The 72,089-nt window shown below is 38.3% G+C and overlaps 3 protein-coding genes across 3 annotated transcripts; 2 read left to right on the forward strand and 1 right to left on the reverse strand.

Moving 5' to 3' along the window:
- Positions 1-16,486: 16,486 nt before the first annotated feature.
- On the forward strand, positions 16,487-19,265 carry LOC145128664 (pentatricopeptide repeat-containing protein At4g22760-like). Its single transcript, XM_079063484.1, has 2 exons — positions 16,487-16,655; positions 17,104-19,265. The coding sequence occupies exon 2, from the start codon at positions 17,171-17,173 to the stop codon at positions 18,917-18,919; it is 1,749 nt and encodes a 582-aa protein (XP_078919610.1). The 5' UTR covers positions 16,487-16,655; positions 17,104-17,170; the 3' UTR covers positions 18,920-19,265.
- A 22,987-nt stretch (positions 19,266-42,252) lies between these two features.
- On the forward strand, positions 42,253-43,590 carry LOC145128790 (26S proteasome regulatory subunit). The gene is made up of 4 exons (XM_079063595.1): positions 42,253-42,482; positions 42,648-42,708; positions 42,780-43,200; positions 43,356-43,590. Exons 1-4 carry the CDS (start codon positions 42,342-42,344, stop codon positions 43,375-43,377), a joined length of 645 nt encoding a protein of 214 aa, XP_078919721.1. The 5' UTR covers positions 42,253-42,341; the 3' UTR covers positions 43,378-43,590.
- Positions 43,591-46,040: 2,450 nt separating this feature from the next.
- Positions 46,041-47,875, reverse strand: LOC145134785 (putative WRKY transcription factor 32). The gene is made up of 5 exons (XM_079069616.1): positions 47,567-47,875; positions 47,428-47,486; positions 46,800-47,272; positions 46,557-46,721; positions 46,041-46,466 (listed from the first exon to the last, which is right to left on the reverse strand). Exons 1-5 carry the CDS (start codon positions 47,751-47,753, stop codon positions 46,187-46,189), a joined length of 1,164 nt encoding a protein of 387 aa, XP_078925742.1. The 5' UTR covers positions 47,754-47,875; the 3' UTR covers positions 46,041-46,186.
- Between the last annotated feature and the right edge of the window lie 24,214 nt (positions 47,876-72,089).

Below are 72,089 nucleotides of genomic sequence, written 5' to 3' on the forward strand. Positions count from 1 at the left end.
TCATCACTAACACCACTGCTCTCAGGTGTGTGGCGTGTCCCAACCATGATGTCTCTCTGAAATACAACACAAAATATCAGAGACTCACTCGAGTGTGCACACACTCGATATCCCATTCCTACTCGATCCCTGGTACCCTAAGGATTCTTACTTGGGCTGCGCACTGATCCGGTGTCTTCGGTAGTACGGGCCCAATACTACCGTCCACACCGCATCAGTATTCACCCCAAGTCCTCCTCCTAGGATCCCAAATCCTAAGTACTCTACTCTCACTATGCATAGTCTACTCTCTAGCAGATCTCTCATAAGCTCCTCGCTGCTATCTATTCACTCTCAAGCATCTCCTAGCAGCAAAACCCCTAGGCTAAGGCATCACAAATCAGGCCACTCTAGTCCTAATAATAATACCTAACCTACTCTAGCATGCATAACATATTATCTCATATCTCATAACACATAATATAAGGGTATTTTGGGAAATCACCGTTCGGGCGCTAGCTGATCGTACACACTGCTCTGCTCTGCTCTTTTCAAAATCTTTTTACTCTTTTAGAAAAATTTTGTTTTATTTCGAAAAATTCCTCAAATCCTCAGTCTGAGTTCAAATGCGCTCGAAGGTGCATCCGAATCCCTCAAACCAAAGCTCTGATACCAACTTGTAACACCGAAATTTTAAACAATTTTTCACATTTTCAAAAACATACTTTCATTCATAAATATTATAAAAATGTCATTGTATCACATATCAATCCATAGAAACACAACCCCAAGATCATAATGTATAAAACTCCTCATGTGTGTACTGATCATGTCGGCGCCTTCCCGCGATCCTCACTGGTACCTGAAACACATAACACAACACTGTAAGCATAAATGCTTAGTGAGTTCCCCAAAATACCACATATAACACATATTAGCCACTCGAGGCTATAACTCTGTGGGCCCACTGGCCCTAACTCTGTGGACCCTCTGGTCCTAACTCTGTGGACCTTCCGGTCCTAACTCTGTAAACTCTGGAATACACACAGCATAAATCACGTCGAAATAATGCAGTGCAACACATCACATACATAGCATACAAGATACTCTGTCACATAACTCTAATTACCACTGTGACAACCGTCAAATTTCGGTCAAGTCAAAGTCAAACAAAGTCAACAAGTCAAACCGGTCAACTCCAATAACCCTTGTATGTTAGGGTTTACGTTATGTAATCACTATACAATTCGCTATTTTAATGAGAAATCATCATTTGGAAAGTTCATGTGTTTGATTTTCCTTAGCCTTAACAGTGCTAAACAACGAACCAAAGCGATAAAACACTATTGCACAATCATCGGGATTGTGTACGACACTAAAACACGGTTTAACGGGGTTTACGAACCTTGCGTTGTGAAGCCGGACACTCAAATTAATCACAAACGAAACCTCTCTAAATCGTTTTCACTCTATCTCTTTCTATTTGAAATCTCTCCCAAATCTCTCTCAAAAGTTACTTTAACTTTTTGTAATCATTTGGGTCATATCGACCCTTAACCCGGTCAAAAATCGCTTGAAACGGGGTAAAAACGGGTAAAATAGCCTTAAGGACCTGAAACTGAAGCTTCAGGACCGAAGCCTCTCATCCGAGGCCTCGGATCCGAAGCCTCTCATCAGGACCGAAGCTGAAGCCTCTCAGGAGACCGAATCCGAAGCCATCAGACAGCAGCCTCGCATGCGAGGGTCCGAATCCGGCCTCCATGCGAGAGGTCTCGCAGACGGCCCCTTTTTACCGGTTTTTCGACTACGACTTCGTTTTAACTCCGTTTTTCATTATTTTAACGTGAGATTTTCACCCAAAACTTTATTTTATAAACTAAGGCCCCAAAATATATAAATCTCCAGGGTTTTTATAAAAATATATTAAAAGAATTAGTGGTTGAACTAATTATTGAGGGAATATTTGCTTTTCCTTAATTTATGGCAAAAGCAAACCACCACCACCTCACTCTATGATCAGCCACTCTTTCCCACTATCCCTTGTCTCCTTAGTGGACCTTTACACCTAATCTCCAGCTCTTCCCATGTTCTAAGAGCTGGAGGATTGATCCTCTCTCCTCATTCTCCATAAAGTTCTTTCATTCTACACTTAGCAACCAAAGGACACTCTCCAAAATTCTCTCATCTTTTCTCTCAACTTCAAGAACTTCAAGGCTTTCTTCAGGGGTTTCTTTCTTCAATTAGTAAGTATCTTCATCATTCATATAATTATTACACTCCATTCTACTCAAATCATTGATATCTTACACAAATTCCATCTTATTCGATGTTAGATTCTCGAATCATCAAGACATCTTCTTAGTGTCCTTGGGTTGAACACTTCCTCTCTCTCACTTTCATCTACTGAAACCACATAGGGTGAGTTCATACCCCTACATTTACATGTTTTTCTTAAGTTTTAAGGGGGGAATACAAGTAAAATCATCAAGAACACAATTAAACTTTTTCTATCAGATTACATCAGAAAAGATGAACTTCGATCACAGACTGGTTTGGTCAACTTAAATATTTTAGTTTTCAAAACTGTTCCAGGTGCAAGTAGTTCAAACTCTTATCTTTAAAATGGCTACTTGCACATCTCCATATGATTTTTCTACAATTTATGGTGATTTTTACAAAACTGCCTATCATTTCAAAGGCAAACCCGGACCAGTCTGTGATTATGAACATTTTCACCTCTGTTAGAGATCACTAAAAATCATGATAAAATTTACGAACAAACTAGACTCATATTCCAAACTCTCAGAATTTGCGGATTTGGATTTAGAGTTTTGATGATTTTTCTATAAATTTTCTAAGAACAGTAACAGAAACTGTATACAACAAAAAGTTGCTGTCAATTTCATTTCACCTTGTAACATGTTGAGCAAGGTGTATATCTTTATGTGATTATATGTTATTGCAATATATGACATTTTATCTTAATATTTAGACACACATCAGTTTACAAATGGATTTGGACATATAAAATATAAAGAATAACAAGTGATTATAATCAAAGTACAACCGATACATTCAAACATTTAATAAACTATTTTGAATATAGTTTGCATACATTACTACGTACTACCCTTGGTTGATAAACTATAATAGGTATAGTTTATGATACATTACATAATACATACATTTAAAAAGGGTACATTTATACAAAGGATATTTTCATTAAGCAAGGTACGGCCATACGGTACCAAGTTTTCATAACACGTAATTCCGTTAATGACTTTATGAAACATTACATAACACATACATTTAAAAAGGGTACATTTATACAAAGGATATTTTCATTAAGCAAGGTACGGCCATACGGTACCAAGTTTTCATTACACTACACGTAAATTTGTTAATGACTTCTGTGAGACATTCGATTCAATTTACAAATAAGTCTTGTATTATAACCAGAGTCTCCTTGAGGGAGAGCGTGATAGTTGTGTATAGATCTATATTGGGTTTGACAAACCCACACCTAAACTGCATGCAACAGTTAGACCGATAGGTCTGGGGTGACAAATGTCATAACATTTCCGACGCCCGAAGAACGTCGTTTTAGGCAACCTTGGTCATAGCATGGTTATAATAAACTCACACAAAGTATTAATAAATATTGGAATTTACGGGAACTTCATTAAAATTAAACGAGTTTATGTCGATTTAAACTTACATTATTTATTATAAGTAAGAAAAGTTACTTATACATTTCGGTCTTTGAATTTAAGACTACATATACATTTTAAGGAAAATATTGGATTTTCTAAAACAAATACTACTTTTACAAACGAAAGGCTTTTAATAATATCAAACAAAAGCTTATGAACTCACCAACCTTTGTGTTGACACTTTTCCAAACAACTTGTATTCTCAGGAAATCATTAAACAGGTAACCAAGTGCTTTTGAGGATGGGACGCTAAGGCGTCTACTATTTCATATTTTGTCAACATATTGTAATTGATTCGTAAACATGTAATTCATACAATGATGTAACTTTTTCAATTATATATATGTTGGTTGTGTTTGCTTGAATTACTATTACAATTGTTGTTATGATACTATACATGAAGTCCTCCACCCCCGGACGTTTCCGCCATCCTTGGTTTGGGGGTGTGACAGATTGGTATCAGAGCACAGTTTATAGTAAATTAAGTATATCAAACCACATAAGATATACAAACTATAAACACAATTGGGACTAATAGTCTCTGAATTGTGCATTTTTCAAATAAATATACTTTTAGAAAATAAATGATTTTCTTGATTAAAGTATACATACATACATTACATGCTCGCATGATATCATGACTAGAGAAAACATAAAGCAAAAGAAGAAGAGTTGAACATTTTGAGTATGCCTTAGTATATGTGGATTAATTCTGGGAAGGATATAGCCTAATCAACTATATCAGTCCGAGAATTGACTTGCATATACCGGGGGATGGTCAGGATGGGCAACAAATCTAACAACCTAATATCACACTACAAAGGATACTTTAAGAACTCAAAAATAAATATTTACAAATACTATAGGAGTATTTTGTGTTGCTATAATAAATATATTAATTATGTCCCGACTAAATTAGCATATGGGAAACTCTTACAAATTGTCATATACTTGGAAACAAGGAAACTCAAATAAAATATTTTAGACTTTCATTTTACCTCATAGCCCAATGTATTGGGTCAATTAAAAGTATAAAATCGTATGTATCGTAAACATATCGGAAAACAACATAATAATATACTTTATGTATAAAAGATTTCTCTTCCTATAAATATACTTGTACTAAAAGTACATTGGTTTACAACTTATGACAGAACCATGCCGCCAAGGAAGGAGACTAGACCATCTAGCAGTGCAGCACCACCTCCACCACCACTACTAACACCTCCACCACCATCACCGACACTTCCACCACCACTACCAACACCTCCACCACCATCACCGACACTTCCACCACCACTATCAACACCTCCACCACCATCACCATCACCGACACCTCCACCACCATCACCATCACCGACACCTCCACCACCATCACCAACACCTCTGCCGCCACTTCCACAATTTGATCCAGCAATACTCCAAGCTGCAATAGCAGCAGCAGTAGCGGTAGCTGTGTCCCAAATTGTCTCTAATGGAAATGGTAGATCTGGACCAGGTGTTACACCCTCTAACCAGGGTGACAGATGGGTGCGCACAAGAGAGTGCACCTACAAAGACTTCACCAATGGCAAACCCGACAACTTCAATAGGGGCGGGGGAGTCATCACTTTAATGCAATGGTTTGAAAAGACCGAAGTAGTCTTTCAGGTGTGCTCTTGCCCCGAAGCGAGCAAAGTTAAGTTCGCAGCCTTCACTTTCACCGGCCGGGCCCTTACTTGGTGGAACTGCCGGATTAATTCACTTACTCTCGAAGTGGCTAGCTCCATAACCTGGGCAGAACTAAAAACGTTGATGATGAAGGAGTACTGCCCGAGAGGTGAGATTCAAAAGCTGGAACAAGAACTTTGGAACCTCAGGATGACGGGCTCCGACCTTGAAACCTACACCACCCGATTCAATGAATTGGCTCTCCTCTGCCCAACAATGGTTACTCCGGAGGAGAAAAAGGTGGAGCGATACCTTTGGGGACTGTCTCCCCAAGTGCAAAGTAGTGTCCTGGCTTCAAGGCCAACTACTTTTGACAGTGCCAGAGAGCTGGCACAACAACTTGTTGACCACCAAGCCGGTCATAATACTACAACCACCACCACTGATCAATCAAAAGGGGGAAACAACAAAAGGAAGTTCTGGAACCAAAAGAAGAGCCAACCAGCACAGGACCCCGCTAAGAAGCAACAAACTGTTGCTGTCCATGCTGCCACTACTGCACCACCGAAGCCATATGCTGGAACCCTACCCAAGTGCAACAAGTGCAACTTTCACCACAATGGTGCTTGTAGGGAGATGCACTGTATCAACTGCGACAGGAAGGGGCACACTGCTCGTTTCTGTAAAGCGCCGGCTCGACCAATCAACCAAGTCGCCAGTACGGGGGCAACCCGAACCTGCTACAACTGTGGAGACGCAGGTCACTTCAAAAGAAACTGCCCCAAAGCACAAGCCCCTAATGCTGGTGGAGTAGGAAGAATCCTGGCAATAGGACATGGGGAAGCAGTTGAGGATCCCGCGGTGGTTACCGGTACGTTTCTCCTCAATAACTCTTATGCATGCGTACTATTCGATAGTGGAGCGGAGAGGAGTTTCGTGAGCCACCAATATAAACAATTACTTGAACAAAATCCCCAATCACTAAAGGATACTTATGTAGTAGAAATGGCAAATGGGAAAGTAGAACGCACTAGCGATATATACTCAGAGTGTACTCTCACTCTAGACAACCATACATTTAAAATTGACCTGATGCCGGTCACCATAAAAAGCTTCGACGTAATCATCGGGATGGATTGGTTAGTTCCTCACCGTGCCGACATTCTATGTTACGAAATGGTCGTTCGCCTCAATCTACCAAATGACGAAACCCTTCTCATCTATGGTAACAAACCTAGTGCGGATTTACAAATCATCTCATGCATCAAAGCCCAAAAGTATCTCCGGAAGGAGTACCACACCTTCTTGGCCCACGTAGTAGACAAGAAACAAGACGTGAAAGACATCAAAGACATCCCCGAAGTGTGTAACTTCCCGGATGTGTTCCCAGAAGATCTTCCTGGTGTACCACTCGCACGACAAGTCGATTTCAGAATTGACTTAATACCCGGAGCTACCCCCGTAGCCAGAGCTCCATACCGCCTCGCACCAACAGAAATGCAAGAGTTGTCCAGTTAGTTGAACGAGCTTTTGAGCAAAGGGTTCATCAGACCAAGCTTCTCACCTTGGGGAGCACCAGTCCTTTTTGTAAAGAAGAAGGACGGATCCTTTCGCATGTGCATCGACTATCGGGAACTAAACAAACTCACCATCAAGAACCGATATCCTCTACCCCGAATCGACGACCTTTTCGACCAACTCCAAGGAGCAAATTTCTTCTCAAAGATCGACCTAAGGTCAGGTTACCATCAGCTACGAGTTCAAGAAGAAGATATTCCCAAAACTGCATTCAGAACTCGCTATGGGCACTACGAGTTTGTGGTGATGTCCTTCGGTTTAACAAACGCACCTGCGGTATTCATGGACCTAATGAATAGAGTGTGTCGACCCTACCTAGACAAGTTTGTAATCGTATTCATCGAAGATATCTTGATCTACTCGCGAAGCGAAGAAGAGCATCGCCTACATATACGCCAAGTGCTAGAGACACTAAGAGCGGAGAAGCTTTATGCTAAGTTCTCTAAGTGTGAATTCTGGATTAGAGAAGTGGATTTCCTTGGCCATGTGGTAAGTGAGAAAGGCATACATGTGGATCCCTCCAAGATCAAGGCAATCGAGAATTGGTCAGCACCCAAGACGCCAACCGAAATTCGACAATTCCTTGGGCTTGCTGGCTACTACCGAAGATTTATACAAAACTTCTCCAAGATTGCGAAACCACTCACCACCTTGACGCAGAAAGGTGTGATATTCAAGTGGGAAAATAAACAAGAAACTGCTTTCCAAACGTTAAAACAAGCCCTATGCATCGCACCGATCTTGTCTCTCCCAGAGGGAACCGAGGACTTCATAGTGTACTGTGATGCTTCGAATCAAGGCCTCGGATGTGTGCTCATGCAGAGAGGGAAGGTTATCGCGTATGCATCAAGACAGCTTAAGACGCACGAGGTTAATTATACTACGCACGACCTGGAATTAGGAGCAGTGGTATTCGCTTTGAAGATCTGGAGACACTACCTCTACGGCACGAAATGCACTATCTTCACTGATCACAAAAGTCTTCAGCATATCCTCAATCAGAAAGAGCTCAACATGCGACAGAGGAGATGGGTAGAGTTGCTGAATGACTACGAGTGCGAAATTCGTTATCATTCGGGCAAGGCCAATGTAGTGGCTGATGCTCTAAGCAGGAAGGAGTACTCGGGCCGCCGAGTAAAATCCTTAACAATGACGATCCATTCCCACACGACCATACAAATCAAGGAAGCTCAACTAGAAGCTTTGAAACCAGAAAAGGTGGCAGGAGAGACATTAAGGGGAATGGATAAAAACTTAGAAGTCAAGGATGATGGAGTACGTTATCTCATGAATCGAATCTGGACACCGAAGTTCGGTGGACTCCGAGACGTCATCATGAATGAAGCACACAAGACTCGATATTCCATCCATCCCGGGTCAGATAAGATGTATCTGGACCTCAAGAAATTATACTGGTGGCCGAACATGAAAGCTGAGATTGCTACCTATGTGAGCAAGTGTCTGACTTGCGCCAAGGTCAAAATCGAATACCAGAAACCATCCGGGCTATTGCAACAGCCGGATATACCTGAGTGGAAGTGGGAACGAATAACCATGGACTTCATAACCAAGCTGCCTAAGACATCGGGCGGGCTTGACACCATATGGGTAATCGTAGACAGATTGACCAAATCAGCACACTTCCTACCGATAAAAGAAACCGACAAGATGGAGAAGCTGACTAGAACGTACATCAGAGATATTGTACGACTCCATGGTGTGCCGATATCCATTATCTCCGATAGAGATGGTAGATTTACCTCACGGTTTTGGCAGTCTCTACAAAAATCATTGGGAACTAGGCTTGACATGAGTACGGCCTACCACCCACAAACCGACGGACAGAACGAACGAACCATTCAAACGTTGGAAGACATGTTAAGAGCTTGTGTGATAGACTTCGGTAAAGCATGGGATACCCATCTACCGCTTATCGAATTCTCCTACAATAACAGCTATCATACTAGCATCAAATTCGCTCCATTCGAAGCTCTTTACGGTCGCAAATGCAGATCACCCCTGTGTTGGGCTGAGGTGGGGGATACACAGCTAGCTAGAGGGCAAGTCTCTAATAGCACCCTCACTGGCCCTGAAATCATAAGGGAAACCACAGAAAAGATCGTTCAAATTCGAGAAAGACTGAAAGCGTCTCGCGATCGGCAAAAGAGTTACACAGATAAGCGACGCAAACCCTTGGAATTCCAGGTGGGTGATCGTGTACTACTAAAAGTTTCCCCTTGGAAAGGAATGATACGATTCGGCAAACGCGGGAAACTAAATCCAAGGTACATCGGGCCATTCGAAATCCTTGCTAGGATTGGGCCAGTAGCATACAAACTTCGATTACCTCAGGAACTCGACAAAGTACATCCCACATTTCACGTGTCGAACCTAAAGAAGTGTTTGTCTGATGAGACACTCGTAATACCACTCGACGAAATCGAAGTTAACGAAAATCTCCACTTCGTGGAGGAACCAGTCGAAATCATGGATCGGGAAATCAAACGAACGAAACAAAGTCGTATTCCCATCGTGAAGGTCCGTTGGAACGCTAAACGAGGACCCGAATTCACCTGGGAACGCGAGGATCAGATGAAACAAAAGTATCCACATCTCTTCCCAAACTCTTGAAATCCCAGTCAAAATGAAAATTTCGGGACGAAATTCCTTCTAACGGGGGGATGATGTGACAACCGTCAAATTTCGGTCAAGTCAAAGTCAAACAAAGTCAACAAGTCAAACCGGTCAACTCCAATAACCCTTGTATGTTAGGGTTTCCGTTATGTAATCACTATACAATTCGCTATTTTAATGAGAAATCATCATTTGGAAAGTTCATGTGTTTGATTTTCCTTAGCCTTAACAGTGCTAAACAACGAACCAAAGCGATAAAACACTATTGCACAATCATCGGGATTGTGTACGACACTAAAACACGGTTTAACGGGGTTTACGAACCTTGCGTTGTGAAGCCGGACACTCAAATTAATCACAAACGAAACCTCTCTAAATCGTTTTCACTCTATCTCTTTCTATTTTAAATCTCTCCCAAATCTCTCTCAAAAGTTACTTTAACTTTTTGTAATCATTTGGGTCATATCGACCCTTAACCGGGTCAAAAATCGCTTGAAACGGGGTAAAAACGGGTAAAATAGCCTTAAGGACCTGGAACTGAAGCTTCAGGACCGAAGCCTCTCATCCGAGGCCTCTCATCAGGACCGAAGCTGAAGCCTCTCAGGAGACCGAATCCGAAGCCATCAGACAGCAGCCTCGCATGCGAGGGTCCGAATCCGGCCTCCATGCGAGAGGTCTCGCAGACGGCCCCTTTTTACCGGTTTTTCGACTACGACTTCGTTTTAACTCCGTTTTTCATTATTTTAACGTGGGATTTGCACCCAAAACTTTATTTTATAAACTAAGGCCCCAAAATATATAAATCTCCAGGGTTTTTATAAAAATATATTAAAAGAATTAGTGGTTGAACTAATTATTGAGGGAATATTTGCTTTTCCTTAATTTATGGCAAAAGCAAACCACCACCACCTCACTCTATGATCAGCCAGTCTTTCCCACTACCCCTTGTCTCCTTAGTGGACCTTTACACCCAATATCCAGCTCTTCCCACGTTCTAAGAGCCGGAGGATTGATCCTCTCTCCTCATTCTCCATAAAGTTCTTTCATTCTACACTTAGCAACCAAAGGACACTCTCCAAAATTCTCTCATCTTTTCTCTCAACTTCAAGAACTTCAAGGCTTTCTTCAGGGATTTCGTTCTTCAATTATTAAGTATCTTCATCATTCATATAATTATTACACTCCATTCTACTCAAATCATTGATATCTTACACAAATTCCATCTTATTCGATGTTAGATTCTCGAATCATCAAGACATCTTCTTAGTGTCCTTGGGTTGAACACTTCCTCTCTCTCACTTTCATCTACTGAAACCACATAGGGTGAGTTCATACCCCTACATTTACATGTTTTTCTTAAGTTTTAAGGGGGGAATACAAGTAAAATCATCAAGAACACAATTAAACTTTTTCTATCAGATTACATCAGAAAAGATGAACTTCGATCACGGACTGGTTTGGTCAACTTAAATATTTTAGTTTTCAAAACTGTTCCAGGTGCAAGTAGTTCAAACTCTTATCTTTAAAATGGCTACTTGCACATCTCCATATGATTTTTCTACAATTTATGGTGATTTTTACAAAACTGCCTATCATTTCAAAGGCAAACCCGGACCAGTCTGTGATTATGAACATTTTCACCTCTGTTAGAGATCACTAAAAATCATGATAAAATTTACGAACAAACTAGACTCATATTCCAAACTCTCAGAATTTGCGGATTTGGATTTAGAGTTTTGATGATTTTTCTATAAATTTTCTAAGAACAGTAACAGAAACTGTATACAACAAAAAGTTGCTGTCAATTTCATTTCACCTTGTAACATGTTGAGCAAGGTGTATATCTTTATGTGATTATATGTTATTGCAATATATGACATTTTATCTTAATATTTAGACACACATCAGTTTACAAATGGATTTGGACATATAAAATATAAAGAATAACAAGTGATTATAATCAAAGTACAACCGATACATTCAAACATTTAATAAACTATTTTGAATATAGTTTGCATACATTACTACGTACTACCCTTGGTTGATAAACTATAATAGGTATAGTTTATGATACATTACATAATACATACATTTAAAAAGGGTACATTTATACAAAGGATATTTTCATTAAGCAAGGTACGGCCATACGGTACCAAGTTTTCATAACACGTAATTCCGTTAATGACTTTATGAAACATTACATAACACATACATTTAAAAAGGGTACATTTATACAAAGGATATTTTCATTAAGCAAGGTACGGCCATACGGTACCAAGTTTTCATTACACTACACGTAAATTTGTTAATGACTTCTGTGAGACATTCGATTCAATTTACAAATAAGTCTTGTATTATAACCAGAGTCTCCTTGAGGGAGAGCGTGATAGTTGTGTATAGATCTATATTGGGTTTGACAAACCCATACCTAAACTGCATGCAACAGTTAGACCGATAGGTTTGGGGTGACAAATGTCATAACATTTCCGACGCCCGAAGAACGTCGTTTTAGGCAACCTTGGTCATAGCATGGTTATAATAAACTCACACAAAGTATTAATAAATATTGGAATTTACGGGAACTTCATTAAAATTAAACGAGTTTATGTCGATTTAAACTTACATTATTTATTATAAGTAAGAAAAGTTATTTATACATTTCGGTCTTTGAATTTAAGACTACATATACATTTTAAGGAAAATATTGGATTTTCTAAAACAAATACTACTTTTACAAACGAAAGGCTTTTAATAATATCAAACAAAAGCTTATGAACTCACCAACCTTTGTGTTGACACTTTTCCAAACAACTTGTATTCTCAGGAAATCATTAAACAGGTAACCAAGTGCTTTTGAGGATGGGACGCTAAGGCGTCTACTATTTCATATTTTGTCAACATATTGTAATTGATTCGTAAACATGTAATTCATACAATGATGTAACTTTTTCAATTATATATATGTTGGTTGTGTTTGCTTGAATTACTATTACAATTGTTGTTATGATACTATACATGAAGTCCTCCACCCCCGGACGTTTCTGCTATCCTTGGTTTGGGGGTGTGAAGACTCACCTCGGGTAACTCGGTAAATCTCGAGCTCGGTAAAATCTGGTCTAGCCCCCGCCTAATCACATGGAATAAGCACTCTAATCAATACAACCCTCAAGGCTAGACTAATCCTTCTCTTAGTACTCTCAGAAGGGTAAAAGACCATTTTACCCCTCTCATGGCTCAAAGACCCTAACATTGACCAAACCCTAAAAGTCAACAAAAGTCAACGGTCAAACTTTGACCAGACTTGCCGAGTGCACTCGTGTGACTCGGCGAGTACATGCATGTCCTCTTCGCCCCTGGTCCTCACTCGACTCGCTGAGTCAACCCTACACTCAACGGGTTATCACAGGTCGCGAATCGCGGGGCAACCCGACTCGACTCGTCGAGTCCCTTATGGGCTCGGCGAGTTCCTCCCATGAAAACACTCAAACGATCTTTTGAGGTCAGATCTGCTTCACCAACTAGTAGATCCAACCTTCTAACACTCGAAAGTCACGTAAAGGTTCAAACTTTACGTTCATGCAATGCTTATAAGACCAAAAATGGAGAAATAACCTTTAAAATGGGGTTTTACTCTCAAGGCTCACATGAAACCTCATAAAGCTGGAAGCTTGGGACCTTTTGGACCTCTCATGGTCCAGATCTATCATCTATACCCAAAGGGACCTCATATGCTTCACAATCTAACTCAAAATTTTGCAAAGGAAACCCTAGATTCAAGGAATCTATCAAATACACGAAATGGGAAGGAACTTGTACCTCAAAACGTGAATCTCAGTGTGAACAACACAGATCCAAGCTCCACAACCGATCTAGCTTGGATTTTCTCACTCCTTCTTGCAAGATCACACCAAAGGATGAAGAATTAGCCTCCAAAATGCTCTCTAAGCTCTCTTTTCTCTCTAGGGTTTTCATAGGGGAGTAGTGGCCGCAAATGACGGCCATAAGGGCCTTTAAATAGGGCTCAGGCCCTGAGATTTAGGGTTTCACTTTACAGCGCAGACTCGTCGAGTCCACGCATCGACTCGTCGAGTCCGATCATTAATCCAGACAAGAATTCGCGATCCTACTCGGCGAGTCTGAGCGCCTACTCGCCGAGTCCCTCCCTAAAACTCAAGATAAATACTTAAAATAAGATACCTGGGAATCCGGATGTTACAGAGGTGGTGGTTGTGTTGATTGTGATGGTTGGGTGGTTGGTTGTTGCATCGAAGAGAAAGTCGGGAAAAGATTTTGTTGCAAATTTGGGTTTTGGCCAAAAGGATTTTGTTGAAGGTAAGGTGAGTTAGGAAATTGCAATGGTGGTGAAACGGGATTGAAAGAGGTTCCTTGTATGGGATTTGTGGTGATCCTTGAGACGATAAAATGTCGAAATGATTTTCGTAACCGGCAAATCCGAGAGGCGAGGTTGTGTTTGGTTGTGTGTTTGGCTTTGACTGAGGGGTGTTTGGGTTTTGATCCATTTTTTTGGTTGAGAAGAAAGTATAAATTTTATAAAATATAGAGAGAATGAGAGAAATGTGTAAAAAAATGGGTTAATATGTTGTATTTATATAAAAGTTAAAGGGTAAAAGTTTTTTTTTTTAATTTACATTTTGACAATTGGAAAACGGTCCATTGCACAACGGTTATTTTCTTCGCGTTTCAACTGGTCGTAAAGAAGACGAGATGCGCCATAACGAGAAGAAACGAGCAAGGGGGCGGTGTTGAGCTAGTTACGACGCCGTATGGCTTCGCCACGTCGGCCATAATGAGGACGAGATGTCCCATACCGCATCGTCTTATATTTATATTGAAAACTAGGTTATAACCACGGTTACCAAAATAATTAAATTTTTATAGTTAAAACTAATAATTATTAATCAATTATTTTAAATAAATTATTAATTAAGAGATTTATGTTTTTTATTTATGTAAAATTATAATCGTTGATTCAAATAAATATGTGAAATTATTTTTCAAGATATATGAGACAATTTTTATTTGATGTGTTAACCATAACTATACCATCGTTATTTTAATTTAATGTGATTCTCTTGTACAATGAAATAGATCATTATATAACCTAGAAAAAAATTTGGTTACAAACTCGTGTAAAACATGGTAGATAAATTGAATAGAAAAAAGTTAACATTTGAGAAATTAGCGATCAGAAAAGTTTAAATACTTTCTTATAAAGGTTAAATACATGTACATATATTCATTATTCCTTATGAATAAATACAATACATTGGCTGAATTGTTAAAAAGAGTAAAAGTAATATGAAGAAAAAAAGTAGGATGCTATAAGATACAAGTAATGGAAGTATGTTGTTATTTCTTGCATCTAATCCTAGAAGAAAATTGTAAAACGGATGAGAACCAAGTGATGTTTCCATTAAATGAGTAATTGAATTAAAAGTACAACAGAAAAAAAAAATTGAAAATAGAACATTGTAATAGAAAAAATAAACATCATATGCTATAATACACAAATTACATCACTCTTTAAAAAGAAATGCTAGAAAATACATTAATAAACATTTAAAATAAGGAAAAACATTACTTGATGATATATTGCTAAGACAACCTACGTCTCCATATGGGGTCAATTCCTTTTGGTATTTTGGGGATCTTATATTTGTTCAAAAAATGATCTTCCTAAAGTTTGAAGAAATTTCATTCAAATTCTATAAACAATCTCATAATTCGTGGCCAATTTTCACAATATATTACACGAAGATTATAAAAAAAAAATAGAAATACGTTATTGACTTAACAAATAGAAAGAAAATGAAAATAGACATGTTATTTAAATGCCAACCAAACAAAAGTTTGAGCTTGACTTGTCAATGATAAAGTTCAAAAGGTGGGAAATGCCTAATAAGTATATCATTAGTCTATGCCTATGATTATGCTTATGCATATGCCTATGCCAATGCTTATGCACGTGCCTATGAATATGCACGTGCCTATGAATATGCATATTTTTATGTCTATTCCTATGCCTATACAATATACTAAAGTACATACAACTTTTTGAGTTTGATCCGGCTGTTTGGGACGTGAAAAAATATACAAAATAATCATTCCGTCACTTTCATGGTTTCTAATATTGTATACCTTCACATGAAATTTGAAGTTTTTAGTGGATAATAAATAATTTACTTACAATGGTGATATTCTTCTCAGATGTAATTTTTAAATTGTTCACGGAGAAGAGCTTAGCATCAGACAAGGAATCAGTTCTGTTTTTTAATATTTTTGTTTAAGATTTAAAAATGATCATGTACATAATTTGGACAGTTTATTTAGTAAAAAACGTCTATATATACAATATAGTCTTATATAACAAATATCATTATCCATTCAACCACTTTTATGTCCATTCAACCACTTTTATGTATACAAATACTTAATAAGGAAAATATTACATTACATTTTTGGTTCCCCTACTCCAAGTAAAGTGACAATATTACCCATTTTAAGTATTTTCATTGGATATAATAATAACATAAATATTTATGAGATTATAAAATATTAAAGTAGATAAAGGGTAATATTCTCATAAAATATTAAAGCAGAGTAATCAGGAACCAATATTATTATAAACATCAAAATAAGGACGATAACTGAAAAAAGAAACTTGTTGGGATCAAAACTGCAAAAATAGCAATAACTGACGACCAAATTAAATAAATGAAACAACTTCTTATAAAGTGATTTTACTTGGAACAGAACAGGGACCAATATAATTATGAAACATGGAAATAAGGACCAAAATTACAATAATAAACTTTTGGGGGCTGAAATTACAATAATCAGCAATACTGAAGGGACCAAAGATGTTAAAAACAGGGCAAATGACATGAAAGCGTTTTCAACCGTCTCAGGCAGCTTTCAGTGACGACAGTCGACACTCGATCCCGTTTGGCTCCGATGAACCGTTGAACTGAAGTGAGTTGGTCTTCTCGACCTCGCACTTTGTTCAGCTCGACAGGCTTCCGTAGTTCCGCTCCACTCTCCAACTCCAACTCCGCACAAACGTCGGTATCAGCCTATCAGGTACAGTTTTCGATTTCCCCATCTTAGTACGCAAACTTCTGAGTTTGTAATTTGTGCATTTCAGGTTAATGTTTTCCGATTTCGTTTAGCTTCTTAGCTTCCGATTCCATCTGTTGAATGTGTGTGTTAATCTGTTGAATGTGTGAGTTAATTGATGTTAACTTTTATGTTAAACTGATGAATTAGTTCTCCATCTATTTTGCTATCTGTTTTCTCAGTAAGCAAACTTCTGGAATGTGCTGAAAACTTTGCCTTCTGTTTTGAGTTTGCAATGTGATTGAATTTTAGATTAAATCAGTGCTGAATGAGTTTGAGCTTAAATCTGAGTTGAATCAGTTGAATATGATGAATTCGACTTTGTAGGGTTTTTTCTTTTATTATTTATTTATTTTTAAGTTTCTATGTACATTCATTGATATTGTCTGTCATATATTCGGTGATTTGGCAGTTTAGAAGATATCAATAAATTTGGATACTCATTAAAGAGATCTCAAATATAACAACCCCTTTATGGAATGGCCAGTGAGGTGGTTCCAAAATTAACCACCTTGTTGAAGCGCTTTCTGACATCCAAACAATTGAAGCAACTTCATGGATTAATACTTGTTCATGGCCTTAATCATCTTGAGGGACTGGTAATCCGCCATCTTATAACCTCTCCATCCGATTACAATCAAGGTATTGCTCATTATCTTCGATTAATTCTTCGCCATTTAAAACAACCAGATGTGGCTTCTTCAAATTCTGTTATTCGGTATTTCTGCGACCATGGTGGGTTTCAAGAAGCCTTTGCTCAATACGTGGAGCTGCAAAGATCAGGACTCTTACCTTCCACATTTACTGTAGCATCTGCTTTGAAGGCATGTGCAAGGCTTGGTAATGGAAATGGCGGGATTATGATTCATGGTCAAATCCATAGCTATGGGTTTTGTGGGGATGTTTACGTGGAGACTGCTCTACTTGGATTTTATAAAAGTGTTAATGACATGGAGACTGCAAAAAAGGTGTTTGATGAAATGTCTGAAAGAAATGTAGTGTCTTGGAATTCCATGATAGATGGGTATATAAGATCGGGAAATTTATCAATAGCTGAAGAGTTCTTTTCTGGAATGCCAAACAAGGATGTTGTTTCTTGGAATTCCATGATTTCTGGGTATTCAAGAACAAGAGATATGGAGAAGGCTTTACGTTTATTCCAAGAAATGCCTGAGAGAAATCCAACTTCATGGAATGTCATGCTCAGTGGTTATGTGGAGTCTGATAAAATCGATTTGTCACGAAACTTCTACAATTTAATGCCCCAAAGAAACACCATTTCTTGTATCACAATGATCGGAGGGTACTCAAAGTGTGGAGATATTGAATCCGCACGTGAAATATTCAATGATATGTTTCAAAAGGATCAATTGTTGTATAATGCCATGATCACTTGTTACTCTAAAAACAGTCGACCAAAAGAAGCACTCCAACTATTCGACAAAATGCTTCAACTAAAAGCAAACATCCAACCTGACAAAATGACATTAGCCACTGTCATATCAGCTTGTTCCCAACTAGGAGACTTCACTTTTGGGTCATGGATACATGACATTTACATGAAACAAATCGACATCACCATGGATGATCACATACGTACTGCATTAATTGACTTATACTCCAAACATGGTTCCATCGATAAAGCTTTAAAATTATTTCACGAGTTACACAAGAAAGACATTATTTCATACACAGCCATGATTTTAGGTTGTGGGAACAATGGGAAGGAACATATTGCCATCCAACTGTTCGATGAAATGATGGAGTCCAAAATCCGTCCAAATTTGGTTACATTTTCAGGAATACTAGCTGCGTTAAGTCATGTTGGTAATGTTGAAGAAAGTTACAAATGCTTCAATTCCATGAAAAGGTATGGACTTGTGCCTACACCTGACCATTACAGCCTCATGGTTGAAATTTTAGGCCGGGGAGGAAGGCTAGAGGAAGCTTATGACTTGATTAAGGGCATGCCAATGGAGCCACATTCTGGGGTTTGGGGTGCATTGCTTCTTGCATGTAGTATGCATAATAATGTTGAGTTGGGGGAAATTGCAGCCAAACATTGCTTTGAGTTGGAAAGTGATAGTAGTGGGTATGGTTCGCTTCTTGCTAATATTTATGCGGGTGTTGGGAGGTGGGAGGATGCTAAGAGATTGAGAAAACGTGTACATGAAAAGGGTTCGATTAAGGTACCAGGGAGTAGTTGGATGGATTATCTACAAGAATAAATTAAGGGGTTATTTCTTTTTGACTTAATGGGTTTAATAGGTTAAGTGATTGATCCGGACAATGATAACTATACATCGTTGTTTATTTCTAAATTAATTTGGACGTAGTTACTTAATAGGTTAAGCCAACAAGTCTGGCTTAATGTACTAAAACACGAACCTTTTACTTTGTCGATAGGTTAGCCGATCAATTTAATAGAAATAGTCATGTTTGTTAATGGAGCTAAACGGTCAATGTCGTTGGTAGAATGTCACTTAAAAGGGTCGTAACTTGGATGGCCTTTGGAGTGGCTTATTGCTTATTTCTCACTTCAACTATAATACTATATCTTGATTTTTCACTTTACCCCCTCTAATATTGGAAATTTTCAATGCATACACTTAAGTTTGTAAAATAATCGATGATTATAGATTGGGAATTTTCTTTGCATACACTTAATATCTGGCTTTACTGGACCTAAAACACGTCCAAGGGTAAAACCGATATTTTTTTTGAAAACTCAAGGGCTTTTATGTCATTTGCCCTGTTATAATATTAAGGATTGACTATGTGTGTTTCCAATACAAAACAGGTCCATAACAACTGAATTAGTAGTCAAAATAGTTAAAATGAACAAATGGTCCTTGTTAAGTAAGCGTTTATTGCATTTAGACCGATCATGGGCTAAATGCAATCATTTTTGTTCTTTTAAGCATTATAATTGATTGTGTGTGTTTCGAATACAAATGTAACGCTTGGTTCAGGTATAAGTTATTCTTTAAAATTTTGATATTTTTGTTGGAACTCGACGAGTTGGGGAGCTTTAACTCGTCGTGTTGAGAAGGATTGTGGCCGCGGGTTTTAATGACCCAACTCGGCGAGTCGGAGCGTCCCAACTCGACGAGTTGGCGGCTGGGATGAAACCCTAAATTTAGGGTGTTGCACCCTGTTTAAAGAACTTTAACCCCCTTGGTTGGCCTCCTTACTAGCCACCCTTGTCCAGAAACCCTAGATTCGTGTATCTCCTTGCAAGTTTGAGTATGTGAGCTTGTGGTGAGCTTGGAAAGTTGATGTTGGTGATTTCTTGGAAGGAGCTTTGAAGTTGGAAATGCCTAGCTTGGAAGGAGGACTTTAGATCCTGAAACTCTTCATCAAAGCAGCCTTTTGAGGTATAAAGTCGACACCTTGCCTTATTATCATCTAGATCTTTTTGTTTGAAGTTTTAGCATGATTTTGGGAATTTGGTTGGGGTGTCAAAGATGTTGAAGGTTTCAGGGGTTATTATGTTAGATCTGACCCCTTCATGACTTCTCTTGGCTTAGAGTTGCAAACTCTATTGGTTTCTAGGTCCCATTCATGCAATAAGTCCCTCATTAAGACTTTATTAAGCTCTAGAGTGTATTTCTAGCTTGCATGGACGTAAAGTTGGAAACTTTACATGACTTTCCAACCTTTGGACTCCAGATCTGTGTTTTGGGACTATGTTGTGAGAGTTTAAGGGATTAATGGGCTAAGACTCACTCTAATGAGCCTAGGGTTTGAGTTTGGCTCTTTATGGATGGTTCTTAAGGGTAAAGTTGGAAACTTTACCATTCTAGACATCATTTTGGAAGAGATCTGAGATTGGGAGTCCCTGGATTCGATGGAAGTAGCTTAATGCATAAAGAGGTTGGATTTCTGACCAACTCGGCGAGTTCATTAGTGAACTCGACGAGTTGATAGGATTTTTCCCGATTCGTGCAGTTAGTGGAGAACTCGACGAGTTGAAGGACAACTCGACAAATTGAGTCAACTCAGGTCGTTGACTTTGACTTTTGACTTTAGTCTTTGACCAAGTTTGACCTATAAGGGGTTTTGGGGCATTTGAGTTGTATTTAAGGACTTGTTTTTGTTTTAGGGTTTGTGTAGAGCTGATATTCGGAGTTCAAACCTAGTCGACTATCGTTCAGTATTGAGGTGAGTCTCCTTACCATATCAATGGGTCGAAGGCACCAAGGCCGACCCATGTTATTTAGCTAAAGTGGTTATTTGCGAATGTGTTATCAATGTGTTATGTATGTACATGAAGACCATATGGGGGTTCCCATGGCAGTTAGTCAATACCATGTGGGGGTTCCCATGACAATTAGTTAGGACCATGTGGGGGTTCCCATGGCACCTTGGATAAGACCATGGAGGGTTTCCATGACATCCTTATATGTTAGTATGCATGACTTATGTGGTTTTATATGGGATATGTTATGGGGAACTCACTAAGCATTAGCTTATAGTTTATTGATTGTTTCAGGTACTTCTGGATCAAAGGGTAAGGGCCTGACATGATAGCGCAACACGCACTCTCCATCATTTTGTTATGGACACTTTGATCTTTTGAATAATTAATCGATGTAATGGATTTTTGAGAAGTAAATTATGATTGGAATTTATAATTAATGACATGGGTTTTAATATTTAAAAGAAATTTTCTATTTGAAAATTTGGGTTGTTACAACAAAACAGGTACAAACCAACCAAATTAATAGCCAAAACAGTTCAAATGAACAAACGATTGTTATAAAAAAAACTTAGAAAAAACTCCCTGTTTAAAAATTACAATAAAATTACAATTACAGGAATGGTCTCTGTCCTAAAAAAAAGTTAGTTGCAAATATGGTTCATGCTTTAATAAATATGATTGTAAGTTTTTGTTTACTTGTAATAGGCAATCATCATTTTGCTGGTGGATGTATTAACAATTACAAAAAAAAACTTATTCATAATCAATGGGGCAAAAATTCTATGGACTTACGTGACGTATTCAAGTTATGTGCATATGAATGTTGGTATTCTACAACTGCAGTGAGTTGATCGGATTGAAAACTAAGGGAAAACTTAAAAAGTGAGATGGTTATAGGATGAGTTGTATGTAATAATGAAATTGTATTTGAAATCTCATAAAGGAGATTGTGGAATAGATTTGGTGAACATATTATATCAAGCCATAAAAACCTAAAATTTCTAAATTTGAATAATAAGCATACAAATTACGAATCACAAAGTTCAACAATTATATAATACACCCATAAAACTGTAGTATAAAAGACACACATTCAAAATCCATAATTCAGACGAAAAATTGAAATGAATGCACAAAATTCATTTTTAATTCGACAATGTTAACACTACAAGAAAAACGCGATTTTGCTATAGAAGGAATCCGTTGCTAAAAGCTGAAATTCCATTGCAAATGACGAATAGCGACAGAATTTGCAACGACCTATTTCCGTCCCTAAAAACGCCATAGCGAGGGTTTGCAACGAAAACGATAATTCCGTCACAAATGTGACAACAGAATGAAATCCGTGGTAGGTGGTATTCCGTCGTGTATTCCGTAGTAGGATTCCATCGCACAATCCGTGGTAGTTATTCCGTCACAAATTCTGTGGTGGTGATTCCCTAGCAAACTCCGTGGTGATGAATCCCTAGCAAATTCTGTAGTGGTCATTCCCTAGTAAATTCTGTGGTGGTCATTCCCTAGTAAATTCCATGGTGGTCATTCCCTACTAAATTTCGTGGTGGTGATTCCGTAGCAAATTCCGTTGTGCTAAATCCCTAGCAAATTCCGTTTGATGATTTCCTAGCAAATTCTGTGGTCATGAATCCCTAGCAAATTCCGTTTGATGACTTCCTAGCAAATTCCGTGGTCATGAATCCCTAGCAATTTTAGTGGTGTATATTACATACCAGATTCCATATGGACCGATGGATAATTGATTTATAAATTATATCCAAATTATTTTGTAGTAATATATGAAAAACAAAGAATAACAAAAAAATCAAAACCATTATATCATAAAATAATACAATAATTATTTATTATATGGAAAAAAGAAAGTTGCTACTCTAAAATACATAATATGCAATAAACATATATCAACCTACCACTGTTGTTGTTTTGTAAAGACATTAATAAGATCCAATGCTGTTTGAAGTTGTTTTTCAAGATGCCCGACCCTTGCTTTGTTTTCGTCTTGTTGGGCGTTCATCATTTCTTTAAGCTCTTCGTTTTGCTGTTTTTTTTCAGCAACAAGCTCCCTCATTTCTTCTATTTCATCATTTTTTTCCGGAATGTAACATACATCCGTTTTACCGTTCCTATTGGGAACCGCCTTTACAAAAAAGCCTAATCCATAAAGTCTTCTTTTTTTGTCATGACCACCAACAACAGAATAAAATAGCTTGTCCTCCTCAAATTCAACACCTTCAGCTTCCAACTTTTCCCGTTTTTCTGTATAGGCCGCCTACAAAATAAAAATAATATAAGTTAAAAGATATCAAATTTATGAATGATATTATGGAGTAGCTACAATATAAAAGTTTAACACTGAAATGAATATTACATGAATTTGTCTATCTTTTTCATTTGTGAAGGTGACTCCATCGTGATTCTTCGTGTGTGTATACAGGAACAATTCACTATGGGGTGGATCACGTCCTAATTTCCTCTTCTGCATAAATACCATATAAAATGTCAAACATACAGATAAACATATATAAACATTGATACGATGTACCATTAAAAAAATCACCAAATCAGAAGCTATCTTCAAATGACTTGCGGATCCAACGTTATGTGTAGGTTTTGCTACTCCATCATCCACACCGTTACGCCTATTTCTCTTGTTCTGCTCAGATTTTAGCTTGTATTCTTCTGCATTCCATTTTAATTTCCAGGAGTTCCAGACTTCCTGTGGAATATGAGCTGGTTTAAAGCCATGTTTGTTTCTTTTTGGGCTCCGCATGTTGAAGAGATATTGACCATAACTTTGTGCTGCTTTCCTTGCCCAAGCTTGCCTCACCTGCGAGTCTATTGTTTCATCCCAACAACATTTTTTCTACACATTAACAATATAAACATAAGTTTAAGTGTAAATGTTTACCAAACAACAATTTATCACATATAGTTAATTACCTGAAACTCCTCCCAATATAATTCTCGCATTTCTTTGCTTACTTTTCCCCAAGCGTACCCTTCTGGATCTACTCTTTGTAAAAAAGGACCGACTAATAAAGTGTGCACAAGGGCCTGGTGGCATTAGCCTGCAAGTAATTAATCATGTGATGTGTTAAGTTATGAATTGATATATAAAAGGTTATACATAGAAAAAGTTATAATTAAAATTTGATTGGTAACTCACGTTTTTTTTCCAAACATGAACAGTTAAACGTCCATCTGGTCCACAATCTTCAGAGGAATTGTTTTCACCTTCTACACTTTCCACTACAGATCCATTCATGGTTGGTTGTGTTGGTGATGGGGTAGATTCTGGGATAGGTGTTGTTGATGGGGTATATTCTGGGGTAGGTGTTGGGATAGACGTATATGTTGAGGATGTGGTAGTTCCTTTACTTAAGGAGGGTGTGGTAGTTACTGTAGTTGTGGAGGATGGTGGTGTAGATGCATGTTTTGAGGTTGTGGTAGTAGATATAGGTGTTGATGATGTGGTAGTGGGTGTCGGTGTTGAGGATGGTTTAGATGATGTAGGTGCTGAAGTTTTGGTTATTGATGTAAGTGTTGAGGATTGTATTATTCCAGTTTCTGAAGTTTTAGATATATTTTCTAAGGAGGGTGTGGATGTTGTAAGTGATGTCGAGGAAGTGGTAGTCATGGGTGATGTTAATGATATAGGTTTAGGGGTTTTGTTGGTAGATGTTATAGGTGCTTTGGATGTGGTTGTTGGTATTGGGAAGTCGATTTCTTCATCTTGTAACTGTTTGTTTACGAATTTTGCAGCTGAAATCCTATTGCGTTTCATAACCTGTGGTGCAATGAATTTAGTTGGCTTCACACCGGATGCTCCTTTTGCTTTCGAGTTCGACATCTTTCTTGCTTAAAAATTAACAAAAAATTGTAGTCAATACCAATGTATTAAAGATGATAAACTACTGATGACAATAGAGACACAAACAATAAAAATAAATTATATATGAAGGCATTACTATGCATGCAAACTATTGAATACAATCAAAACCAATTTACTTGTAATTTAAGATGACAATATACATGAAGATGATCAGAGAACAAAAAACGATCGATCATCACGATAACAGTAAATTAAACAAAAATAAATTTTAGATGAGTGACAACTTATATCGCCAAAGTCAGTGCACAAACGTATAATGAACAAAGATTTTGATCAATTAGCCGCCGGAGATGATGATTACAGAAAATGTAAACCCTATTTCTAATCAGTAAACTTACCCTAATATGCAGCCTAAACATGTGTAGGTTGCAGGGAAAGGAATTGCGAAATATTTTGAACCTCCGCTAATCAAAAATTTGAACTGTGCTAATTACCGCTAAATATTTAGTAATTCAAATTTATTAAAGTAGTTACAGATTGATAGATAGGGTATATACATATAGCTAACGTCAAGAAAGAACATAGACTAACGATGTGTTCATAGTATAATTTTAATTTAAAATTATAAACGAGGATTAAACATTAATAAACTATACATCTTTATGCTTTTATGTTTAAACCGAAATATATATACAAAAGACGTACGGGTCATGTTAATATATATGGTAGTTGCTTATGTGTCCATGGTATACCCATGGATGACATATGGGTCATTGGTCAACATGGTAGTTGCTTATGGTGTCCATGGTATACCCATGGATGACATATGGGTCATTGGTCAACATGGTAGTTGCTTATGGTGCCATAGATGACATATGGGTCATTGGTTAACATGGTAGTTGCTTATGGTGTCCATGGTATACCCATGGATGACATATGGGTCATTGGTCAACATGGTAGCTGCTTATGGTGTCCATGGTATACCCATGGATGACATATGGGTCATTGGTCAACATGGTATTTGCTTATGGTATACCCATGGATGACATATGGGTCATTGGTCAACATGGTAGTTGCTTATGGTGTCCATGGTATACCCATGGATGACATATGGGTCATTGGTCAACATGGTAGTTGCTTATGGTATACCCATGGATGACATATGGGTCATTGGTCAACATGGAAGTTTCTTATGGTGCCCATGGTATACCCATGGATGACATATGGGTCATTGGTTAACATGGTAGTTGCTTATGGTGTCCATGGTATACCCATGGATGACATATGGGTCATTGGTCAACATGGTAGTTGCTTATGGTATACCCATAGATGACATATGGGTCATTGGTCAACATGGTAGTTGCTTATGGTGTCCATGGTATACCCATGGATGACATATGGGTCATTGGTCAACATGGTAGTTGTTTATGGTGTCCATGGTATACCCATGGATGACATATGGGTCATTGGTCAACATGGTAGTTTCTTATGGTGTCCATGGTATACCCATGGATGACATATGGGTCATTGGTCAACATGGTAGTTGCTTATGGTATACCCATGGATGACATATGGGCCATTGGTCAACATGGTAGTTGCTTATGGTGTCCATGGTATACCCATAGATGACATATGGGTCATTGGTCAACATGGTAGTTGCTTATGCTGTCCATGGTATACCCATGGATGCCATATGGGTCATTGGTCAACATGGTAGTTGCTTATGGTATACCTATGGATGACATATGGGTCATTGGTCAACATGGTAGTTGCTTATGGTGTCCATGGTATACCCATGGATGATATATGGGTCATTGGTCAACATGGTAGTTGCGTATGGTGTCCATGGTATACCCATGGATGACATATGGGTTATTGGTCAACATGGTAGTTGCTTATGGTGTCCATAGATGACATATGGGCCATTGGTCAACATGGTAGTTGCTTATGGTGTCCATGGTATACCCATGGATGACATATGGGTCATTGGTCAACATGGTAGTTGCTTATGATGTCCATGGTATACCTATGGATGACATATGGGTCATTGGTCAACATGGTAGTTGCTTATGGTGTCCATGATATACCCATAGATGACATATGGGTCATTTGTCAACATGGTAGTTGCTTATGGTGTCCATGGTATACCCATGGATGACATATGGGTCATTGGTCAACATGGTAGTTGCTTATGGTGTCCATAGATGACATATGGGTCATTGGTCAACATGGTAGTTGTTTATGGTGTCCATGGTATACCCATGGATGACATATGGGTCATTGGTCAACATGGTAGTTGCTTATGGTGTCCATGGTATACCCATGGATGACATAGATGACATATGGGTCATTGGTCAACATGGTAGTTGCTTATGGTGTCCATGGTATACCCATGGATGACATATGGGTCATTGGTTAACATGGTAGTTGCTTATGGTATACCCATGGATGACATATGGGTCATTGGTCAACATGGTAGTTGTTTATGGTGTCCATGGTATACCCATGGATGACATATGGGTCATTGGTCAACATGGTAGTTGCTTATGGTGTCCATGGTATACCCATGGATGACATAGATGACATATGGGTCATTGGTCAACATGGTAGTTGCTTATGGTGTCCATGGTATACCCATGGATGACATATGGGTCATTGGTCAACATGGTAGTTGCTTATGGTATACCCATGGATGACATATGGGTCATTGGTCAACATGGTAGTTGCTTATGGTGTCCATAGATGACATATGGGTCATTGGTCAACATGGTAGTTGTTTATGGTGTCCATGGTATACCCATGGATGACATATGGGTCATTGGTCAACATGGTAGTTGCTTATGGTGTCCATGGTATACCCATGGATGACATAGATGACATATGGGTCATTGGTCAACATGGTAGTTGCTTATGGTGTCCATGGTATACCCATGGATGACATATGGGTCATTGGTCAACATGGTAGTTGCTTATGGTATACCCATGGATGACATATGGGTCATTGGTCAACATGGTAGTTGCTTATGGTGTCCATGGTATACCCATGGATGACATATGGGTCATTGGTCAACATGGTAGTTGCTTATGGTGTCCATGGTATACCCATGGATGACATATGGGTTGCAATATTATTGAGCATAATATTATGGTTTTTCAATTTGAATAAACAAAAGTTAATTTAGTTTAGCTGGCAAACGCGTCTTACTTCTTACCCGAAGTCGCAGGTTCGAATCCTACTTATGTCAATAATTTTATTTAAATTCGTCTCTCTTAATTTAATCAATAATTTTATTTAACTTCATCTTTTTAAATTTAAATTGTTCAATTTATTTACAAAAATGCCTGTTAGGTATTGACAAAAATACCCTAACCATTTACGTAGTAACCTTTTTACGTTCAAGGGCAATTATGTCAATTCATAGTCTAAACACTTAGGCGCCATAATTTGTAGTCAGAGTCATCCCGTCATTTCAGTTTATCGACGATAGATCAACTACAATCCATTCCCAACACTCAAAATTTTTGCACGTTGATCAATAAACCCTAAAATCGTTGTTGGTACATAATTTGGATTACACTCGACACGGTTCAACATAATGGCAGCGAGTTGTTCTTCAGAAAGAATGCAAACAAGATAACAAGTAACAAGGATCACTGCTTTGCCATCGCACTTGATCGAAAAAATAGTAACTAAGGTTGGGGGAAATTCACCAATCGATGCTTTTAAGTGCCAGTTAGTGTAAGTATGATGTGCATTACTTCTGTTAAACTTGTGTACATACTTACTTTAGTGTTTAATATATGAATTTTGTGTTGATTTGTGAATTATAGTTGCAAACTCTTTAGGAATTTTGTAACATCAGACGCAATATATAAAACCATAGACACAAATCGATTAAGGTTTCGTCCATTAAGTGTTCAACAGTATGAAGTCATAAGCAAATGCAGAAAGTTGAACAACCCACACGTACTCTTCAACGATGGAATGGTACTATTTTTTTAAGCAATCGGATAATTGTGAATTCAGCTAGTTTTCTATATTTGTATTTTTTAAATTGTATGATTACTTATTGTATGTCAGGCGAAGTATTTTATGATAGGGGAAGAAATAGCAGGGAAACAGTTGCTTCAAGATGCAGCCGATTAAGGGCAGTTGGATGCGATCTTCGTTCTGGGAATGATGTTGATGGCAGAAGGCATTGAAAGGAAGCAAGAAGCTCTGATCATGTTAAATAATGCCTACATTAATACTAGAAAAAGTTGGAATCTAATACATACATGTAACAAGGTTCAAAACCACTTGGTAAGAAGAATAAAGGAGATAAAGTTCCATGGCTTACATAGAAGTTGTGCAAAGCATCCTTCTGTGAGCAGTTATAGAACAACTTTTATGAATCAATACATTTGGTTGTTGAATTGTGATATTTGTTTGTGGGATGCATGTTTCGTTAAGTTTGCTTGGATGTTTGACATTAGTTTCGAGTAGATATATATATGATAGTTGTTTGATTCACACAATTAGTGATGCATATTGTATGTGTATTTTGATGTAATGAGAATACATACTTTTAACTTTATTAAATGTTAATATATATATATATATATATATATATATATATATATATATATATATATATATATATGTTACTTTTGATATGTATGTTATTTTTTTCTTTTTCATTTTACTAACCAAAAGTCCACTGTGACCTATAATAGGTTATATTGTTTGAATAATGTGTTTTGACTGAAATACCCTTACTAATCACATATGTGGATTGATTTCAAGGGCACTTTGGTCTATTTGCAATCTCTACAGTAAAGGCGTCATTTTTGCTATGGAAATAAAAATAAGTGTTTAATCAAGTCGTTATTAAGGAAAATATCGTATATAGAATTTATACTTTAAGTAGCTCTATATCTATATTTATTACAAATGTTATTTAAATTTATCATTACCCGTATACTACATGGGTTTTAACCTAGTATTGAATAATATCGACCAATTTGACCTAGTATCCATCCAACACATTAAAATCAAGGGTTGTCGAAGGTTCCCTAATCGATACACACTTTGTTTGCATATGTGTTCTTCAAGTGTCGATCTCAATTAAACCATTCTATTAAGGTACCTTTGCGATGTTTGTATGGTGACTATAAATTTACTTCAAATGTCATATATGTATTCAAATCAACGTTAATGAACATACAATATTGTGTTATTTAAATTTATACGTTACTTTACATATTAAAGACAATGAACAATCCAAGTAGAAAGTGAATGTATGAAAGAAAAGATAATTGTAGTTGTGTATCCCTTGTTTTCGTACAAGGAGTGAAAATTTTTATAGATTTTGCTACCAGTAAACATAGGTTTATGGACGAAGATAAAATCAAATGCCCTTGCATCAAATGCCGTAACGTACCATATAGAGAAGTTGATATTGTTAAGCATCATTTGTACAAATTTGGTTTTGTTAAGGATTATTGGTTTTGGGATAAACATGGCGAAACATCAATTGATGATGACAATACGTTTTTTGGGGTGGATGATTCAAACACCAGTTTTAGTGAAGGCGCATGTTCTTATAGAGAAACGGTCATAGATGCAATGACTCCTGATTTAAATAATAGTAATCCTGAAGAGGAGCCAAATGCACTAGATAAAAAATTCTTTGATATGCTAGATGCAACCGATAAAGAATTGTGGCCTGGATGTAAAAAGTGACACAACTATCTGTTGTAGCTAGATTATTGAATATAAAATCAGAGTATCGCATACCTGAGCAAAGTTATGACGTTATCTGCCAGTTGATAAATGATGTGTTACCGGAGGAGAATAATATGGTAGGTAGTTTATACGAAACCAAAAAGTTAATACAAGCACTAGGTTTGCCTGTGGAGATAATTGACTGTTGCAGGTCTGGATGTATGATATACTGGAGACAAGACAAAGATCTTTATCGGTGCAAATTCTGCAATGCAGATAGGTATAAACGGTCAAAAAAATTGGCCAGATGTTCTCGCGTATCCTTTAAGAAAATGCATTACTTTCCTTTGACTCCAAGGTTGAAGAGACTGTATGCTTCACAAGCCACATCCGCTTCCATGCGATGACACTCCGAGAATCATGGACATGATGCTGGAGTAATGTGTCATCCATCCGATTCAAAAGCTTGGAAGCACTTTGACAAAAATCATCCTTCATTTGCAGCAGAAGTACGAAATGTAAGATTAGGCCTAAGTACAGATGGGTTTGCACCACATGGAGCATTTGGAAAACAATATTTATCTTAGCCTATTATTATAACACCTTATAATTTGTCACCTTCTATGTGCATGAAAGAGCCTTACATGTTTTTGACCGCACTTGTGCCAGGACCGTCAAACCCTAAGCATAAAATAGATGTATTTTTGCAACCAGTTGTTGCCGAGTTGGAGCATTTATGGGAAGAAGGTGTAGTAACATATGATATATCTTTAAAACAAAATTTCCATCTAAGAGCAGTTTTGATGTGGACAATAAGCGATTTTACAGCATATGCAATGTTGTCCGGATGGTCTACAGCAGGTAAGCTAGCATGTCCACATTGTGGGAAACATACACAAGCATTCAGACTAAAGAATGGTAATAAGATGTCATGGTTTGACTGCCATAGAAGATTTATAGAGGTAAATCACCTATATAGAAAGGATAAAAATAAGTTCAAGAAGAATCGTGAAGTGATAGAAGGTCCTCCTCCAAGTAATAATGGTGTACAAACTTTAAGGGAGATTGAACAATTAGGTTTGGTAAAAGTAACTGAACTAAATGCTGATGATGTAAACAAAAGATGTGGCGATCATGGTTGGAAAAAGAAAAACATATTTTGGGATTTACCATATTGGAAAACAAACCTCATTAGACATAATTTTGATGTTATGCATATTGTGAAAAATATATTTGAAAACTTTTTTTACACTGTAATGGAAGGGAAGACAAAGGACAATGTAGCAGCCAGAAGAAGAATCAAAAGAAAGTCATATGCCAATGGGTGGAGAAATTGCGTTTCCCCGATGGTTATGTTTCTAATTTGGGGAGGTGTGTTGATTTAACAGGGTGTAGACTGTTCGGAATGAAAAGCCACGATTGTCATGTTTTTATGCAAAGATTGATGCCAATTTCATTTCGTGAGATGTTGCCAAAACAAGTGTGGGAAGCATTAACAGAGTTGAGTATTTTCTTCAAAACATTAACAACAACATCAATCACAACAAAAGACATGGAAAGGATTGAAACCGAGATCCCAATAATACTATGTAAATTAGAGACCATCTTTGTCCCTGGTATTTTTAACTCCATGGAACATTTACCAATACATTTGCCATACGAAGCGAAGATAGCCGGTCCTGTCCAATATCGGTGGATGTATCCATTTGAAAGTTTTGTATGGTACATCATAACGTATGTTGCTATTTTTGTAAGCTAATTTAAATAATCTTCACTATAGGTATCTAAATCAGTTGAAAAAAGATGTGACAAATAAAGCTCGAGTGGAAGGGTCCGTTGTTAACGCGTACTTGCTACGTGAAGCATCAATATTTTGCTCTCATTATTTCGAGACTGGTGTCCCCACACGTAATAGAAAGTTGCCTCGAAATGATGATGGAGGAGGAGATGAGCAAGCGGATGCTAACAACGACATGTTAGATATATTTTCATATCCTGAGCGTCATTATGGAAGATTCACGAATAGAATGATGTCTGATGAGGAAGTGCATGCTGCCCAAACTTACATACTCCTTAACGAAGATAAGATCAAGCATTACATCAGGTACGTAACATATATGCATCACTTTTAATTATAATAATCATTTGTTGTGTAATTGCTATGAATAACATTTACCTGCATGATTTTGTTTATAACATTCATAGTAACTTTAAAATGTTATTAAAATGGTAATACAGAATATTTGAAGAAGATTTGAATGAACTTATGGGGGATATGGATGAACAGGTCCTTGCAGCTGAAGTTGAGAAGAACTTTGCAGTATGGTTTCAAAACTATGTGGGTGTTATTTTTGTATTTTTTAAAATTTAATATTTCTTGTTATGGTTATAATTAACTCTAATTAAGTGTTTTACCATTTTTCATATAGGCACGTAAGATCCCGATAAACAACAAGTATATAGCTGACCTTTCCAAAATACCATTCAAAAAAGTGAAATCATATAGTGTATACTTTGTCAATGGTTACAAGTTTCACACAGAAGCGCATAGTCTGAACAAATCAACAACCAATAACGGATTGTGTGTTATTAGCCAAGGAGGTGATTATTATGGTAAGGTAGAGGAAATTTTAGAAGTCTAGTACCCTGGTTACCCAATTAAAACCACGGTTTTGTTTAAATGTCATTGGTACGATCCAACACCTGACATAGGAGTTAAGGTTCACAAACAATATAACTTGGTCGAGATAAACGTCAAAAGAAAATACAACAAGTTCGAGCCATTTGTTTTAGCCATGTAAGCCACTCAAGTGTGTTACATTCCTTACCCAAGTTCGAAAACAAACAACTCAGACTAGTGCGCTGTATTTAAAGTTAAACCCCGTGGTTGGACCGATGAAAATCATCCTCAGAAAGACGTTGTTTTCCAAGAAGATGAAGTTGAATCAAATGAAATCATTATACCAAGTGCAGCCGATACAGACAATTATGATGATCACGAAATGTCAAGAAGCGGTTCAGATAATGAAAATAATATTGATGAAGAAGGTGAAATTCATGAAGACGACAACGATGGTATTCCTGACAGCGAGGGTAGTTATGAGTAGAGTACATCGAGCAATGAAGAAGAAGAGGATGATGTCACAACTAGCAATTTAGCTAGGAAATTCTACTCTCATGTAATCATTCAACTATTGTAAAGCATGTACTCTATGTAGATATCACTTAATGCACATTCAAATACACCTCTTATGTTCAACAAAGAGTTTGAAACTCTAAAAATCCCGGTTCAAGTCTAATAAGGTCTAGGATTTTCTTGTTGGGCCAAATGGACCAAGAAATATCCAAGTTGACTAATTAGGGCCTAGAAACCCTAATTTGGGCTCTAAACGGTTCCACCTTCATGAAACTTGACATTTTGGGACATTATGGGCCTAGAATGGATTAGTTTACCATAATGGGCCAATTTGGGCCACAACAAATTCCAATAGCCTCAATGGACCCTAAACATCTTTAATTGGACTTTATTGGGCCGTGAACTACCCTAAAGGCCCAATGGGCCGAAAACCTCTCTATGGGCTTCATAATTTCGAGCAAGGACCAAGATAAGGCCCAAACTTCCCCATAATTGCCCCATTTCGGCCCATATGTAAAAAAAAGGAAATGGCTAATTACCCAAGCCATGACACATCATTATTGTTTAGAGGACAACAATGCATAATACACAACATATAACTAGGAACTTCTCATGTTTCCATGCAAACTCCCCTCACCCTCTCTCTCTTTATCTCTCGGCTGAGAAGAGCACACACACACACACTTCACTTGCAAAATTTCTCTCAAATAAACTCTCAAACACTCTCAAGAACAACTCCTCCTTCATCCCTCAAAGTTTCGAGATTTAGGGTGTTTACAAGAGGATTTTTCACCACAATCACCATCCTTGGTAAGTTATTATCAAACACAAACATCTCCTTTCAATTTAACATTAAGAACTCCTTCTTACATAGCTTTATTCCATGATCACACTCTTAGAAACTTCATAAGCTCGAAAACTACTTCAAGGTGTTGCTAGGACCAAAAATCTCTTCATTTCTTCTTCAAAACCGAAACATCAAAGCAAAGGTGAGTTCATACCCCCTTGTTTTCGGTTTTTACATGATTTTTGGGGGAGAATACAAGTAAAATGTGTAGATCTATGTGTTTTATGCATGTCATGTGTGATTTCTTAGTTTATTTTTGTAAAAATGTGTTAGATCTTAACACATCTCGACATCTTAAGCAACATTGAGTAAAGATCCATGAACTAAGACACCTTATACATCATATTATCAAGTTAAAAGTGTTTACATGTTTAAGATATGAAAATTTAAAGCAAAAATATTGTTAAGGGTCATATTTGTCAAGAAAACAAAAGATAAGAGCAAAAAGTGACATCTACGGTTTTATAAGGATCAAACAGATCATACTTATAAAAAATGGTTTTTTATGATAACCCTACTTTTCAAAGGGCCAAAAGTGTAAATTTTAGCCTAATGGGCTTAATATTTGGGCCTCACAGTTTTGGGCCCAAATTTGCGAAAAATAAGAGTTTTGGAGTTAAAAATGTCATTTGATCAAAGTTTGAGCCATAAATGTAAATAAACCGAATTTTAGGGGTGAAAATAACATTTATTTCTAAATTGGGCTAAAAATGCAAAGTTTTTGGAAATTGGGCCAAAAATGTAAAATTCACGAAAAATGGGTTAAAATGTAGTTTTCTGCAAAAATGGGCTGAAAACGCCAATGCATGTATTTTTGGGTCAAATTTGTCAATTATTAAACATTTGGGCCAAAAATATAGAACTTTTATAAATTAATGGGCTAAAATGTTATTTTTAACTAAAATAGACCAAAAATGACATTTTTGTGAAATAAGCCTTTATGTCTCAAATTAGTTTTTAAGAGGTTTAAAGCGCAAGTTTTATTAAAATTAAGTTCAAATTATAGAATTACGACTTAACAAACTATACTATAACAAACGAAATACAACAATGGTGCGATTATTGGGCTTAGTAATTGCTATACATGTATGGGCCTTCGTGGTCCAATTACACGTTTATTGGGCCCAATGTATTCATCACATGTCTATTGGGCCTAAGTGACCCAATCACATGCTAAATGGGCCTAATTTAGCATTTACATGTTATTGGGCCTTAGTGGGCCATTTAAATGCTAATTTACCCATAATTGCCTTTTCTTCATGTTTGTTGGGCCTTATCTTATCATTTCAAACATTATCTAATGATCGAACTTCTAAATACATTTAACATTATACAAATTCATGTGAATACAAATGGGATCTAGTGAGACGTGTCGGTTGACACCACTGAGTGTATGGCCGTAGCTTGTAGTTCTAATCAGAGTCTCCTAGAGGGAGAGCGAGAGTTTGTGTATAGATCTATACGGGGGTGACTCCCCCACACCTGATCTGTTCGCTACAGTTAGACTAGGCCATTCTAGGGTGACAAAACCTTGAACGAAAATTCGGCATTTGGAAAAATGCCAAGACAGGCAAATCAGTCACTATCATGTATGGTTATAACGACTCATATAGAGATCTATTCCCATTAAGACATTACGGAAAATTAAAAACTCGTAAGTCATAATGATACAAAACATTTCTACAGTGCAAGGACCATGACATTTTTATAAATCAGAAAATATCGGATTTTCTGGGGAAATACCATTATTCAAATACTACTTACATACAACAGAAAGAATACAAAGAAATTTGAACTGCATTTCTATATGTTACTACTATGAAATTCACACATGCATTTATACTCGATTTTCACATCATTTTTCGGACATTTTACAGAAAATATCGGATTTTCTGGGTTTACAAAAGATACAAAGACTTTTATTCAAACATGCTTATGAACTCACCAACATTATATATGTTGACCGTTTTCAAAATAACTTGTATTCTCAGGTAATCGTTAAGCTGAAGAATTGTCGACAGTATTTTGGGATTTCTTTTATGCATATGTCAATTTTCGTACAACTTATGTCTTCGGATTATGTAATGTAAAACAATGTACTTGATGTGAACAATGCCAGTTGTTATATGTAATGTTGGTGACGATTGTGTTATGTTTCATGTATATTCATTGTGATGATATTTCAATTTATAGTCTGTCACACCCACAAACCGGAACGGCGAAAACGTTCGGGGGTGGAGGACGTCATGTGTAGTATCACAACAATTGTATCATAACAATCATAGTAAACACAACCATTACATTGAATACGTGAATGAAAAAGGTTTACATCTGTTTAATTTGATTCCATACATCGAAGTATAAGCAAAATAAAAAGACATGACTCCATACTCTTCGTTTTCTCAGAACTCCGGAAGGTAGCTGTCTATTGACTTCCTGAGAATACAAGCAGTTTGAAAGAGTATCAGCATAAAGCTGGTGAGTTCATAAGCTATGTTTTGTAATGGAAACTTATTGATGTATCTTGTAAAATGTTCGTATGTTTCCAAGAAAATCCGATATTTTCTTTAGTAAAAATATGATGTTACAAGTTCCTTCTATGGAAGTTTGTTAAGGTATCCTCTGTAGTATAAAACATATCAGTTTGTATGCTTGGTTACTACCAATATGTATAGTATGATGAATTATGTATGAAAACCTCTGTGTATGTAATGTTCAGTTTGAAAACCCTGGCTACCATCAGTATGTATTGTATGTTCTGTTTGAAAACCCTGGCTACCACCAGTATGTATAGTATGTTCTGTTTGAATACCCTGGCTACCACCAGTATGTATAGTATGTTCTGTTTGAAAACCATGGCTACCACCAGTATGTATAGTAGTTTTATTATTTAAAATAAAACCAGTTGTTGTATCCCTGGAATCCTCCAGTGTAATGTATAATAGTTCTATTAATTAAAATAAAACTAATGAAGAATGAAATCCTGTAAACAAAGGTTAGTTTATACTTATTGTGAGTCGTATAACCATGCTTGATATGACCTAGTGACCTCTACGACGTTCTTCAGGCGTCAGATGTTATGACATTTGTCACCCCATGCATGCCTTCCTAACTGTAGCTAGCAGTTCAGGTGTGAGATTTTCAGTCCCGAATAGATCTATTTACAAATCTCACGCTCTACCTCCAGGAGACTCTGGCTATACTGTGATAGGATTTAATTCAGTACACCTAAGGGTACCGTTTTGAAGTAGTGTCTCACAATTCTGTATAATCTAGTTTACGTGTAACTCTGTATCGTTCTCTTGTATTTAAATCTGTTAGAATGTTGTATAAAATAATAATTATACTTAAATAATTATTAAGTGTGTACTCTTGTAGTAGTGTATATCATAAACTAAATCTGTCATAGTTTATATGTTTAGCAATGTATAACTCAGTGTATTGAAAACCCCAAACTATACATATTATAGTTTGCATGAATATAGTATATCCGGTTCGTATATTGATCTAAAAACTATGCAATCATGATTGTATGTGGAAAACGCCCCTTATGCTCAACATAGCACAAAAGGGGATAAAATATCTAAATATTTTATAAAAACGTGAAAATCGTTTGTCTGAATCAATTGCATAAGTTTTATACTTGTTAAAAGTCCTTTTGTATTAGTTTCACAAAATCATTTGTGTTTGGCTTGTATTCCCCCTGAAAACGTTTAAAAATCATGAAAAGCGTAGGGGTATGAACTCACTGTTAGCTGTGCACAAGTGTCGATTCAACAGACTGAATGATGGCCCTCGAGTCGTAGCGCGGCACTTAACGGAATCCTAATAACAATTAAATACATAAATGTATCTAAATTAGCGATTTCGTTAGATAATGTGTTAGGAAAACACTTGCTTTCGGTTAAGAAATGTTACCGGGACGTGATCGAATCGAGGAAAGTGGATTTTCAGAAAATCGCACCACTTAAAAAGTGTGTACGGCCGTGAACTGGGTTTACGGCCGTGAACAGGGTTTACGGTCGTAAACTGTCTTTTGAAGGGTTTACGGCCTTTGAAGATTCGACGAGTTTACGGTCGTAAACTCAAGAACAGGGTTTATGGCCTTTGAAGATATGAAGATACGAAGTGTGTACGGCCGTAAACTCAAGAACAGTGACGTTGGATTTCGATGAAAACGCGTTCTAAATGCCCCGAAATGACTCCCAATGGTGATTCTCGATGATTTTCCGGAAAAATGAGGGTGTTTTAGGTGCTTACGATCAAGAGTTTTAGAGAGAGAAGAAGAGATTTTTCGGCCAAGAAGGTCAAAATGAGGGTGGGGGTCTCATATATATAGTCTGGGGTGGTGGGGGTTCGCTGGCCGTAAATGGGTGTACGGCCGTAAACGAATTTACGGCCGTAAACTCACTTAGGCTGGAAATTGTTTGATTTTCAAGGAACTTCGGGTTTTCGCGCGATTTTGGTTCTGACTCGTATATAAATTTAATTATATAAAACTAGATGATTTTTTAAACCAAGAAGTTTGACGGAATTTTAATAAAATTCAAATTTTATTAATGGCAATCGCATAACGGAAACGGAAAATGTTTCGGTTTGTCACATAGTCACACGAGCCCCCGGACGTTTCCGCCGTCTGGTTCGGGGGTGTGACAGATGAAGAAGAAGAGGAGGAAGAAGATAATGACTAGATGTTTTTGTTTCTTTACAAAAGGATGGTTACATTGTATACTTTTTAATTTTTGCTTGCGAATTGGTAAATTAATGTGATGTTATGTATGTATTAGTGCCCTTCAAGATAATTAACTAAATAAAATGAAATTTTATCATTCCTTGGTACATGGAAAGCATTTACTAAAAGGGATATATGTGTTTTTGAGATATTTGTACGTATGTACAATATTTTCATTAAATATCCAATTAAGTAATCGTTTATGCTATAATCCAATTTTTTTACATTGAAATGCTAGAAAATATTCAAGATAACATAAACATATATAATAGCAGATGTTTTTTCTTTCCTATTATTAAATACATATAAAATACGATAAAACAAACAAAATATATTACCAATTCAAAAACATATCATTCAAACCATATCCTACAAATTCCATTGATCATAATAATAATTTATTTATAGAATAAAAAAATTAATTAAGCATACAACATCCCAACAAAAAAACAAACCATACATACCATCATGAACTTGATGATTTCACGGGTTTTATTGCCGGTACAAATTTCCATAGCTAAATATCTATGAAATTGAACTACTCCTTATCAACGTTGTTATGGAATATAATTTCGTAACAAATGTCGTCACAAATTAGCTAGACTTTTTGTTCTATAGCAAAACAAGCAAACGAAATCAAATTCCATAGTAGAATTCCCTAGCAAATACCTACGAATGATACTTTCATAGCAATTCAAATATGAAATTGGTTTCCGTCACAAACTCCGTTGCATAGTAGCCACGATAATTAATTCCATAGCAGCAGTACAACAGAAAGTGATTTGGTAACAAATGTCGTTGGCAAATTGCTACGAATTTTTGTTCCATAGAAATATCGGTAGCATAATACCAACGGATATGGAGTCGGTAGCAGTTTCCCTAGCAAGTCCCATTCTCGCTACCAGAAATAAAATTCGTAGACAATGTGGTAGCAAAATTGCTATGGAACGACATTCCATGGCACGATCCATTGCAGATTAACAACGAAAATACGTTCCATAGCGACCTTCCCTAGCAAAATCGCGTTTTTCTTGTAGTGTAAATACAATTCAGAGAGAGTACCATAACTGGTCTGTTATTCCTATTTGCACCTATTTCGTATGTAACCAAACTACACCCCATGTTTGATTAAAATGAGGCGAATCCATAATTTCTTGCTGCAAGGAAACACCGATTTCAAAACCAAACAAAGATAATAACTGAAGCACAAAATAAATCGAAGTATTTTAGATGGCAGAACCTTCTCCAGTTGAAGAAAAAACAACTGGAAACCAAAACTCTATGCACCTAATGTGACATGTGCTTAAGTAACTTTGGTTTTAATTCGATCAATCAAAAGAAGGTTGAATATAAAGCTGCATATACATATAATTAGGGTTTGAGGACGAGAGATGGAGCGATGAGGGATTTGGAGATTGTTTAGAATGGGATTTCATTCCTGATTAAATGACATTAGGATGACGGTTTCTTGAGATAATTTTAACGCTGAATTTTCGATTTGTATCAAACTATCAATCAAGAAAATCAGCAAGGATTGAAGAGCAAAAATATTGAGCAGGATCATAAGGATTCTTTTTGTTTATTTTCCGACCAAATATTTTGTTTAAATTTAGAATAAGGGTAATTGCTGATTTTTAGGGAATGTAGAAAAATAAGTTTAGACAAGGAAAAATAAATTGAGGAGCTCCAAGTGATTGACACGTGGCATATAATAAATTTGAATTTGTATTATACTGACACGTGTCAAATGAAAACTACTCTTTTATTATGTATGGTGGAGGTAGATGAGTTAAAATAAAGACCAAAATTTTTTTAAAATATTGAAAAACATCTATCCGGTATTTATACTCTCGTTCAATTGAGGATAATTTGATTGTTTTGGGTGTTAGCTTTTTATTAACTATTTGAATTAAATTATGGTTGTTACTAAAAAACTCAACATGATGGGACATGTGTGTGTGAAGGTCAACACACACTACACCCACACACATATATGGGGGTAACATGATGGGACATGTGTGTGTGAAGGTCAACACACACTACACCCACATACATATATGGGGGTTCATTTAAGATACTCTACTCCTGAATTATTGATAAATTAGTCAAACACAACATTTGTCTAACTTTATGTTTGGAATTGCTTATTTGAAATGTTTATTGACTTATTTCGGTTTAACACTAATAGTAATGAGTTTTTAGTGCTTGGAGAAAAAAAATTGCATGAGCACTTATTGACTTAAATAATAAGTTTTGATAAGTCGTTTCCTACTCACTTATTGATTTTTAATGAGTTTTTGATAAATTGTTTCATTATTGCACATAAAATAAGAGTTTGCAAAACATTAAAAATAACTTATCAACTTATTTCGTTTTGATACCGAATAAATTAATCAAAACATTTTTTCTAAAACTACGTTTTGGTAAACTAATAACCATTTTTATAAATAATCATAAGTTGTTTTAAATAAGCAAATTTTGTCCCCACCCCACCCCCTAAATTTGCACTTTTACAAAATGTCTCACATTTCCATGTGTTGTTGTTTCGTGGCGTAACTACTCGGATATTAGAGAATAGAGATGCACAACAAAACCAATTATTCAATTTGGATTTGTATTTGATCTGAAAACAATTTGGTTAAATCTGTCTAATTAAATTAACCGAATTTCATTATGGATGTTAGATTAGGTCAATATAATTGCATATCGATTATGAATCGATTTAGTGAAAATCCAGTAAAAACATAGAAATTTGATGAAAATAAATATTAAATAATTAAATACTCATAGTAAATAAGTATAAAATATAAAAATTTATTAAATTTAAATGTGTTAGTTTAATTAGTTGAAACCTTGTCGAAAATTTTCAATCATACCCAATTCATTTAATTAAGAGATCCTTTTAATTAAACGGCAATCACTTTGACTTATTAAAATGGGTTAAAGATGGTCGTTTATTATTATTATTATTATTATTATTATTATTATTATTATTAGAAAAAAAAAAAAAAAAAACTTTAAGGTCGAAAGTTTATAATATCAATAGTACAAGGACTCGAGGTGTAACTTAACTACCGTTCATCAAGTTATTGCTTATTACGATTTACGAGCTCCCAAAAGCCCGAACCCTAACGCCACACAGAAGAAAATTTTCAATCGGAGGAGCTCACAGTAAAAATGGTGGCAACGGATTTAAAGTCGGAGATCAAGAAACTGATGGAGAAAAGGAGCGGTTTGGAAGCGGAGATGAACGTTATCATCGAGCGTCTTTGTCAGCCCGGCGGTCCCGGACTTTCCGGCAATCTCGTCGACTCTGAGGCAATTACTTCTCATATTTCTTTGATTAGTTATAATCACTGTAATCCTATTGAATTCGTATATGTTCAAACTTTACTTGAAGAGGAAGAAATTGCTCTCTGAATATAAAATCGATATCACGAGCATTTGCCATTGGAGTTCACTTGAATTTCTTACTTTCTGCAGGGGTTTCCAAGATCTGACCTCGACATTCCAGTAGTGCGAGCAGATCGACATAAACTTGCAGGTCTGTGACTTTGTTCAGTATCATTCTCATCATATTGAGACATTAATCTCAATCCTATTAATATGTTACAGAGCTTCGAAATGATCACAAGGATACAACTGACAAAATAGGCCACAAAATAGAGCTTCTGCATTCAGCACGCGTGACTCCTAAATCCTCATCTGCAATGGACTCTGGTTCCAATAGCCAAGTTGTGCATGATATGTCTGGAGGCTCGATCAGTGTCATGGATGTGGATGTGGATGTGAGCAGACCTTTTGCAATGGTGGATGAGATCAGTGAGGAATCTCCAGCAGCAGAAGATGGGTTACAACTTGGAGATCAAATTGTTAAATTTGGGAATGTTGAATATGGTGATAATTTGCTACCAAAGCTTGCTTCTGAAGCACAGATGAATCAAAATCATCCTGTTTCTATGATAGTTATGAGGCACGGGACTTCAATTAACTTGACTGTTACTCCTAGAACATGGCGAGGTCGTGGCTTGCTTGGGTATGTAACTTTCTTCTCTAAATATTGTTTCTTCCTTCTGTGTTAAGTTGAAGAAAAAAATATCTATATCTATATCTATATATACTTATATAGCTTAAGTGTAAAAAGGAAACACAGTAGCTAACTCTGAAATACTTGTTCCTGACTTCTTGCAGATGCAATTTCCGGATCTTGTGATGTGTAATGTAATGGATGTTCATGAGATATGCATAAGTGTAGCAAGAAACAATGTTAGTTGAAACTTGGATACTTTTTAGTCATGCAATAATGTTAAAAAAAAAAAAAAAATTCTAGGCTTGACTGCATTTTGTTCATCCAATGACGAATGCAAATGCTTGATATGGTGGTGTTGTCAATTAGTGCATTTTGGATGTGTTTTTGGTTTGTTGCTATCATTCTCTTATGAACTTGTAAATTATTGGGCAAAATACTTAAAAGCTACTATATTTTGGTCATTTTTGTGGTTTAACCAATATGTTTCGGTTTCGGTTATGAAAGCCGCCTATGTGTAAATTTCCTTTTCTATGTCAAACACTTGGACATCTCATAACGTGTTAAAGTGTTCACAATAGAAAATTTTGTCAAATTTAGTTGCTTTAGTGAAATTTTTGACACTAGTCCGCCATTAAATTTTGGCAGTTTTTTTTTATTGTAACACTTTAAAGTTTAACCTGGTATAGCAAGTCAAAGTGGTTGACATAGCGGTTAAATGTCAAAAAAAAAAAAAAAAAAAAAAATCAAAATATATGCCTCTTATGTAATTTGCTCCAAAATATTAAAACATTTTTATTTGTATAGACAAATCTTTTTGACGAAAATCGTTTAACAACGCAAATGTTAGAATATATTAGTTTGTTTGAAAAGCCTTAAAAGTTAAAAGTTAAAGGTTCAAGTTCGCATAAAGCATAGGTGATAGGTGTGAATGGTAAAATTAAAAATTTCTCTGTAAATAATTTGATCAACTGTATGTATATTGAATTATGAGTAGGTAATGAGACTTTCAGGGAAAACTTCATATATATATATATATATATATATATATATATATATATATATATATATATATATATATATATATGGGCATAATTGTAAGAGATAAATTTAATAGGTTCAAAGATTTGAAGTCATTTTAAACCCATGTGGTATCAAACTCGGTCCATTAATCCACCCGACATCACTTGGACGTAGGAAATGATCATTCCTTATTTTCCTACACTTTAATATATCTTTTAATAAATATGAAGCAATGTGATATTGTAATCTATAAGACTATAGGGAGTGCTTCCACATAGGATTTTTTAAGCCACGTAGGATAAGATGATGATATTGATAGCATGAAGTTGTAAATTTATAGAAAGTGGTAGCAACTAAATATTATGTTATTTCATTTTGGAAAAAGAAAAAAGAAAAAATAAGCAACCAATTAGAGCCCATTTCTCCTCTATTTTCTTTTTCATCTCTATTTTCTCTTTCATCTCAGCTAGTGGGTTGGCACACCAATTTTAACGAGCAGTCTAACATTTTTGTTGGGAGTGGGTTTGGCATTCATAGCGAGCTGCTGGCGAGTCCCACTCCCTCCAGCCTAAGCGTCAAAGCAATGGAAAGAAGAGAAGAGTTGTAGTGGTTTTTGTTCTTGCGGTGGAGTTAGCCGTCGTTATCACACCAGATGGCTTGGTGTTCCACCAATTCTCCCAATGCCACCTCACCCTACCTCATGGTGTAGTGGGGTACATCTAATGCTTTTTTATTATATATTAATAGAAATACAATGTATTTCTATATTAAAATTTGTTTAATTTTTATATCATTATTTTTTAACTAATTTCTACATTTGTAAGCCAAATTAATAGATATACAATAATATAAATTTGACACATGTTTGAAAACATAGACGTATAAATTAATGGAAAAATAAATGATACAAGTAATTGATAAAAGTATACAACTAGAAATAAACATTTTTTGGTTAAAAGAAAATAAATTTGTTTTTCATTATAGTTTTTAGGGATAATGACTAAAAAGGTTAATATATTTTTCGATTTGTACACATTTGGTCACTAAGTTTTTTTTCGTCCACATTTACCCTTTTAACTTGTTAAACTGTACACATTCAGTCCTTATGACTGGTTACTACAGGTTAGTCGGGAAAAATAACTTAATAGGGTAATATATTTCTCATTTTGTACACATTTAGTCCTTAATATTTTTGTACACATTTAGTCCTTCATATTTTTTGTTTCAAAATAAGTCATTTTTGTTTTTGTACTCATTCAGTACTTATGAATGATTTCTTTAGGTTTTTCTCACGACAACTTACGTGAGACAATCATTGATGAGGTGTTTGAGATTTTTGATACTTATGTCCATCGCGACCTCGACTGCTTGGTTGCGTAGATCTTGTGGTTTGACTTAGGTCTTGTGTTCTGAACGTTGTAACTTCTTCATACGATATCAAATTGAATGTGTACAGTTTAACAAATTGAATGGGTAAATGTAGACGAAAAAAAACTCATGACCAAATGTGTACAAATCGAAAAATATAAGTCATTATCCCTAGTTTTTATTGCTTTGTCATTATCTACATTTTCATCAATTTGATTGTCAAGTTTCTATTTAACAAAATTATAAATAATTACATCCATATTAATATATTACCGAATTATATTATTTTCCATGTCTATCTATGTATGACTTTGGTTCAACAGAAATTGCACAACATCCAACAAAAACTCTTATATTATCCATCCATTACACACATCTAATACATAGATTCAGAATAATTTCCATTCTTTTTGTTGTTGTTTAAACTTTAAACGCCTTTAAAATCCAATCCAAGCACCTAATATTGAATCAGTGGATTATATAGATCATCATCGTTTTTATAATTGTTAATAGAATTGCTAAATTCATTCCTTCCATCCAATACCTAAGACTACTACACAACAACATATTTATATATAACCTAAACCTTAAAGAACCAAAATGGTTACTTGATTTCAAAACCAACACTCACAAGTGTTGGAGTAGATTCAATCCTCTTAACCGATTCAGCCCCAGAAACTTGTGTTGATAACATGTTAGAAGAAGGTGAAAAAGTAACAACACCATGAGCATGAGCATGAGGATGACCACGTCTTTTCTTTGGCACAGGCTTATCATGATCATGAACTCCTTTATATGTAATTACTATATTCGATGTTCCATCATTCGCCTTTTCAATATGTTTTGTCACCCCACATCCCGCACATGTACACTTGTAATAGTTCCTAACCACAAACAAAACAAATCGATCAGTCAGCATTCAGCACGTTTGATACAGTTATTTACAGGTTGGAATCATTCAGCACTAAATAGACCTGGGATGAGGATTTCCTTTCACCATCTTCTGTCCATACTTCCTCCATCTGTAACCATCAGCTGATATTTCAACATCATCGGCTGCATGAACAATAAACTTTGGTTTTTTTGGATTTTTCAGAATACAATCATGACTCTCTCCATTGCTTTTGCTTTTCTTCACTCTGTTTATATGTAATCAATATTAATACCATATATAATGAGGGAAAAGATAAATAGCATGAGTTTAGTAGTTAACTTGCCTCTGGTTTTGTTGTGAATTGCTTAATTTCAATCCAGGTGTTGAGATTGATTTTCTTTTTGGAGATGATAAAATCTTGCTTCCATTAGAGACTATTTTCGTAGGTGGATCATGTTTGTGTTGGCCTTTGTAAACTAACTTTGTAACAGAATTGTATTCATCACATGATTCCATCTTCTTAGCATCACAATCACTGTATGTGCATTTGTAGTAGCTTCTTGAGCCTTGAGGACTTTTCACTTGTTTCTGACCATATTTTCTCCAGTTATATCCATCAATCTGTGTCTTAACATTGTGTGACGCAGATAAAGATCTAGGAACATCAATGGTGTTGTTCTGCTTCACTTCTGCCACATCAGCATTATTCAACTGAATTTGCCCTTGTGAATTTGAAATCTGAATCTTGGAACGAGCACGAGCAGCTTGAGCTATAACAGTTGCTAGGGCTTCTTGGTGACTTCCTTGAAGTTGATTCTGAGTGACAAAATCAAATAGAAAACATTATGTATGTAATGTAACTGCGATTCTTCTTAATTTCAGTTAATTCCAGTATCATAATCAAATTGAAGCTTCCGATTACTTAATGGATAATGTAAAATGCACAAAATTGAAGCTCGGTAGTGGTATACCTTCAAACGCTCCAACTCATCGCGTTGCATCTCGTATTTTATCGGCACCTCTGACAAATCTAAACACATACGCATACTTCAACAACAACAACAACAACATCATAATCGGTTAAGTTTACAGAAAATCGAACTTACGTACCAGATACTGCTAGGGTTAGAGATTGAGAAGTAGCTGAATCTTCCTCGGGTGACATAGGAGAATACTGTAATGGAGTAGCGTCACTCTGATCATCATCGTCGTCGTGATCGTGGTGCATCATATCTTCCGCTGTTGTATTTTCTTCCAGTTGTGTTGCTTCGGAGCTCCGATCACTGTCATCATCCATGGCGGAATTTGGGAATCAAGTAGTGAAAAAAATGAGAATTTGATGGGATTTCTTTGGTAAGAGTGTCAAGTGTGAGTGATTGTCCGGAGAAGAAAAGTCATTTTGGCAGGGCCCGTAACTCTGTAAAATGTCAAGTACAATAGTAATAATCGCTCTAGAAAGTAAGTCTAGAGCATAAAAAATGTAAAGTATTTTCACCTTTTTACCCTTTGGGTTTTAATTGACTTTACTTGATCAAATTTTTTTTTTAATTTCTTTCAATGCTAAAAGTTTTTGTTATATATATATATATATATATATATATATATATATATATATATATATATATATATATATATATATATATATATATATATATATATATATATATATATATATATATATATAAAATTGCAAAAATGGTCCCTATGGTATGCATTTTTTCCGAGGTTTAGTCCAAACCTCGATTTTTTTTTATTGGTGGTTATTTGAGCTAGTTTACTTACAATTTTGGTCTCTGTCTAAACTAAAAAGACTATTATACCCTTAATAAATTTAGTTTTCATTTTTCTTTCACTTTTTAAAATTATTATTTTTATTAAATATAAAATTGGGCCCACTTATCAACCCCACCTGTAACACCCTGTTTCCAAGTCAAATCTTAAAATTTGAAGATGTGTTTTAAGTATTATTTTATTCCGATATATGAATATATTCAAATAAGAGTTTAGTGAAAAGTGTGTAACTGACATTATAATTGGTTTTGGAGGTCTAAAGGGTGCCTTCGGGATTCGTAGTGGAAATAATATTTGAACATATGGCTAAAGGATAATCAATTGGGCTCGTTTTGTAGTTTTTGGACTTATATTGAAATTATTTCCTAGAGGAGGGACTATTTAGGTAAATTTGAAAGAAAAAGAGAAGGAAGGGCTGAATATGTCATAATTGAGATCGTGGGGGTTAAAAGGATAATTTCTGGACTGGTCGAATCTAAGCGGGGGAGAATCAATCAGGTATTTAGGAGCAGTAATAGGTGTAAAACTAGGATGAGTTTTGCATCCACGCCAAGGAGGAAGGCGGTCGAGTGGTCGTCTAGGTTGAGGATTGGGTGAGTTGAGAGTTTAGAAAACGTTCTAATATTTGGTTCATGCTTTTCCTTGGCATCAGATAACAGGTTTCGGGAACCAGGTTAGAGCTCCAGTTAGGACTCAAGTTCAGTTGGATGTTAGATCGTGTGCGTGTGCTCGATGTAGGATGTGTTCGGATTAGTAATCCGCGATTGAGATAGTGTGGAAAGTGTTGTAAGGCTGCGGGTGTAACCGTAGCATTCACTAGCAGCCAGATAATGTGTGAAGTGTTGTAAGTCTGCAGGTGTAGCCGTAGCATTCACAAGGTTAGCAGATAGTGCTAGAAGTGTTGTAAGTCTGCGGGTGTAGTCGTAGCATTCACAAGGTTGGCAGATTGTGCTAGAGTGTTGTAAGTTTGCGGGTGTAGCTGTAGCATTCACTAGGTTAGTAGATAGCATGGGAGTGTGTTGGATCGTGGAGGGAACAGTAGTACCCATCAGTTCGGGTGCAGCAGTAAGGGCGTGGCAAAACCACAGATTGGTTTATGGATTTCCCCAGAGGGATTAGACCTGGTTTAGTCAGTGATAAGATTGTAGGAATGCCACTACATTTACGAGATCAAGGAAATAATGGACTGCTTAAGGTCGTTTGTGATATAAGGCTACCATTGGTCATGTAGCAATCACTTTTAGCCTTGGATTTGGTGACGTCAGGTGTCGACCTATGGACCCGATCTGTTAGATCAGAAGGTCGCTAGAGCCACAGTGGCATGATAACTAGTGGAAACTATTGACAGACAAGGATTTCGTTCGGAATTCGTGTAGAGCGGCTGCGTGGGAGTCATTTGGCTCCGTAATCGAGCTGAAACCTGTTATTTCAGATGGCTGGTGAGCGAATTGAGACCAGGGAGGTCTCGGTAGATTTTGGAAAGCAGCCATGTGGCAGCATGCTGTTTCGGGCAGTTTTAGTGTTTTGGCAGTATTAGTATTAGTGTTTTAGAATTTCAGGTATGGATGGGTAACAGATTGCTTGGGTTATACTAAGCCACTCACAACGGGATTATCTGAGCCTTGGCCAAGTATAAGTGAGTTGCAAGGATAATTAGGCCTGTGACTCTGTTTTCTAGTGAGAACCTAGAGTTATCAGAAGTTGAGTAGTCAGTTAAGAGACAAGTGGATTGGATTCAATGATAATGATTCAGTATGGGCGGTCTGTCAGGGAGTCATACCATCTCGACTCTCGAGACTACAAATCTCAGACGGAGTAAACATGATCATGTTGCAAGGAATTCGTTCATCTTCGGGTTTTAGAACCCTACGAGGGTTGGTTATGGTTACCCTGGGAAGGCTAGGGTGTGCACGGGGTTGTGGCCATGTTACTTGAGTGGTTTAGCATGTAAAGGAGGGTAAGGAATGATTTTGAGGACGAAATCTAATTTAAGTGGGGGAGAGTTGTAACACCCCGTTTCCAAGTGTAACAACGTAAATTTCCAAAACAATTTTTCATTTTTAAAACATACTTTTATTCATAAGGTAATATCAAAACATAATGTATCCAATGTTATCATAACAAAACATATCCCAGAATCTCAAGACATAAACTCCATGAGTGTGTACGGATCATGCCGGCGCCTTCCCGCGATCCTCGCTAGTACCTGAAACACATAACACAACAACTGTAAGCATAAATGCTTAGTGAGTTCCCCAAAATACCACATACGCACATACGCCACTCAAGGCTATAAGACCTTCCGGTCACTGTGTCTCAGAGGACTTCCGTCCCACAACCCTGGTAGACCTTCCGGTCCTACCCGTAATGACCTTCCGGTCCATATCATCATGACCTTCCGGTCCACATCATAATGACCTTCCGGTCCTTCTCATTCATAACATACATAACACATACATATCATATAACAGCATACAACACATACATCTCATAGCATATAAGACCTTCCAGTCACACATAAGTACCATCCTAGGTACAGTATAGTGAGAAGACTCACCTCGTACGAAGTCGGATAAACTCTCGTGCTTGACGTCCCGACCTAGCCTCCTCCTATCATCCGAATAACATTCCTGATCAATACCCTCTCATAGTCTCATCTCTAAAGATTGGGTAGAAGGCCATTCTACCCCTCCCTGAACTCTCCTGAATCAGCTTGACCAAAACCCTAAGGTCAACTGAAGTCAACAGTCAAACTTTAACCCGACTCATCGAGTGCACATGGGCGACTCGACGAGTCCATGCGGGTCCTCTGAATCCTTCTAGCCTCACTTGGCACGTCGAGTCATCCCTTCACTCGACAGGTTACTCCTGTCACGAATCGCGGGGCAACTCCGACTCGACTCGTCGAGTCCACTTATGAACTCGGCGAGTAGCGTCCATGGCAACACTCAAATGACCTTCTGAGGTCATATCTGCTTCTCTAACCTATAGATCTGACCTTTCCATACCCACTAATCACGTAAAGGTGAAAATTTTACACTCATGCAACACATATATGGTTCCTTTTGAAGAAATAGCCTCAAAAATGGCAACCTAAGTTCATTCCTTCCATAACACTTCATAAAGCAAGATGGATAATGCTCTCTGGACCTCTATGGGTCCAGATCTGAAGTCTAACACATAAAGGGACCATAAACTCATCAATTCAAGCCATAAAAAGGGTATAGAAAACCCTAGATTCATAGATCTTAACCAAAACAGAAGGAGAGTTCGATTTTCTACCTCAATACTGCAGATCCAAGCTTGAAAACCACGGATTAGCAATCTTGACCTCCTCTAGCTGGAAACACCTTCTTGTTTGCAAAACAACACCAAAAAGGATTAAAATGGCTTGCTCTCACACACAACTCGCCCAAGCTCTCTAGGGTTTCTCTTTCTGGACTGGTAGCCGCAAATGAGGGCTATAAGGACCCTTAAATAGAGTACATGCCCAAAGATTTAGGGTTTCTGCCGCCAGCACGGACTCGTCGAGTCACCCTGCCGACTCGTCGAGTCCATTCATTAATACAATCAGCAAATCGCGATCCTACTCGACGAGTCTAGGCGTCGACTCGTCGAGTCCTTCTCTCAAACTCAAAATAAATGAATAACATAGAATACCTGGGAATCTGGATGTTACAATTCCCCCCCACTAGAATCAGACTTCGTCCTCGAAGTCTCGCTCTGCAAATAACTCTGGATGTCGCTCCCGCATCTCCAGCTTCGGCTTCCAAGTCAGCTCGGACCCTCTCCGATGTTGCCACTGGACCTGAACCAGGGACACCTCCTTGTTCCTCAGAACCTTGATCTTACGATCCACAATCGCTGTGACATCCCCGTTTTCACGGCCAGAAAAGACCGATTTTGTTTATGCTTTATAAAAATCAGAGTACCTCTTTTAATAAAAATGTTGCGGAATTTGTTCCCAGAAAAACATGATAAATACGTTATCAAATCATTTCCGAAGAAATGTATTTCATTCATTTTCAAAACATTAGGATGTCAACGTCAATACAGAAACATAAGCATAAACAGAACTTACATTCATTTACACTAGTGATCTACATCTCTTTTAAATCTCTCAGTTTAAAGTAGCTTCATATCGACACCTGTGATACAAATAAGCTTGAGTGGGTCAGGTTGGGAAACCTGGTGAGTACATAGGGTTTTCAATCCACAATAATATAATTATTATGTTTAAACAATCAAACAATCAACCCAATTACTCATCCCCGTTATCTTCTTTAATATTCCTTAAAGAATTATCTTAAGGGTCATCTCCTATATCATTTTTACCTCTCATCTTTTTACCTCACATTTCCTTATATGCTCGTTCCTAAGGCATGAATACGTAGTTACAACGTCGCCTGGACTCGTATTCATAGTAAGGGTTAGAGTATCATCACATGAATACGCAGTCACAACATCGCCTGAACTCGTAATTCATCACCTACAGGTTATAAGTCTGCTGGTGTTTCCACGGGGTTGTCTAGAATAGTCCGTGGTCGCCATCTATACTCTGGTAGATGACTACATCTCCACATTGACAGCCAAGGTTATAGTATCTTTCATCCTACATCACCGATTCATCATCACCTAATTATCATCACCTTCCTATTATCACCTATCTCTCATCATTTTATTTCATCACACACCAACTATTTCATCTACCCATGTTTTATCCCAACATATTTGTAGATATAAAATAAATATATATTTAAATCATTTAAAACATGTATAGAATCATTCATCCATCATAGACAGCAAGTATTCAGATAATATGCACACATAGCACGTAATTTATATAAAATACTTCATATCTATGTGTAAGATGAAAGGGACCATGCACTCACTTGAAAAGGTGGTGATTCTGAACTCAGACAACGCTTCGCTTCTTAAAAAAAAAAATTTCCTTCGACGAAACCTAATATTATTACCACTAGAGTTTAGTCTATTATTCGTCGAGACTAATTAATAGTCTAGCTATTATTACTATTATATAAGCGTTAAAAAAATACTTATATAACCCATAATAATAGCCCAAGTACTTATTATAAGTTCCTAATAACGCTACTATAATTAAATAAACGATATATTAAAAATAGCGTAGGCGTAGCTCACTTACAGCGGGTTTTATAGAAAACCGGGCTTTGCTTGGAGCAGCGTTCCCAAGCCGAAAAGCCCTTCTTCTCGGAGCCGTCGAGCACTCCGGGGCTTCCACCTCGTGCTAGGGAGGTTCCCTAGGCTTTTCGGGGGGGGGGGGGGGGTTTGGGGGGTTAGAGAGAGAAACTAGTGAGAGAAAGAAGGAATGGGAAATGTGTGAAGAAAATGAGGGTGGGAGAGGTTCTATTTATAGGGTGAAAAATGGCTGAACTTGGTGCCACATGTCACCATCTAGTGGCAAGACTTGGGGAGAAAGCAATGGCCAAGATTGTGCCACATCACCCATTTCCGCACAGCACACTTCCGACTTCTAAAATCCGTAACTTTCACATACGACCTCCGTTTTTGACGTTATTTATATCCACGCGTAGGTAAAAATAAGATCTACAACTTTCATTTTGACTCCGTCGGCTAATTCTCGACCGATCTTAAATTTAACAGTACGAGGAGATTATACTGTTAAATGTCCGCGTAAAATTCATAACTTCTACATACAGACTCTGTTTTCGTCTGTCTTTTTACCGTTGAGTTCCTATTAATGAGATCTTCAATTCTCATTTAAGTCGCGTAGGCCAAAAACCGCTCGATCTAAAATTCGAGTTTCGGGTCGTGCACTACTATGCCAAATCTTTGAAAATTCGTAACTTCCTCATACGAAGTCAGATTTGGGCGTTCTTTTTTTGTATGTTCTCAGTTTAACGTATACTACAACTTTTGTTTAGATTTCTAAGGCTAAAAAGTCCTTTATCAAAAATTCACTATTTACGTCTCCCGGTGCCGTGCCGGTTTTGCCGTAAAACTTCGACGGGCCATAACTTCTTCGTTATAACTCGGATTTCGGCGTTCTTCATATGTACGGAACCCTTGAGACATATTCTATAACTTGGTTAAGATTATTTATTCTAAATAATCTTTTGTCGAAAAGTCGTTTTCGACCCCTATTATCTCTAAATTGACTTGCCCGGATCTGCGGGCGTTACAATTATCTCCCCTTTAGGATGATTACGTCCCGAAATCATCAACGAAACAGGGCTCACATGATGACTCCATAAGTTATCTCTTCATCCTAAGTAATAATCGTAACTTTGATGTTTCTTCGAACGAGTATCTAACTCTAAGACTTTCTGACTGCAGGCGGTGCCCGATCTTGGACCCGCTCTCTATCTCAAGTTAGACTTCCAATCATGATCTTCATGTCACGATCTCGATCTTTATTGGAGACTCCTTCTTTAACAAACTTGAGATAAGTTTCTTCCTTCGATTATCATAATAGACCGATGGGTCATGTTCTAATGACCTCTCATCGTATGATGCATTGCTTGGACTCAGGTCTTTTAGAGTCAAATTCTAGAATAGACTATACCTTCCTTCATGTTCTGATGACATCTTAAAAGGTAGCATTTCTAGCTACAAGCAACTGTCGTGATACCTGTACTGATCGCTTTGATTATCTTTCATTTCAATCTTCCGGCTTAAGTCAGATGCTACATCGAACTTGGTTCTCTGAACCTCGTAACATACTCATCATAGTCGGACTCGATTTGATATGAACACTAGGGTCGGAATAACAATCATCTTCTTAGTCATTACCGAAACAATGGTAATGACATACCTGAACAAAACGGAATCAACTACTAGCTTCTCGGTAACCTTGTGACTTTCCCTGATCCAAGCGTGAGTCTTGTGCTTCCGGTAGTATATGCATCTACTACCATTCACACCTACTTATACTCGTCCCAAGTATTGTCTCGCAGTCCCCAAGTCCTAAAATCACAAAACAATTTAACACATACGAGTGTGTCCAAATAATCATAAAAAAAATTTCCCTAGACTCTACTAGGACTTCTTCCATGCACATCTTCAATCATCAATTCTGCTTCAACTCGGTTGGTATTGGAAATTCAAGACCATGGGATAACTTTATGGATTATACCAAGAATTCTTTCTTTCTGCCAATCGAAAGTGTACTTCTCCCATACTAGACATATTATTTATTAGATGCATTCTAAAGGCAAGATACCTCTCTTACGATATCTTCTTATAGGTATCATTCACTATCGTAAGCCTTATTATTTCCTCTATTTTATCAGTCTATCATGGTTCGCATCACTTCCTGAACTTCTACCATTGTGATAGGTTCGGGTGCAGGCGCAACGACCGATGCATGACCCGTCACATTATTCGGCTCAGGTTGTCATCTTCCTCGGATATTTCCTAGTCTGTCTTCACCATGACGTTTTGTACACCAAAGTAGACATTCGGTGTACCGAGGCGAGAAGTTAAGATAGGAAATTTTTATTTACGATAGACGTATAAATCTCCCTATTACTCCGAAAAGTTACATGCCAGTTCTAATATCGTAATTAAACGTTTAGAAATTTGAACACATAAAATTTCCAGATCCGGTCGGCAACAGACCATAGATCTGATCATATAATGCATATCATAAATCATTTAGCACATAAAAGCATGTTAGGTATTTTTCCCTAAATAAGCTAGTGCTTGTGTCTATTCAGGTGTACTACCTAAAATATATTAGACACACTCCTCACAATCATCGCTTAGCATTCTAAGTTTAAGTCTAGAAATAAATCCATATTCCTAGTTCGCTTAAACTAATGCTCTGATACCAAATGTGACATCCCCGTTTTCACGGCCAGAAAAGACCGATTTTGTTTATGCTTTATAAAAATCAGAGTACCTCTTTTAATAAAAATGTTGCGGAATTTGTTCCCAGAAAAACATGATAAATACGTTATCAAATCATTTCCGAAGATATGTATTTCATTCATTTTCAAAACATTGAAACATAAGCATAAACAGAACTTACATTCATTTACACTAGTGATCTACATCTCTTTTAAATCTCTCAGTTTAAAGTAGCTTCATATCGACACCTGTGATACAAATAAGCTTGAGTGGGTCAGGTTGGGAAACCTGGTGAGTACACAGGGTTTTCAACCCACAATAATATAATTATTATGTTTAAACAATCAAACAATCAACCCAATTACTCATCCCCGTTATCTTCTTTAATATTCCTTAAAGAATTATCTTAAGGGTCATCTCCTATATCATTTTTACCTCTCATCTTTTTACCTCACATTTCCTTATATGCTCGTTCCTAAGGCATGAATACGTAGTTACAACGTCGCCTGAACTCGTAATTCATAGTAAGGGTTAGAGTATCATCACAAGAATACGCAGTCACAACATCGCCTGAACTCGTAATTCATCACCTACAGGTTTAAGTCTGCTGGTGTTTCCACGGGGTTGTCTAGAATAATCCGTGGTCGCCATCTATACTTTGGTAGATGACTACATCTCCACATTGACGGTCAAGGTTATAGTATCTTTCATCCTACATCACCGATTCATCATCACCTATCCATCACCTAATTATCATCACCTTCCTATTATCACCTATCTCTCATCATTTTATTTCATCACACACCAACTATTTCATCTACCCATGTTTTATCCCAACATATTTGTAGATATAAAATAAATATATATTTAAATCATTTAAAACATGTATAGAATCATTCATCCATCATAGACAGCAAGTATTCAGATAATATGCACACATAGCACGTAATTTATATAAAATACTTCATATCTATGTGTAAGATGAAAGATACCATGCACTCACTTGAAAAGGTGGTGATTCCGAACTCAGACAGCGATTCGCTTCTTAAAAAAAAAAAATTCCTTCGACGAAACCTAGTATTATTACCACTAGAGTTTAGTCTATTATTCGCCGAGACTAATTAATAGTCTAGCTATTATTACTATTATATAAGCGTTAAAGAAAATACTTATATAACCCATAATAATAGCCCAAGTACTTATTATAAGTTCCTAATAACGCTACTATAATTAAATAAACGATATATTAAAAATAGCGTAGGCGTAGCTCAATTACAGCAGGTTTTATAGAAAACCGGGCTTTGCTTGGAGCAGCGTTCCCGAGCCGAAAAGCTCTTCTTCTCGGAGCCGTCGAGCGCTCCGGGGCTTCTGCCTCGTGCTAGGGAGGTTCCCTAGGCTTTTCGGGGGGGGGGGGGGGGGTTGGGGGGTTAGAGAGAGAAACTAGTGAGAGAAAGAAGGAATGGGAAATGTGTGAAGAAAATGAGGGTGGGAGAGGTTCTATTTATAGGGTGAAAAATGGCTGAACTTGGTGCCACATGTCACCATCTAGTGGCAAGACTTGGGGAGAAAGCAATGGCCAAGATTGTGCCACATCACCCATTTCCGCACAGCACACTTCCGACTTCTAAAATCCGTAACTTTCACATACGACCTCCGTTTTTGACGTTATTTATATCCACGCGTAGGTAAAAATAAGATCTACAACTTTCATTTTGACTCCGTCGGCTAATTCTCGACCGATCTTAAATTTAACAGTACGAGGAGATTATACTGTTAAATGTCCGCGTAAAATTCATAACTTCTACATACGGACTCTGTTTTCGTCTGTCTTTTTACCGTTGAGTTCCTATTAATGAGATCTTCAATTCTCATTTAAGTCGCGTAGGCCAAAAACCGCTCGATCTAAAATTCGAGTTTCGGGTCGTGCACTGCTATGCCAAATCGAGTTTCGGGTCATACGAAGTCAGATTTGGGCGTTCTTTTTTTTGTATGTTCTCAGTTTAACGTATACTACAACTTTTGTTTAGATTTATAAGGCTAAAAAGTCCTTTATCAAAAATTCACTATTTACGTCTCCCGGTGCCGTGCCGATTTTGCCGTAAAACTTCGACGGGCCATAACTTCTTCGTTATAACTCGGATTTCGACGTTCTTCATATGTACGGAACCCTTGAGACATATTCTACAACTTGGTTAAGATTATTTATTCTAAATAATCTTTTGTCGAAAAGTCGTTTTCGACCCCTATTATCTCTAAATTGATTAGCCCGGATCTGCGGGCGTTACAATCGCGACTGGCCTCTCAACGTAATTCAGGCTCGCATCCACCTGAATATCCTCCAGTGGTACCACCACCGACTCTTCGGCTATACACTTTCTCAAGTGAGACACGTGGAAGGTATCATGAATCTGGCTCAACTCCGCAGGTACCTCCAAACGATACGCTACCCTGCCCACTCTCGCGGTCACCCTGAACAGACCAATGTACCGGGGCCCCAGCTTGCTCCTCTTCCTGAATCGGATCACTCCCTTCCAAGGAGACACCTTCAGGAGTACGAAGTCTCCCACCTGAAACTCAAGCTCGGATCGTCGCCTATCCGCATAACTCTTCTGGCGACTCTGAGCTGTCAACAACCTCTGCCTGACCTGCTGTATCTGCTCAGTCGTCTGAAGCACTATCTCAGTGCTACCCATCACGCGCTGCCCTACCTCTCCCCAGCAAATGGGAGTCCGACATCTCCTCCCGTATAACAACTCGAAGGGAGGCATACCAATACTCGAATAGTGGCTATTGTTATAGGAAAACTCATCCAACGGCAAGTACGTGTCCCAAATTCCTCCGAAGTCTAACACTCATGCTCGATGCATGTCCTCGAGCGTCTGAATCGTCCGTTCACTCTGTTCGTCCGTCTGTGGGTGGTAGGCGGTACTGAAATGCAACCTCGTACCCAACTCATCATGGAACTTCTTCCAGAACCTGGAAGTGAAACGTACATCTCGATCTGACACAATCGAGATCGGTACTCCATGACGCGATACCATCTTTCTCACATACAACTCGGCCAGCGTCTCTGCGGAAGAGCTCTCACTGATGGCAAGGAAGTGAGCGCTCTTCGTCAGCCGGTCAACGATCACCCAAATTGCATCGACGCCCCTCGCGGTCCTCGGCAATTTGGTGATAAAATCCATAGAAATATGTTCCCACTTCCACAGGGGAACCTCAAGTGGCTGCAACTTGCCATGCGGACGCTGGTGCTCGGCCTTAACCCGGCAACAGGTCAAGCACCTCTCAACAAACCACACAACATCCCTCTTCATACAGGGCCACCAATAGTCTCTCTTCATATCCAAATACATCTTAGTGGCCCCGGGATGGATCGAGAACCTCGATCTGTGCGCCTCCTCCATCAGAATGGTATGTGCCCTGCCTACATACGGCACCCAAATCTGACCTTGAAAGGTCATCAGCCCTCGGCTATCGGTAACGAACTCAGACACCTGCCCGATCACCTGCTCCCTCTTGCGGTTCTCTGGTATCACGGCCTCTGCCTGGGCCTCATGAATAGTGTCCAACACCGGAGTCATCACCGTCAATCGCATACAAGTGTCTCGAATCGGGGCACTCTCTGCCCTATGGCTCAGAGCATCAGCTACAACATTAGCTTTGCCCGGGTGGTACACGATCTCACAATCGTAATCCTTTACCACATCCAACCATCTCCTCTGGCGCATATTCAGGTTAGGCTGATCCATCAAATACTTCAAACTCTTGTGGTCCGTGTATATGGTACACCGAACCCCATATAGATAGTGACGCCAGATCTTGAGGGCGAACACCACTGCCCCCAACTCCAGATCGTGGGTGGGATACCTCGTCTCATGAGGCTTCAGCTGCCTCGATGCATACGCTATCACATGCCTTCTCTGCATAAGCACCGCACCCAACCCCGATATCGATGCGTCGCAGTACACCACAAAATCCTCCATTCCCTCTGGAAGGGATAACACCGGGGCGTCGCACAACCTCTGGCGAAGAGTCTCAAATGAGGTCTGCTGCTCCGGACCCCACGAAAAAGCAACTCCCTTCCGGGTCAACTTGGTGAGAGGCACGACAATCTTGGAGAAATCCTTGATAAATCTCCAATAGTAGCCGGCCAACCCCAGAAAACTCCTGATCTCGGTGGGTGATCTCGGCACCTCCCAACTCATCACAGCCTCAATCTTGGCCGGATCGACCAATATCCCATTCTGGTTAACGAGATGCCCCAAGAACTGGACCTCCCATAACCAGAACTCGCACTTGGAGAATTTGGCATAGAGCCTCTCCGATCTCAAAACTTCGAGAATCTCTCTCAGATGCTCCTCATGCTGCTCTCTAGATCTCGAATGCACCAGAATATCGTCGATGAATACAATCACCGACCTGTCCAACATCTGTCTGCATACCCTGTTCATGAGATCCATGACGAGTTCGCCACAAACTCCCTGATATCCCTCCTCAAAATGCTCAAGTACTGACTCATGCGTGCCTACTCAGACGACACGTGCTCAGGGAAAAACAACACCCTCTCATGGAACATCCGTGTGATCACAGTCACATACTCCGTCCCCTGCTTGAGGGACAAAAACTCATGTGCCAACCGTTCCCTCTCCACTGGGGGAACGTACTCATCTCTGAACATGATGGTGAACCTCTCCCAGGTCACCTCCGAAATCTCTGCAAGAGTGAAGTTCGCCGTCACAAACTTCCACCAGTCCTTCGCTCCCAAGCGAAGCCGGTTCAGTGCAAACCGAACCCTCAAATGCTCTGGACACGAACAGGTGTAGAAGCATCCCTCGATATCAGAAATCCATCTCATCGCAGCAATCGGATCCTGCGTCCCATCAAACTCCGGTGGCTTCATGTTGCTAAACTCCCGGAACAACATCGAGTCACCCCCCTGAGGTCTAGCAGCAGCAATAGCTGTAGTAGCTGCAGCAGCCGCAACCTCAGTAACCGCTGCGTACCGCTCATCAAAGGTCTCAATCAATGTGGTCTTGATAGACCCAAACATCTCCGGAATCTCAGCTCGGATCGCCGCAGCCACCTCATCGTGGATCATCTGACAAAGCTCCTCGTCACTCACGCTGCTCGTCTCAGGTCTGTGGCGTGTCCCAACCATGATGTCTCTGAAATACAACATAAAATATCAGAGACTCGCTCGAGTATACTCGCACTCGATCACTCAACCCTACTTGTTCCCTAGTACCCTAAGGATTCTTACTTGGACTGCGCACTGATCCGGTGTCTTCAGTAGTACGGGCCCTATACTACCGTCCACACCGCATCAGTATTCACCCCAAGTCCTCCTCCTAGGATCCCAGATCACAAGTACTCTACATCTCGCTAGCATAGGCTACCCTTCGGTAGACCTCTCATAAGCTCCTCACTGCTACCTACTCACTCTCAAGCATCACATAGCAGCAGAAATCTTCCTAGGCTAAGGCATCATTAATCAGACCACTCTAGTCCTAATATGAATACCTAGCCTACTCTAGCATGCATAACATATCATAACATATCTCATAACACGTAATGTAAGGGTAATTTGGGAAATCACCATTCGGGCGCTGGTTGATCGTACACACTGATTCCTTCTACTTTTCTCAAATCCTTTTACTTTTCAGAAAAATTGTTTAGTTTACGAAAAACTTTCTTAAATCCTCAGTTTGAGTTCAAATACACCCGAAGGTGCATCCGAATCCCTCAAACCAAGGCTCTGATACCAACTTGTAACAACGTAAATTTCCAAAACAATTTTTCATTTTTAAAACATACTTTTATTCATAAGGTAATATCAAAACATAATGTATCCAATGTTATCATAACAAAACATATCCCAGAATCTCAAGACATAAACTCCATGAGTGTGTACGGATCATGTCGGCGCCTTCCCGCGATCCTCGCTAGTACCTGAAACACATAACACAACAACTGTAAGCATAAATTCTTAGCGAGTTCCCCAAAATACCACATACGCACATACGCCACTAAAGGCTATAAGACCTTCCGGTCACTATGTCTCAGAGGACTTCCGTCCCACAACCCTGGTAGACCTTCCGGTCCTACCCGTAATGACCTTCCGGTCCATATCATCATGACCTTCCGGTCCACATCATAATGACCTTCCGGTCCTTCTCATTCATAACATACATAACACATACATATCATATAACAGCATACAACACATACATCTCATAGCATATAAGACCTTCCGGTCACACATAGGTACCATCCTAGGTACAGTGTAGTGAGAAGACTCACCTCGTACGAAGTCGGATAAACTCTCGTGCTTGACGTCCCGACCTAGCCTCCTCCTATCATCCGAATAACATTCCTGATCAATACCCTCTCATAGTCTCATCTCTAAAGATTGGGTAGAAGGCCATTCTATCCCTCCCTGAACTCTCCTGAATCAGCTTGACAAAAACCCTAAGGTCAACTGAAGTCAACGGTCAAACTTTGACCCGACTCATCGAGTGCACATGGGCGACTCGGCGAGTCCATGCGGGTCCTCTGAATCCTTCTAGCCTCACTTGGCACGTCGAGTCATCCCTTCACTCGACGGGTTACTCCTGTCACGAATCGTGGGGCAACCCCGACTCGTCTCGTCGAGTCCACTTATGAACTCGGTGAGTAGCGTCCATGGCAACACTCAAATGACCTTCTGAGGTCAGATCCGCTTCTCTAACCTATAGATCTGACCTTTCCATACCCACTAATCATGTAAAGGTGAAACCTTTACACTCATGCAACACATATATGGTTCCTTTTGAAGAAATAGCCTCAAAAATGGCAACCTAAGTTCATTCCTTCCATAACACTTCATAAAGCAAGATGGATAATGCTCTCTGGACCTCTATGGGTCCAGATCTGAAGTCTAACAAATAAAGGGACCATAAACTCATCAATTCAAGCCATAAAAAGGGTATAGAAAACCCTAGATTCATAGATCTTAACCAAAACAGAAGGAGAGTTCGATTTTCTACCTCAATACTGCAGATCCAAGCTTGAAAACCACGGATTAGCAATCCTCTTGACCTCCTCTAGCTGGAAACACCTTCTTCTTTGCAAAACAACACCAAAAAGGATTAAAATGGCTTGCTCTCACACACAACTCGCCCAAGCTCTCTAGGGTTTCTCTCTCTGGACTGGTAGCCGCAAATGAGGACTATAAGGACCCTTAAATAGGGCACAGGGCCAAAGATTTAGGGTTTCTGCCGCCAGCATGGACTCGTCGAGTCACCCTGCTGACTCGTCGAGTCCATTCATTAATCCAATCAGCAAATCGCGATCCTACTCGACGAGTCTAGGCGTCGACTCGTCGAGTCCTTCTCTCAAACTCAAAATAAATGAATAACATAGAATACCTGGGAATCCGGATGTTACACCAAGTCAAACCCTAAAATCTGAAGATGTGTTTTAAGTATTATTTTATTTCGATATATGAATATATTTAAATAAGAGTTTAGTGAAAAAGTGTGTAACTGGCATTATAATTGGTTTTGGAGGTCTAAAGAGTGCCTTAGGGATTCGTAGTGGAAAGAATATTTGAACATATGGCTAAAGGATAATCAATTTGGCTCGTTTTGTAGTTTTTGGACTTATATTGAAATTATTTCGTATAGGAGGGACTATTTGGGTAAATTTGAAGTTAATTTGAAAGAAAAAGAGAAGGAAGGGCTGAATATGTCATAATTGAGATCTTGGGGGTTAGAATGGTAATTTCTGGACTGGCTTTGCAAAGAATTTCGAAAACGGAGGTCTGTTTGGTAAGTATTGTACCTGAATTGAAATGGATTTTAATGCTGAGGGCTAAAAGGGTAAATTATGGACTCATATTAGAAGAAATTGATAAGGAGGGGCTGTTATTGTAAATATGGGATAGATGCTCATAAACCGGGTATATAACCCATCACCATGCCATACTAAACCCTAACCCTAATTGATAAAGCAGCTGCCACCTTCCCTTCTTCTATTTCCGGTGCCACACCACCCTTATGCCGCCCTTCACCACCGGCGCCGCCGCAACTGTTAGGGTCAGAAAAACTGCAACCATGTCGAGTGTTGCTACTGCTACCATTTCGTGGTTGCTGAAGATGAAGATCGACGTGGGATGTCGTCATTTCAGTCGTAAGTGAGGAAGAACGCGTCACAGCCGCCCTGCCGCTGCGGGTGCTGTCGATCGAAGGCGCGTCCATCGCCGGACGCCACGACTCTCCCTGTTGGAGAAGCGAACCGTGGAGGAGCTGCCACCATTTCTTCTCTTCTCTTCTTTCCTTTAGCCGCCGCCTGCTGCTAAACGCCATGACTGTCGCCACTAGCACTACTTTTGCCGCCATTTAGATCGTCACCGTCACTGCCATGTGGTTGTCTCGCCGTGTCAGCCGCTCTCCGACCGTTGCACGCCACCAGGTGGGTGGTTCCCCTCATATTAGCATATGTAGACTTGAATGCTGCTGTTGCTAGTCGTGTATGTCGAGATTGTGTGATGGCTTGGCCGGAAAATCGAAGAAGTCCACCACCACCACCGTGAGGTGGTGGCTGCCACCATGTACCACCGCCGGCCACCATAAGGGTGGCTGTGTGTGTGTTTACCTTGTTGTGTGTGTGTTTACTTTGGGTTGATGCGTTGTATATAATTGTAACTGGTGACTAGTATAATCAAGAAACTCATAACCACCACCGTGAGGTGGTGGCTGCTGCCTTCTGCCATCACCAGTCGCCATGCTGGGTGGCGGTGTGCTTTTGCTTGTGTTTAGAGTGCTTTTAGGATGTTTGGACATAATTGGACTAGAACCATAAGCACCACCGTGAGGTGGTGGCCGCCGCCATGAGCCGTCGTTGACCACCGCTACCCGAGGCGGTAGTGGGTGGTGCCCGACTTATGAAACCCTAGTTGACCTAATGAAACCCTAATTGATCTAAAGACTTAGCTTTTGGGCCTAATTGGGTTGTGATTGGGTTGGAGACCCTAATTAGGGTTTAGAAAACCCTAATTTTGGATATATGGGTTTTGGATTGTCGGGACCCGCATTTTGGATGACCGGATTGGGATTATGTATTAAGCCCGACCACACTATATGATTAACCTAGTAGATTGATGGACTTAATGGATTAAGTTCTTAATGGATTAAGTAAGAAACACTTAATCCTAACAGTCATTTTATGTGAAAACCCTAATCTTGCTTGGGCCTTAAGTTGGGCCTTCCGATTGGGCTTTGGTGATTGGGCTATCGAGGGCCATCCAAGAACAAGCATATGGACTAGAATAATTTGATGGGCTTTAGGGTAAAGCCCATGTAAGGGGTTTGGGCCTAATTTGGAAAATTGGGCCATAGATGGGCCATGAGGATTATGAGATGTTGGACCATTGGAATACCAATGTTGTACTAGACTAAATGGTTGGGCCTTAGGGTAAGACCATACAAAGGTTTGGACCCAATTTGGAAAATTGGGCCATATGTTGGGCTTTGGTTCATAGTTTGACTTTTGGGCCTTTAGATTGGGCCTTGTGCTTGAATAAAGCTAAGTTAGGGGTAAAGTAGTCTTTTACCCCAAACATGGACTTATGGATATATGTTGGAACCCAATTACTGATTGGAATGATTGACAGTTCGAGAATCTGTCATCCATCAGCTAGAGTTTTGTCTGCGGGACTTCAGCAATACGAGGTGAGTTACCTTCCAGTAGAAGTGGGTCTAAGGCCACAATGTCGACCCACTAGTAGGAGTTGTTTGTTAGATGATTGTCTTTGTGATAATTGTCTGGTATGCCACTATCTGTTATGTTTTATGTGCTAGTATGGTATGATGTTATGTGATAGTGGTAGCAGGGGGAATAGTCCCCGTATCCGGTCGAAAGGACCAAAGGGGTAGGTCGGGCACCCCAGTATGACTGACAGTATGTTTATGTTATGTTGTTATGTGCTAGTGGTAGGGGGTGAAATAGTCCTTGGAACCGGTTGAGATAAACCGGAGGGTAGGTTGGGCACCCAGATATGCCTGACAGGGGTAGGTCGGACACCCCGGTATGTCTGATACGGAAAGGTTGAGCACCCCGGTATATGTGACATCCCCAATTTCACGGCCAGAAAAGACCGATTTCGTTTATGCTTTTTAAAATAAAATCAGAGTAGTCCTTTTTAAAAGAGGTTGCAGAATTTGTTCCCAAAACAAAACATGATAAAAGTTTATCAAAACCTTTCTTTAAGAAATATATATTTTCATTTTATAACAAAACCTCAGGATGTCATGTTCCGATACAGATCAAAAGCATAAACAAGACATTGTAAGCCTTACAACAGTTAATTACAACTACTGGCCTATAATCCAAAAATTCTCTCATCATCATCCGACTATGCTCGGGGTCCACTACCTGTAAGATAAAAAGGCTGAGTGGGTCAGGCTTGGGAGCCTGGTGAGCATATAGGGTTTTCAACCCACAATAAATAATAAACTTATTAAGTTCATCAATCAACAATAAATTTATTAATTTCATCAGCCAAAAATAACCCTAATTACCCATTCCCGTTATCCTTACTTTACGTCCCTAAAACAACTATCACAAGGGACCTAGCCTAAGGATTTTCATTAGGGGGACAACATTGCTTCGGGGTTCCTCAGCAATTTATGTCAAATAAGGCAACCATCGGGGTGACAACACTGCTTTCCTCAGCAATTTATGTCAAATAAGGCAACCTGACATAAAACAACCAATAAGGTGACAACATTGCTTTCCTCAGCAATTTATGTCAAACAAGACAACCAATAGGGTGACAACACTGCTTTCCTCAGCAATTTATGTCAAATAAAACAACCCATGGGGTGACAACACTGCTTTCCTCAACAATTTATGTCAAATAAAACAACCCATAGGGTGACAACATTGCTTTCCTCCGCAATTTATGTCAAATAAAGCAAACATTGGGGTGACAACATTGCTTTCCCTCAACAATTTATGTCAAATAGGCACGAAGTCACATCGTCGCCAAGGTTTATACAACATGCACTAAGTCCATAGCTGCCAACGTACTAAATCCATAGCTACCAACATACATCTATACTGTACTAAATTCATAGCTATCAATGTACATCTATACTGTACTTTTATCCCTCATTCTTTATCTACCCATGTTTTACCCAACATATTTGAAGATAAAATATATATACATTTTAAATTATTTTAAACATGTATAAAACATCCATTCAACATCCATTTCAAATAAACAAACAACATATATACACATAGCACGTATTTTATATAAAATACTTCATATCTATGTGTAAGATGAAAGTGACTATACACTCACATGATTTAATGATAATCGGGCAGCACTTCGTTTCCTAAAACGATCGTTTCTAATAAAACCGGGAGTTTTATTGAGAAACTGGGGATCTACAAGGGTTGGGCTTCAAAACCAAAAAGATAAATTTTTCGGGCTTCTCGGGAACTTCGGGGCGTGTTTCGGGCGTTGGAATTAATCCCGGTGCTTCGGGGGAAGTTGAAATAGGGAAATATGAAATTTGGGGTGAAAAATGCCAAAATCCCAAAGTTACCCGGGAAGTCTCGCACCCTTCTATTTATAGGGGGAGGCTTCGGACCGAGGGGGGCAGGTGGCAGCAGCAGCGAAGGGCAGGTGGCTCCAGGTGGCTCGCATGCGAGGCTCCAGGTGGCTTGTGCGAGGCTCGGACACGCGAAGGCACGCTTCGACTTCGGATTGGACCTGCGCTTCGGATGCGATGGTTGCGACACGCGGGTCGGACACGGGGCAACTCCTGATTGGACCGAGCCTTCGGTGCGAGGAGGGTGCGACACGCCTCGCGAGATGGCCTCAATGACGCAGCAGTTCGGACACATGGTGCGCATGGAGCGAAGGTGACGTGGCCGAAGCATGACTATGCGAAATTTCTCGGTTTTAGCAATTTTTTCTCGATTTTTGTGCAAAAACTCCTAAAATCCATAACTTTCGCATACGGGCTCCGTTTTTGAAGTTCTTTATATGCACGCGTAGGTAGAATTACGCTCTACAACTTTCGTTTAGACTTCGTCGGCAAATTTTGATTTTAATTTTAATATTATTATTTTTAACAGACCGGGACAGGAAATCCGTTAAAAATTCATAACTTCTTCATCCGACGTCCGTTTTCGTCTGTCTTTTTACCGTTGTACTACTATTGACGAGACCTTCGATTATTGTTTAGGTCGTGTCGGCTAAAAATCACTCGATCTAAAATTCAAGTTTTTAGCTGTCTACTGCTAAGCTGAAACTTAGAAAAATCATAACTTCCTCATACGAAGTCAGATTTGGGCGTTCTTTTTATACATACTCTCGGTTTAACGAACACTACGACTTTCGTTTAGATCACCAAGGCTAAAAAGTAGTTTATCAAAAACTCACTTTTTACGTCATTCGGCACCGTGCCGGTTTTGTCGCGGAACTTCGACAGGTCATAACTTCTTCGTTATAACTTGGATTTCGGTATTCTTTATATATCCGGAATCCTTGTCACGACCACTACAAATTTCTTAATAGATATCGGCTTTATCTAATATTTATTTTCGACGCTCATTTTTATTCTTAATTAATTAAATCCTAATAATTAAGCATAAAACACATAATTCACATAATATTCACATAATTCCTTTTTATTTCTTCAAAATGAGTTACAAAGGTTAACCTAGACTATTATGTCAATATTAATGCGTTGCCTAGAAACACGGGTGTTACAGTATGCTCAGCAGGGTAGGTCGGACACCCAGATATCCCTGACAGGGGTAGGTCGGGCACCTCGGTATGCCTGACAGTATGTTAATTGTATGGTATGTGGTATGATGGGGGAACTCACTAAGCTTCGTGCTTACGGTTTACAGTTTTGGTTTCAGGTACTTCGTTTTCAAAGGAAAGGAGTCGGCTCGATCGCAGCGCATCACACCATGTTTTCCGCATATGAGATCTTTGGGATTACACTCTGATATTGTTTTATGATAACATGTTTTGATTATTGACACTTTGGTTTTGACATGGGATGTTATTATGAATGTTTTTATACTGTTGGTTTTATAATAACTTAATTATAAATGAAATTTTTGGTCTTAATTTGTAGGATGTTACAAGTTGGTATCAGAGCCTTGGTTTGAGGGATTCGGGCACACTCTCGGGTGTGTCTGGACTCAAGCTGAGGACTTGGTATGAAAATTTTCAAAAGAAAATCATTTTTATAAAAAGAATTTTGAAAAGAATTTTGAAAAGGGAAAAGAACTTTGAAAAGAACAAGGTGTGTGATGCGTGCAATCAGCCGAGCTCAAGTAAGTTTTCCCCAAGATACCCATACATGTTATGTTATGAAATGATATGATTATGAGAATTGCATGCTAGATTAGGGCTGAGGATCGAGGAAGGATGCCTTATATGCCTACTGTATATGTATGAGAACTGCATGCTAGATTAGGGCTAAGGATCTAGGAAGATGCCTTATATGTCTGCTGTATATGTTTGTTGAGCTGCATGATAGTACTGATTAGTCAGTGATAGGATAGTCTGTTTAGGTTATGCTTGATTGTATGAGCCTTAGAATCTCATGCCAGTATAGATTCCTGATAAGAGGATAGAATGATTTGACTAGAATATGTTGGTTAGATTTTCCATTGTCTGAATGCTGCTTGCTTTGTGCTTTGTGGGACTCTTAGTAATGTGAGATAGCTACTAAGTGAATATGCCAAGTCACATGTGGCACAGGCTGGATAATCTCAGAGTGATGGACTTGGCCTATTGCGCAACTCTCGTCTGAGTCTAACCGTTCTAGGATCGAGTCTGTTACTCGAAGGATTATCTGATCTCTGTCGCATGTGGCTATATTCATGAGGTAGCTAGTTGACATTAGTGGGAATCCTTCAGCAGCTGAGGACTGGGTGGGTTCGGGAACCTAGGAAAGCCTAAGAAATGCTTTAGTGGATCTGGTTGTGCTGCTAGCGAGCATTCGGGGTATCAATTTGAGAATGTGACTTGGAGGATTCAGGATGATTCTCGAGGAAAGTATGGATAGGTGCGGAAGGTAGTATTGGGCCCGTACTACTGAAAGCACAGGATCCATAATCGAATCGGGGAGAGTCTTGGAGAATCCAGGAAGCCTGTGGGATAAGGATTCTTGGGTATATTCAGATCTCTTGAATGTCAGTTCGGTATGGTGTTGAACACTCAAGCATGAGATTCAGATTCTGGTTCCGGCTCAGGAGCAGGACCTGGGCCAATCGATGCGCGATCGCGGGAGTTCATTTCATCGGAGATTACTCGCAGAGTTTTGGGAATGGACCTTGGTGGTCTTTCGTTTAGCCAAGGAAGGGATTTGGGAGCTCTCGATAGTCGTCTCAGGGTCTTTCAGGCCAAATTTGTCTTGGGGCAGTTAGGGGCTCATCTGAAGCCCAAAGCCTGTGGATCCTTAGAATCCTTCAAGAATGAGGATCCTATTATTAGTTTCTGTCATCGGGATCGGAATGGAGTTTTGCACCATGTTCTCAGGATGGTCGAAGTATCTCTGGAGGAGGTGATCAGGATTCCTTCAGATGTTGCGGGCATGTTATCTTCTGCCACTTCAAAATGGGTATCGGGAAATTGTACCGCTTTGGGAATTTTGACTGAGTTTGGACAAGTTAGATCTTGGGTCGGTTCTCTGCTATATTCTGGGTTAACAAGGATTGTTATATGCCATTCTGCATGTCGAGAAATCTTTGAGGAACCTACAGATGGACGTATCTAGCAGAGTGGGTTCCGCGTGTACCGCTACTATTTCAGATCTTTTTCGGGATCCGTTCAGGAGTATTGCTTAGGGGATCCTTGGTTAGGAATTAGTGTGATAGTTCTCCAGTGAAGTCAGAGGTCAGTGGTTCTATCGTTTTTGGGTATGGTTGACAATTGCCTATGGAAGAACTTTGGAGTTCAAGGCACTACCATTGCTAGGAAAGGACTGGTAGCATGAAGAAGGTGGTGTCAGTTGCGGGTGTTAGATGCATAAGTGTTTGGTTATTGGATGTTCAATAGAATTGTATTTTCGCATGGGTTGTGTTCGGTTAGAGTTCAGTGGTGTTGCGAGATTGGAGGTAGGAACGAGGACTCGTCAGCCGGGGTGAAGATTAAGGCCTCCGATGTCAGCATGGGACGTCGATTGAGGTGTGTTAACATGCTGTCGTGCACGTATTAAACAAATAAATTTATCACTACTTGGAATGCACTAAAAATATAGCACATGGAAGCAGGGTCGAATCCTTAGGGACACAGCCTAATGGTGAATGCCTTTTTGCATCAGACACATCTAGTCAAAACAGAAATTATAAAAGGGGGGGTTTTTAGTTGTAAACTAAAAACTAAAAATGCAGTGATATTAAATTAAACAAAAATCAATAATAAAAATGGTTTCAGCTCTGTTGCGGCTTTCCTAATCATGCAATCAACATCGACCTGGTTATTTGAAATGCGTTCTATCTAAGCTGGTACTGAGAAAAACTAACAAGCTCTAGTAAATTCTCCTTTACCTTATTTAGTTAACCAAAACAAGCTCTTCAATTAACCCTAACTTTTTACCGTCTAATCAAACAAGCTTTTAATTAAGATCAGAAAAGTTGCATTAAGTTCTATGTAAAATTCCCAGCAATATCCAATACTTCTCACATGCTCGGAAGCGTAAAGATATGATTTTTACAGTTTATAATAAAGTCAAATCCCAAACACGGAACCGATTTATTACTTGTTACTTTTACCAGTTGAAAAGAACAATTACGGATTCTATTAACTGATTAACTGGAATGATAAAACCCTAGCTAGGTGATCAGACTAACAAGAATCAAAATCAAACATTCATTAAGAACAAAACCGATGAATCTAGATAGAAACACAAATCAAAAACCAGATCTAATGATCAATCACATGAAAAGTACTTGTCTTTGCAGAACTGAAAAC

This window comes from Lactuca virosa, chromosome 8 (assembly GCF_052849685.1).
Source record: "Lactuca virosa cultivar CGN04683 chromosome 8, Lactuca_virosa_CGN04683_v6, whole genome shotgun sequence".
Classification (NCBI taxonomy): domain Eukaryota; kingdom Viridiplantae; phylum Streptophyta; class Magnoliopsida; order Asterales; family Asteraceae; genus Lactuca; species Lactuca virosa.

What these genes read in the sequence shown, in the direction of transcription:
- LOC145128664 (XM_079063484.1), top strand. Translation starts at nt 17,171, where the DNA reads ATGGCCAGTGAGGTGGTTCCAAAATTAACCACCTTGTTGAAGCGCTTT.
- LOC145128790 (XM_079063595.1), top strand. Translation starts at nt 42,342, where the DNA reads ATGGTGGCAACGGATTTAAAGTCGGAGATCAAGAAACTGATGGAGAAA. An exon ending in AGATCGACATAAACTTGCAG is followed by an intron (nt 42,709 to 42,779) that starts GTCTGTGACTTT and finishes AATATGTTACAG; the next exon opens with AGCTTCGAAATGATCACAAG. An exon ending in CGAGGTCGTGGCTTGCTTGG is followed by an intron (nt 43,201 to 43,355) that starts GTATGTAACTTT and finishes GACTTCTTGCAG; the next exon opens with ATGCAATTTCCGGATCTTGT.
- LOC145134785 (XM_079069616.1), bottom strand. Translation starts at nt 47,753, where the DNA reads ATGGATGATGACAGTGATCGGAGCTCCGAAGCAACACAACTGGAAGAA. An exon ending in ATGAGTTGGAGCGTTTGAAG is followed by an intron (nt 47,273 to 47,427) that starts GTATACCACTAC and finishes TTTGTCACTCAG; the next exon opens with AATCAACTTCAAGGAAGTCA. An exon ending in AATTCACAACAAAACCAGAG is followed by an intron (nt 46,722 to 46,799) that starts GCAAGTTAACTA and finishes ACATATAAACAG; the next exon opens with AGTGAAGAAAAGCAAAAGCA.